The 51541-nt window shown below is 40.4% G+C and overlaps 1 protein-coding gene across 1 annotated transcript; it reads right to left on the bottom strand.

Moving 5' to 3' along the window:
• Positions 1–522: 522 nt before the first annotated feature.
• Positions 523–44718, bottom strand: NLRC4 (NLR family CARD domain containing 4). The gene is made up of 9 exons (XM_040224578.1): positions 44469–44718; positions 33477–33602; positions 31364–31624; positions 28495–30489; positions 19152–19244; positions 18833–19003; positions 16026–16118; positions 15204–15371; positions 523–1017 (listed from the first exon to the last, which is right to left on the bottom strand). Coding segments are annotated over exons 2-9 (3075 nt in total). The 5' UTR covers positions 33478–33602; positions 44469–44718; the 3' UTR covers positions 523–724.
• Positions 44719–51541: the final 6823 nt, after the last annotated feature.

Consider the following 51541-nt stretch of genomic DNA (forward strand, 5'->3'; position numbering starts at 1 on the left):
GAACCGTTCAGCTTCAGCTTCTTCAGCATTACTGGTCGGAGTATAGACTTGCATTACTGTGGTATGGAATGGTTTGCCTTGGGAATGAACAGAGATCATTCTGTCATTTTTGAGATTGCATCCAAGTACTACATTTCAGACTCTTGACTGTGATGGCTACTCCATTTCTTCTAAGGGATTCTTGCCCACAGTAGTAGATAAAATGGTCATCTGTGTTAAATTCACCCGTTTATACATGTCATCAAGTTAAACTCCCTCCCACTTCCTCCTCTTTGGCCTCATTTTCCTAGCATCCTCCTCTTTTCTGTCTCCTTTTTATTTGAGTGATGAAATTAAGAAAGTTGATTTCCATGGAAGAGGCCAGTTAAGGCGATGATGCCCCACATCACCCTTATATCCGTAAAAGAAGAAAACGTTTAGAAAGGGTGAGTTAGGCAGACACTGTTGAGAAGGATAATTTTTAGATATGTAGTGGATTGCTGTTTACTTTCAGACTCTTGAAGTATATGAGCAAAGTTAGCATATTTTTATTAGCCAGGCCTTTATTGCAATCATGCAATTTAAAGAAACAATCCAAACATCTCAGTAACTTACAACAGTAAGCATACATTTCTTATAAGTCTGCAGGGGACCTGGGGCAGTTTTTTTGAGCAAAGATTTTTAAATCACCAGGCTGAAAGTATTGGAGTCCCCAGAGCATTCAGAGGCTTAGGGTACCCTTTATTTAAGCAATTACTAGTTTAAAAGCACCTTTAAGAACACTGACATCATCATCATCAAGTTGCCACCCAACAAGCTGAACCTCTTGCAGAAAAGTTAGTTTGGATAACACATGGCTAAGTTTCCTGACTAATGATGCATCAGGTAAGAGTGCTTTCGTACTGAAGTCAAAAAACACCAATTGCTTAAGATTCTCAAATCCACTCATGAAGGCAAGCCATCCATCACTGCTTACACAATTTCCCGCCAAATCCAACTGCTGGAAGTTTTCCAGAGGATTCTTTTCAAAAAATACACCTGAATAAAAACAGAAATAAATTATTAACTGGAAAAAATGTGTTTTTTTGTTTGTTTGTTTGTTTGTTTTTTAAGAGAAATGGCTGTATTTGGACCAGTGCTTCGCTTAAGAAAGAAATTCTCCGTGTAGTTAGAAAACTGATTATAAACCTGGTTCATTATATTTACAAAAGTGTAAGGGAATCTGATAAATAGGAATTATAACAAACCAATATAAATGACTTACATACTTTTTCTCTTTTCCTGACTTTTCCAAGTAATGGAAGATTGTGTAAAAATTGAGATGTGGGAGATACAATTGAAATATTCAGTACCTGTTTTGAAAACGAGTCAGACTTTGGCAATATTAGGTCATTTCCTCTTCTGGAGAAGCATACACTACCTAACGATTGTTTCTTTGGGTGTGAAATGTTCCAAACTAAACTTGAGTAAGTAAACTCCTTCAGTATCTCAAGATAAAGAGTTTTGGGGTTGTTATTTTTAACCCTCTTTAAACTCTTCAGGAATTTCCTTATAGAATGGGGCACTCTAAAGTACCTCCTCCAGGGACTGCCCTTATGGCACCATCCTTATGGCAGAAAGCAAAGAAGAACTAAAGAGCCTCTTGATGAAAGTGAAAGAGGTGAGTGAAAAAGTTGGCTTAAAACTCAACATTCAGAAAACAGATCATGGCATCTGGTCCCATCAGTTCATGGCAAATAGATGGGGAAACAATGGAAACAGTGAGAGACTTTCTTTTTATGTGCTCCAAAATCACTGCAGATGGTGACTGCAGCCATAAAATCAAAAGAAACTTGCTCCTTGGAAGAAAAGTTATGACAAACCTAGACAGCATATTAAAAAGCAGAATTACTTTGCCAACAAAGGTCGGTCTAGTCAAAGCCATGGTTTTTCAGTAGTCATGCATGGATGTGAGAGTTAGGACTATAAAGAAAGCTGAGCACCAGAGAACTGATGCTTTTGAACTGTGGTGTTGGAGAAGTCTTGAGAGTCCCTTGGACTGCAAGGAGATCCAATCAGTCCATCTTAAAGGAAATCAGTCCTGAATATTCATTGGAAGGACTGATGCTGAAGCTGAAACTCCAATACTTTGGCCACCTGATGCGAAGAATTGACTCATTTGGTAAGACCCTGATGCTGGGAAAGATGGAAGGCGGGAGGAGAAGGAGATGACAGGATGAGATGGTTGGATGGCATCAGTGACTCAATGGACATGAGTAAACTCCAGGAGTTGGTAATGGAGAGGGAGACCTGGCATGCTGCATTCCATAGGGTTGCAAAGAGTCGGACAGAACTGAGTGACTGAACTGAACAGGGCTGCCCTGGTGGCTCAGTGGATCAGAATCCACCTGCCAATGCAGGAGACAGGGTTTCCATCCCTGATCCAGGCATATCCCACATACCTCGGAGCAGCTAGGCCCATACACCACCACTGTTAAGCCTGTGTTCAAGAGCCTGCCAGCTACAAATACTCAGTCCACACACCCTATAGTCTGCTCTGCAATAAGAGAAGCCACTGCAAGAAGAAGCATGCTTACTGCAACTAGAGAATAGACCCCACTCTCCACAATTGGAGAAAAGCCTGTGTAGCAACAAAGACCTAGCACAACCATAAATAAATAAATGTTTAAAATTTAAAAAAAAAAAGTACTCCTACAATGGAAAGGTAAATATCCTAGCCATTACCATAAAGTCAAAGGTAACACCCTAAGAAACAGAGGAGTAAAGAACATGTAGGTTTCTGGGTTTGAAAGACTGCACAGAGCAAAGCCACTCCACCTGCCTGGACTGCACAGTCCTGAGTGTTATAGGAGAGGGGAATGTAGCTCTGCTCTGTAAGCCAAGGTGTGGCTGGGTCTCCTTAGACCAGCTTAGCCCATGTCCAGCCTCAATCATACATAGGGCCTCATTCCTCCTTTCTTCCTCCTTCCCATATTGAGCCCTTCTTTCTTCCTCATAGATTTCTCCCTTCTCTTCTTATACCTCATTCTCAAGTCCTTTCTGTCTCTGCCTCGTTCCCAGGTTCTTCCCAGCAAAGTATGTGTTCAGTCAAAATACTGGTTGCCATGTCTGCATATAAAGCTCCTTCCCCCACAAAAAGCAACTTCATTTCTCCTCAATTACCAGAACAGATTGCATCACCTGAAAGGAACTTTAAGGAAGAAGAATTTCAAGCCCATCCCACCCTCAAAGGGTAAGCTATTTATACAGGCTACCTGCCAGGCTTAAAGAATGGTATCAATTAGAGAGATTTGGGGATAATTACCAGAATGTGCACAAGCACGCGAACCAAGAACAAGCAGTGTAATCCACAAGGGTACATTTTGTTCATTGGATCTGGTGTTTTTGTTGTCATGAGGAGCAGACTACTTCTGAGAGAAGAGTAATCAGTGACATTTAGCTCTGTAGGCTGCATGTGGCTTGTGGAGAATGCAAGTGGCTTGATTCTAATTCCAGGCAGAATCTCAGATTCTCTGGATAGGATTCTGATCCTTGAAGGGTTCCTACAACTTAAACAAAGCTCTAGTGTGCCAGAGACCACCCTGTAGTCCCCCTGAGCCAGAGCTCTTCCCACTTACTCATTCAACAAAAAGTTTTGAGTTCCTACCATGTACCCTGGATAGTGCTGGGTGCTGCTGCTGCTAAGTCACATCAATCGTGTCCGACTCTGCTACCCCATAGAAGGCAGCCCCCCAGGCTCCCTCTGTCCCTGGGATTCTCCAGGCAAGAACACTGGGGTGGGTTGCCATTTCCTTCTCCAATTCGTGAAAGTGAAGTTGCTCAGTGCTGGGGATAACATAAAAGGACATATGGGCTCTGTCTCCTTGGGCTTACATGTAGTGTGAAAACATACATAACAAAGTAACTAGATTGAAGATAGGTGCTGTGGTGAGTCCGGGTGCCTTGGGAACACACAAAGGCAATAGATCTTCTAGCCCCACTTCGTTTGCAGAACAGTGGCAACTAGGCCTATATACTCCAGAAGAAAGAAGGATCCTTCTCAGGGAAAATTGAATTGCCTCCAAGGAAAGGCCCTACACAGGAAAAGCTATTTTTCTTTCCTGACCACCCAGCGTGAACCTAAGCCCCTCTTCTCAGGTGCAGGGAGCTTCCTACCAACTTGTGCCTCACTCTAAAATGTGAAGAGAACAGTTCAGGAATACCAGTCAGTTGAGAACAGCCTCCAACAAGGAACTAAAGACAGACAAAAAGTCGAACAAAAAGCTCCCAAGAAATGAGGCAACATAGGGAACAGGAAAAACAAACTTCATAAATTTAGTTTTTTTCAGAGACCCCCAAAAGTTACTGTGTCTAACAATAAAAATAAGATGCTATTTTTAAAAAATTACAAGTAGAAAGCAAAACAGAGCACTTGGAAAATTCTGAGGATCCATGTGGCAGAATGATTTGGCCCAGAACTTACCACTGAGCTAGAACATAAGTATAGTCAGTGGTGGTTGCTTTTTTTGAGGAAAAAAATTGGATAATGGAGTTCAGATGTGATGCCTGTCTTTTTGAGAACATGCTACATTGTGAGTTTAGCCTCAAACATTTAAATCAAACTATGTCATCTAAAAAAGTAAGTGAGAACAGGTGCAGTAGATCCCTGAGCTCACAATGATTCCTATTCAATAGTCCCAGACTGCTTATCAGGGAGAAACGAAATCTGGGGAGTCAAAATTTAAACATGACAATTAAAGCTTTAAGATGAAGTGTACTCTCTAAGGAAGAAGAGCAGAGAACCTAGGACCAGGTTCTAAGGAAGATTGGGAGCATTTAACATCTGTATGGAGGAACTGCCATGGCAAAGGAGACTGAGAAGTAACCGAGGTAGCATGAAAGTCAAGAGAACGTTTTGAAAAGGAGAGAGTACTCAGTGTCAACTTTTACATAGGTAAGTCAAACACTTTGGGGAAATATCCATTGAGTCATATGCAAGTGTGTAGCGTCAGCTGGAATAAGAAGGAAGCAGAGGATGGTCAGATAGTGGAGATGTGTTGAGGGTACATAAATTTTTGCCTTGAAGGGAAGGAGGGAGAGGATGATAGTCATAGGGGGAAGATAGGAGTCAGGAAGAGTTCTATATAAAATGAGAGAGATTTGAGTACCTTTAAAAACTGATAGGAAAGAGTAAAGTGAAAGTGAAGTTGCTCAGTCATGTCCAACTCTTTGCAACCCCATGGACTGTAGCCTACCAGGCTCCTCCGTCCATGGTATTCTCCAGGCAAGAATACTGAAGTGGGTTGCCATTTCTTTCTCCAGGGGATCTTCCTGACCCAGGGATCGAACCCAGGTCTCCTGCGTTGCAGGCAGATGCTTTAAACTCTGAGCCACCAGGAAAGAGTAAAGAAGGGCATAATTGGTGAAATGATCTTGAACAGGGATGAGGGCAGGGATGGGATCTCAATCAAGACTAGAGGAAAGAGACTGCCCTTAAAAGGGGATAGACCCACTATAATGTAATAAGAAAAGGAGAGGGGGGATCACATTCATTGTGAAATAGAGAAAGACATGGATTAAGGAGAATAAAGTTTACATTTGTTTATATAGAGAAAACTGCATACAGCAGTACAGTAAGATTGTCAGGAAATGTTGACAGGTTGTGTTTATTGTTTATTCAGAATTGGATAGATCACTAATTTCACCTATTCACTCATGAATCTATCACTTAATCTGAGAATAGAACATGGATAAAAACTTGGATCTATTATGTGGTATCCTCCTGTTGTACACATCTGTCCCCGCTGACCCATGGAAACTACTGTTCTGATTTAGAGTTTGTCATTCTTTTGTATTTTAAAAAAATACAGTTTTGACAAGTACTGTGTAAATACAGTTGCTTAGGATATACCTTTAGGGTCTTCTATATATATATTATATACATACCATAAAATTCAACCTTTTAAACTATAACTATAGTGGGTTTTGGGCTTCCCCACAGGCTCAGCAATAAAGAATCCACCTGCAATGCAGGAGATGCGGGCAGGAGACTCGGGTTCAGTTCCTGGGTTGGGACGATCCCCTGGAAAAAGGAAATGGCAAGCCATTCCAGTATTATTGCCTGAAAAATCCCAATCCATGGGATTGGGGTCTCAAAAGAGACATGACTGGGCAACTAAACAGCAATGACATAGTAGGTTTTAGTATATCCACACAGTTGTACACCATTATCTAATTCCAGGACATCTTCATCACCCCCAAAACTGAACTCCACAGCATTAGCAGTCATTCTCACTCCACCCCCCAACACTGGCAACCATTAATCCACTTTTCGTCACTACGGATTTGCCCATTTTGGACATTTCATATAAATGGACTATCTATGGTCTTTTGTGACTGGCTTCTTTCACTTAGTATGGTATTTTCAAGGTTCATCCATGTTACAGTGTGTTCTAACACTTCATTCCTTTTAATGGCTGAATAACTCTATTTTGTAGATATATCACATTGTCTGTATCCATTTAACAGTGATGGACACTTGGGTTGTTTCCACTTTGGGATTATAAAATATGCGATGAACATTGTTATGCATGCTTTTGTATGGACACATATTTTCATTTCTCTTGGATTCCTCCGGGTGGAATTGGTAACTCTATGTTTAACCTTTTGAAGAGGTGCCAGAATGTTTTCCTAAGTAAGAAACAGTCCAACCACCAGCATATGAGGGCTCCACTTTTTCTATGTCCTTGTCAACACTTTTTATTACCTGTCCATTTTTTATTTAACCATCCTAGTGGATGGTAAGAGGCATTTCACTGTGGCTTTGGTTTTCATTTCCCTGATGGCTAATGATACTGAGCATTTTTTCTGATGTTTATTAGCCATTTATATATCTTCTTTGGAGAAATGCCTATTTAGATTCTTTGTCTTCTCTAAACTTTATCAAGTTGTCTTTTTATCAATGAGTTTTAGGAGTTCTTTATATATTCTAGATAGTAGTCCTTTATCAGATATGTGATATGAATAAAAGCCACTACAAACATTCATGTGCCTAGGTCTCCACTTTGGTTAATGAAATTATTTATGTTGCTCTGCTTTTTCTTGATCAATTTTGCTTAATTTTTAATCTCTATTCGTTTGTTACTCTTTAAAAAACTGTTTTAAGCTTTACCAATCTTTCTTTAAATTTATTTTTGTCTTCTAATTCATTGATTTATATTCTTATGTTTATTATCTTGAGTTTACTCTTCTGGCTTCTTAAATTAGAAACAATAATTTTCAGCCTTTCTTCTCTTCTAATGTAAGTATTTAAGACTACAAGCATTTTATCAAGCCCTGCTCTTGCTGCATGGTATGTTTTCTTACCATTTTCTCTAAGTATTTTCATTGAAATTTGTCACTATAAACTTGAAGTGTACCTATCTGCCAAATTGTGTGATTTTTCCCAGTGGTCTGAGTATAGGTACAGAACAAGTGGAAAACTGAGGACAATCCAGGCTTTCAGTTTTGCCAGCAAATACACCCTAACCACTATATCTAATTTCACACCTCACCTCCACTCTCATTTTCTCCCTGCATCTCATTAAGTAGTCTTTATTTAGAAACTCCATCTCTCATTACACTTTCCTCATTTCACTTTTGCATCTATCACACACACAGGCCATCACTAAATGTCTTTGCCTAAATTGACTTGTCATACTGTGGGCCATAAGGGTTTCAGCTATTTTGACAAGAACATTTGCAGGATGAAGGATGGAATTTAAACTAGGTGGGAAGAAAAGTCAAACAGGAGCTATTTAGTAGGAAAGTGGTAGTGGGCTCAATGGACTGGATGTCCCAATGAAATGAACTGGTGATGAACTACGTAACTAAGATGGAAACTTAGAAGGCTGTTTGAGAATGAATTGTCTGAATTTAATATCTTAGAACAGTTTTAAGTGGAGTTATCATAATCTGATAATTCTACCCTCACAGATAGGTGAAGGATAATAGAAGGGAAGAACCAAAGAGGAGGTTCCTGAGTGTTGGCTGAGTAGTTTCACATAAGAAGTGAAGTCTTCTCAGTTGATGACCAAAATTAGAGGGTGAGGAATTCTGTAAGACAGTTGTCAAAGGCTTCAGTGCATAAGAAAAGATGACAGTAAATTCAGAATTCATAGCAATAAGGACAAACCATAGTTCAGTTAAATGGCCTAAGCCACATGGAAGTAGGAATCCTTCATGAGGTTAGAGGAGTGGACTGGAAGGACAGTAAAAATCAAGGAGAAATTGACCTTGCCTTTTGGACTCTGAGAGGCATAAAGATCAAGAGAATAAAAGTGATTGATTAAGAGAGCTGTAGGGGAGAGCCAGGTTTCAGGTAGGACCAGGAGGTATCTAAAACCCTTGGTAAAGAGGTACTTTTCTGAAAATACACCTTATGTCTCCAGCGCATCTTATCTACCACATATTTCATTAAACACTTCCTATGACATATTTCCTCCCTGCTTCTTCCTATGGAGCCTATATTTCATTAGACTCCCCATCTCTTATTACTAGCCTGAATTTTATTATCCCATCTCAAGACATATTGTGTCTCATCCATCACATATACCATCACTAAATAGGGATGGGAATCCCAAAGCCAGCTCTAAGCCAGAAGTACTATGGACCAGAGTCAAGAAACTTATGCTAGAGGTTTGAAGAATTGGTTGGTTCAGATATCATAAAGAGTTTGTGAAATCATACAAATGTATTTCAGAATTTGGGTATGATTTTATATATAAGAAAATAGCATTTACTATAATGGGTTTTCTAAGAACCCAAGCTAGCCTATATCTCATGGCAAATAGTGGAGGTGCTATAAGTTCTTTTGTTCTTTTATATAACATATTTATTGAGTGTGGGATATACACTCAACACCAAGTCTAATGGCCTGAGCCCTGTTCTCTAAGATCTCACAGTTAAGTGGGGCAGATAGATACATGAATACATTCTCTAAGTTCAAATGGTAAGTGCTCTAACAAAAATAAATGGCTATCTGTGTGTGATAATGAAAACCACAGTTTTTTAAAACCTGAATTGAATATAAGTACATTGGAAGACTGACATGCATATTAAAGCTGAACATATGAAAAGTGAAAGTCAGTTGCATCCAACTCTTTGTGACCCCATAAACTGTAGTGCACCAGGTTCCTCTGTCCAGGGTACTCTTCAGGCAAGAATACTGGAGTAGGTAGCCATTTCCTTCTCCAGGGGATCTTCCCAACCCAGGGATCAAACCTGGGTCTCCTACATTGCAGGCAGACTCTACCATTTGAGCCACCAGCAAAGCCCAAAGCTTAACATATGCTTTACGTGTAACCCAAACCCACTCCTATGTAGACACCCAGCAGAAATGTGCCCATATGTTCACCAAAAGATGTACACAAGGATGTTCATAGCAGCACTATTTATAGTATTCGAAAGATAAAATTACTCAAATATTAACAGTAGAATGGAAAACACCAGTTGAAGTATGTTCACACAATAGATTTTACAGCAATGAGAATGAATGAATCTTGCCTACACATAATAATATGGATGAATTTCACACACATGATATTGAACCAAAGAAAACTCAAAAGAATATATAGTATATGATTCCTTTTATGTAAAATTAAAAAGCAGCCAAGACTAATCTATGATGTTAGATAGAAGTCAGGAAGCTGGGAGAAGGGAGCTACAAAACTGAGAATCTTCTGTTTCTTTCTTTTTTTTTTTAATCTTCCACATCTTGATCTGGTTACATGGGTATATGAACCTTATGAAAATTCATTGTACTATCTACTTAGGATTTGTACACTTTTCTGTGGGTATGTTACACATCAATTAAAAAACAAAACTAAAATGAATCCTGATTTTGGCTTCTTCTGTCTTTTAACATGATTCATATTATGGAGGAAATAAATCTATTCTTCTCTCTGCTGTTAATAGAGCCCAGTAGAAGAGGGGAAGAGGAGAAACCTGAATGTGAAGCCTGTTATTCATAGAGCACATTAGTCTGGCTATGTGAAGGAAGGGCTTCCCTGGTGGCTCAGTGGTAAGGAATCCTCCTGTCAATGCAGGAGACCTGGGTTCAATCCCTAGGTCAGGAAGATCCCCTGGAGAAGAAACTAGCAACCCTCTCCAGTATTCTTGCCTGGGAAATCCCATGGACAGAGGAGCCTGGCAGGCTACAGTCCATGGTGTGGTAAAAGACTGGACACGACTTAGCGACTGAACAACAATGTGAAGGAAGGTCCTGAACTGAGTTTGGTATTAGAGGGCTGAATGTAATTGAGTTACTCTTCATAACAACATAGAAGGATTTCCCCCCCGCCACCCCCGGGGATTGTAAGAGATGGTGATGAAATAGGACAGGGCAATTGACAGGCAACTGGAGCCTGAATTGGCAGAAATGGTCTTGCATCTATTTGAGAAAGGGAAAGTGCCAATATTAAACTTAAGTGCTATTCAGAGCTGTCATTAAGCCCACCTTTACAAATACTTAGAAGCATTCAGTAAATCTGCTACATCTGTGATTATACTGGGACCTTCTTGTAGATGTTAAGGATAAGTGAATTCTCCCCATCTGAGTAACCTGGAGAATAGGGAAAGGGACAACTCCTTGACACAGATCCAGAGTCACACAAAAACAGAAATGCAGAGCCAGGAGGGGCCATGGGAACAGAAGCCCTGGAACTAGCATATGCATTAGAGCAGTTGGTTTTTTTTTAATAATTTTTTAAATTGAAGTATAGTGAATTTATAATATGTTAGTTTCAGGTGTACACCAAAGTGATTTAGTTCTGTATATATATTTTTCCTGTTCAGATTCTTTTCCATTATAGGTTATTGTAAGATATTGAAAGTTCCCTGTGTTGTCCGGTAGGTCCTATTGCCCATCTATTTTATATATAGTAGTATGTATATGTGAATCCAAAACTTCCAATTTAATTTTCCACCTGCCCCCAATCCTGCTGTTTTCTTTGGTAACCATAAGATTTTTTTTTTTTATGTCTGAGAGTCTGTAAATAAGTATTTGCGTCATTTTTATAGATTCCACTTATAAGTGATGTCATATAATAAATTTGTCTTTCTTTGTCTGACTTACTTCACTTCACATGATCATCTCTAGGTCCATCCATGTTTCTACAAATGGCATTTCATGCCTTTTTATGGCTAATATTCCATTGTATAGATGTACCACATCTTTTTTTTTTTTAGTGGTTTTAAGAAGATTTTAAAGTATATGTAAATACTATAAAAATGTATGTGTATGTGTGCATTGGATAACAAGATAAAATATACTTTTAAAATGTGGGTCATAGGCAAAAAAATTTGGAAGACTCTGGACAAGAGGCTTAAAACCACCATCTAGGTTACTCTAAGGGGTGCAGAAGAGAGAGCATAAGGAGACTATTTCACCAAGAGTAGCTAGTGGGAAGCTGCTGTGTAGCACAGGAAACTCACCCTAGTGCTCTCTGACAACCTAGAGGGGTGAGATGGAGTAGAAGGGAGGCTCAAGAAGGAAGGGACATATGTATACCTATGGCTGATTTATGCTGATGTACGGCAGAAACCAACACAACATTATAAGGCAATTATCATCCAATTAAAAAATAATTTTTCTTAAAAAAGGAGACTATTTCACCAAAAAAGAGATACATCAGCTAGGTCTTAAAGGACTGTAGAGGAGGTGAAGGACTTCCTAGATGGAGTGCATGTACAAAGGCATTTTGGAGGACTAGCAAGAGGTTCATGAGGATGAAGCCTCACATAGGTGGGGAGGCATGCAGAAGATGAAGGTGGAGAGGAATGTGGATTGGGGCTCTGTTGTGAAGGATCTTATACATCAAAAGTGAGCAGCCTGAAGAAGTTCTTTTTTGAAGGAAGATGACCCTAGCATCTGGTTCCCCTTGAAGCTGCCAGAGAATAATGATCACAGTACCATTTATTGAGCATATACAACGAGTCAGTATTGAACTTCTTACTATTCATTAGCTCAATTATGGATTAGTATAATAACCTCTCATATGGTAGGCATTGTAATTATCCCCATTTGACAGATGAGCAAACTGAGGTTCAGCAGCTTTAAGTTGCTGCAGGCCATACATCTATCAAGTGGAAGGGATGGGTAGGTCTGTCTGACTCTAAAACTAATTCACTTAACCACTTCATAATGATGGAGCCTCTAGAGGGGACTGACAGACAGCAGTCTCTTCACCTGGCTAGAGACCAAAGGCAGAGAATGCTTGGCTCTCACTCTTCAGCTAATGCCTCACATCCAAGCAGACTGCTTTTTATACCTCTAGCTGCATGCGTGTGCACACTCAGTTGTGTCTGACTCTTTGCGATCTCAAGGACAGTAGCCCACCAGGCTCCTCTGTCCATGGCATTTTCCAGGCAAGAATCTGGAGTGGGTTGCTATTTCCTACTCCAGGAGATCTTCCCAATCCAGGGATCAAACCTGGGTGTCCTTCATTGGCAGGCGGATTCTTTACCACTGAGCCACCTGGGAAGCCCTTATACATTTGGGGGGTGGAGGAAATGGCTGGAGAGGAGTCATGCCAGCACCTGCACGCTCTCGCTCCTTTCATCAACTCTTCTGTCTCTAGCCCTCTCCCTGCTTTAGTCTGACAACCTTCTTATGTCTCTGCTTCTTTTTTAAAAAAAAAGTTTCTGGCCTTGCTGCATGGCATGAGGTATCTTAGTTCCCAGACCAGGGATGGAACTGGTGGCCCCTGCAGAGGAAGTGCAGAGTCCTAACCACTGGACTGCCAAGGAGATTCCATGTCTCTGTTTATAAAACAGGGATAATAGTTATGTTTTATTAGGTATATAATGGTAATGCCACAAATTCTTTTTAAAAACACTTTGAGAATAAATTAGTTCTTCATTTTGTCATTTTTTCACTTGCATCTTGGGGTACATCATTACAGGTAAATTCCCAAGAGTCAGCTGTCTTCTGTTATATTTATATTTCTCATTTACATATGGACGCTGTTAGGCACTAGGCTGTTAAAGTGAAATGGCAAATTACTCCCTTAGCTTAGTTCTTAATAAACCCACCACAGTATCTCCTCCTCTGGTCTCAGTAGTCAGCCTCAGAAGTGGGCAAGTTAAGCAACTACCTACTTACAGATTTGAAAGATGATAAAGAGTCTCTATGTAAAAATGCCTTCCCTCATCTGTACTTCTAATTCTATACATTTCCCAACAGCCTCCTTGAAAAGACATATCCTTTCCAACTTGCTTTATGTGTGAGGTTACCTGAGGATTATTTATTAGCTAATTAGCCTGTCACAGAAACCCCACCTGCTTCCAATATCACCCAGAATAGCAGAAGGTCCTGAAAGAATGACACCCAGGATGATATGATTTGATGGTGAAGGGAGCAGGTAGGGGAGATGGAAGTGGAGTTAGAAATTAAAGGAAGGAGAGGACTTCCCTGGTGGCCCAGGGGTTAAGAATCTGCCTGCTAATGCAGGGCACACAGTACAATCCCTGATCCAGGAAGATCCCACATGCTGCAGAGCAACTAAGCCTGCAAGCCGCAACTGCTGAAGCCTCCGTGCCCTAGACCCTGTGTCCCACAACCAGAGAAGCCACCACGGTCAGAAAGCCATGCACTGCAACCAAGAGTCCAAGCACAGCAGCAGAGACCCAGTGCAACCAAAAATAAATAAAAGAATTAAGGGAAGGAAAGACCCAGAACCTCAGCACTGGTAAGAATTGCAGACCCTTTGGGCAGCCTAAGGAATTAAAGACATACACATCTCTAAGAGAAATTTTTAAAAGAGGGAGTTAGTCTTTAATGAGTACAGAGTTTCATCCAGGGAAAATGAAAAAGTTCTAGAGATGGATGGTGATGGTGGTTGCTTAAGAACGTGAATTCCATAAAACTGTAGATTTAAAAATGGTTAAAATGTTAAGTTTTATGATGTGTATCCTACAAATACTTTCTGGACAATCTGTGAGGGAGATGAAGGCAGTCAAGGCTGTTTTCACCAATCCTTTGCCTTAGGTAATATAGCAGTCAGCCTTCAAGTTGGCTCCAATGATCCTCACCTCCTAGTGTCCACTCTTTTGTGTTGTCCCCTCCGACACTGGGTTGGGCTGACATGAGTAACCATAGGACACAGCAGAGATGACCCCAGAATGATCTTCCCAGGCTAGGTCATAAAGGATATTGCAACATCTAACTGATTTCGCTTTTGGATCTCTTGCTCTGGAGGGAGTGAGCTGCCATATTCTGAGGACACGCAAGCAGTGTATGGAGAGGTCCGGGGATGAGAAACTAGTGCCCCATCCAACAGCCAGCACGAACCTGCCAACCAAGTGAGGAGCCACCTTGGAAGCAGGTTTCCAGCAGCCGCAGTCAAATCTGTACTGCAATCTCATGACACAAAGCCAGAACCACCCAGCTAAGCTGCTTCCAAATTCCTGACCCACAGGAATGTGAGGTAATGTTTATAGTTGTTTGTTCTATAGTTTGTTTAAGCCACAAATTTTGGAGTCATCTTACACAGACATGATAACTAATATAGAGAGCCTGAGGACACTTCAACTGCCTGAGGCTGTTGTGTCTTCAGTCATCTATCTATCTTTTTTGTTCCTGGGTTATTGTGCAGCTTCTTAAATGTATTCCCTGATCCCATTTACATTAAAATTGCACTTGGGCTTCCCTGATGGCTCAGATGGTAAAGACTCTGCCTGCAATGCAGGAGACATAAGAGATGCAGGTTCAGTCCCTGGAGAAGGCAGTGGCTATTCACTCCAGTATTCTCGCCTGGAGAATTCCATGGACAGAGAAGGCCGGGGTTCCAGTCCATGGGGTCACAAGGAATTGGACACGACTGAACGACTAACACATTCTTTCTTTCTTTTCCTTACTTGTTTTGAATACCCAACAAGTGACTTAAACATATTTCCCAAGATTGGAGGGGCCTTGCTGAATTTCAGATAAGGCCAGGAAGAGCAATTCCTAACATAATACACCTTATCAGATAATGTGAATGTTTTTCCTTTAAACACTTTAGGTGAAATGCTTGAAGACAGGCCAGTTGTCTTCAATCATTTTACTCTTTAACATATGTGAACACTCTTTCAATATGTTTGTATAAAAAAGAGGAGTCAAATAAATAAGCAAATCAGATGCTAGCTAACTAACTAAATAGAACAAGCCAACTGAAGACCTTTGTGAGGGCTAACTTCCTTTCTCTTAGCTCTGTATGTATACCTACCTAGAATTCTAATCTCTGCATCTGTGAGTCTCCAGTTTTTCAGCCCAAGCTTGACGAGCTGTGGGACCCTCTCCAGTTGCTCCAACAGTCTGGCCAGACTGACTCGTACATCACCACACCAGGGCAGCATCAGAATGGTTAGCTGTTCTAAGATGTGCAGCCTGTCAACTTGAAGAACCAGGGAGCAGTTTCAGAAATTGGATCCATCTCAAAATTGATAAAGGATGAAGGGATGTGAGAGAAGGAATGACTGTTATCTCTGAAGCCTGCTCAGTGTGCAATAAGAATCTACTTGTTTTTTTGTTAATATTTTTATGGGAAGTGTTCCAAAATATACAAAAATATATAAAACTATATGTACTAATATGCCAACTTTCAACAAAAACCAAATCATGGATAATCTTGCTTCATTGTCATCAAATTCCTTCCCTTCTATATTATTTTGAAACAAATCTCAGACAGTAAGTACCAGGTTGTTGTATTTTAACATAATCACAGAATTGTTATCACAGCTTAAAATCTTATCACTAACTTCTTAAGCAAATTTGCCTTGAATGTTAGTCTCAGACACTAGCTCCCTGGAAGGAGGCAAGCAAGTGGGAATCTCAGGTGCAATGATATGGGAAACCTAATAACTCAAAAACCATTGGCCTGTATTCTTCAAGAGCAGTTTAAATAAGGGCTACGTTGACTCATGTAATGACCTTCGCTTTCACTGAGGCCCATCTAGTAAGGCATATGCGGATAAAAGAAACTGCAAGAGTCAGGCTCTGCTTTTCTGACCTTTTGATTATTTGGTTTTGGCTAAATTGTCTTTCTTACTTAGTTGCTGAAGAGCTTCTTTTCCATCCTTTTCCAGATGATTTTCAGATAAATCAAGAATGCTCAGTCTGGCCAAGTTATGAAGATTCTGAGCTGGAAAAAAGAAATTTCAATCCAAAACAAGACTTTCAGGGAACTGTAAGTGCATTTTAAAATATCCTTAGAAGAATTCTGAGTCCTTGTTTTCTTTGTTGATAGCATACAAAACATTATTTCACTTGATTAATATAATTATTCCAAAAAAGTCTCTGGAAAGATTTAACCCCCAGTTGCCACAGCTATGATTGATGCACATATATTTCCTGGTCCTAAGTTCTGACTAAAAACTTCAATTCACCATAAGCCTAATGCAGCCTGGAAGATAGTTTTTATGTCATTTTAGTAAAGTCACTCTGCTTTTCTAGGCTTCACCAGCTTCATATTTAGAATGAGGAAGTTGAAATGGATAAACTCTTGAGGTTGCTTACAATTCTAAATACCCTATCATGCAGGAGAAACAAAGGAATAAAAGCCAGATAAGATGAGCTGTTCTTTGTGTACTCAGTTTAGATAATTTTGTTAATGTCATAGTTGTGATGCTAATAATAAAAACTTAGAAATTATAAAAAGACAGATGAGAAAAACAGAAAACAAATAGCAAAATGGCAGCTGGAAATCTATTCATATAAATAATTATATTAACTGGATTAAACATTCCAATTAAAGACAAAGATGAATAAAACTAAATTTTCTTTTTCAAAGCAAGACCCAACTCCATGCTATCTATAAGAGATGTATTTTAATAACAAAAATACAAATATATTGAGGTTAAAATTTTGGGGAACTATATTACATGTCAACATTAATCATAAATGCCATTGTTAGGGAGTTACAATAGGAAAAAGGAGTCCAAAATGGCAGTGACTAAAAGACAAAGAAAGGGGAAAGCCCGTGAAAAAGGAACAAAGGAAAATTTTGAGGACTGGAGTGAGAACCTCAGTTGAAACAAACATGCCCCCTTCCTGGCTAGCCCTAGTTTGCATATGGCAGGCTCAGAGGGTAGGAGACAAAAACGTAAAAAAGAGGGAGTCAAGCCAGGTGGGGCCTCTCCATTGGGGTCAGCCTGCCTTCACGCCTCAAGGGTGTGTGTATTATCCTTTGTTTGCTGAATAAAACCCTGAGCTGTAACACTGATCCACCGTTTCAAATCTTTGTTGCAGCAAGACAGAACTGACGAAATTACACTCTCCTGACACTAACATTCTAGTGAAGAACTGCTTAATTCTTTTCTTCATTTTCAAATATTTATCATGGTTGTTTAATTTAGTTGAAGTTTTTCCTATCAAGACTGATTGGAAATGTCCCCTTTAGAAATTAGTCAGTTTTTTAATGAATACATACTCTTGTTATAATATTAGCTATTATTTTTAATCCATCATATGAACCCTTTTCTTAGAGTAAAGCATCTTCTGTGATTTGGTTTCAAATACATAGCGTGGGACTTCCCTGGTGGCTCAGTGGTAAAGAATCTGCCTGCCCATGCAAGAAACGTGGATTCCATCCCTGGTCCAGGTTGAGTCCACATGCCACAGAACTACTAAGCCATGCACCACAGCTCCTGAGCCTGTGCTAGGGCCTTGGAGCCACAACTGCTGAAGCCTGTGTCCCTAGAGCCTGTGCTCCTCAACAAGATAAGCACTTTCTCACTTCAGTAAGAAAGCAGCTAGAAAGTAGCCCCTACTCATGGCAAATAGAGAAAAGCCCAAGCAGCAACAAAGACCCAACAGAGCCTAAATAAATAAATAATTTTTTAAAACCTGCAGAGCTCCTCTTAAAAAGGGTACAGCTGGTATTTTCAGTTCTAAACCTGTCTCTCCCCAGGACAAGTGAAGAAGTAAAGGAGTGTGCTCATCATTCTTATGCTTCTCATTGTTTGTCTGGCCTTTTCTAATCCCTAGGTATCTCTAACTTTTGGTTTACACTGGCGTATACATAATTTTCTTAGGAAAGTTTACAGATTCTTAGCAATTGTTTATTCTGTTTTTTAAAGGGCTAGACCATCTTTCCCCCAAAATCCTAAATTAAAAAAAAAAAATCTAAATTGACCATATCTAGTTTATCCAGAAATATGCAAAAGTTTCTCCATACTTGGTATATACACCCTTTAGGAACTCAAGACTCAGCTCTTATATTGATGCATATTACCTCCATCTCAACAAGGCAATAGGTAAGAATTAGGACAGAGAACATTTAAGAAAATCCTTCTCTCTCTGCTTCTCAATCACTTATTTATCCATTCAATCAAAATTTTATTAAGCAGTTATTATATAACAGAATGTGCCAAGTTTCAATCACTCATTTCTTATTTTCTTCCTCTTTACCCTCTCTTGGGCTTCCCTGGTGGCTCAGCTGATAAAGAATTCACCCGCAGTACGGGAGACCTGGGTTCGATCTCTGGATTGGGAAGATCCCCTGGAGAAGGGAACAGCTACCCACTCCAGTATTCTGGCCTGGAGAATTCCATGGACTATATAGTTCACGGGGTCTCAAAGAGTAGGCAACAACTGAGTGACTTTCACTTACCCTCTCTTAAAATGACATCTTCAATTATCCCCAAATTCTCTACTATTATTCATCCATAATAAATTTTCATTCCAATCACAGAGAAGATCATAAAAATAGATTAGATATTACCTAGAAGTCTTTATTATCTTTTCCAATTTCTCTAAAGACTAAATTTCCATTTGAGAGATTTAGCATGCCTTAGTATAAACATATCGCATGTTTTCTTTTACTGTTTTCATTCGGTTAATGTAGGCAGCAGTTACCTAGGGTTTTCACAGCATTTCCTGACAGGCAGCAGGAGACTAATTGAATTTCTTTAAGGTCACAGGGTTCGGCTGATAGAGACTTGATTACGTAATCCATTCCTTCCCCTATATCAGACAAGTGGGTCAAACGAAGTAAGCACATCTTTTTCAGATTTGTCAGACCTTCAGCTGCAAACCAATGGAAAAGAAATGCATTAGGACACCAAGTACATAAAGGCCTTCTTGCACTGTATAAACACAGTCAGTGTCAGAGTCTTAACTGTTCTTATTATTAAACTTATATTAATAAAAATATTAGAGAAAACAAAAATCTGACCTAGTTTTAAAGCATCTTCCTCATTCATCTTAATGTTATTCAGTATCAGCTTCGTAAGATTCTTCAAATTACCTAAACTGCCAGTCAGACCACCTGCCAAAAGAAAAGGGATTGGTGTTCAGCTGTCATTTACTAGATTTCTGTGACCAATCAAAAGAATTTTGTTCTACCATGGGCAAGAAATGTTCATGAAATTGAAATACAAATATATAATTTTTGGTCAGAGATGGAAGCATGCCTTCCCAATATAATGGAATTACACTGGAAAGGTAATTGGGAAATCTCCAAACAGGTGGAAATTAAACAACACACTTCTATACAAGCATCAAATATGTATCAAAGAAAATTGGATAATATTTTGAAAAAATATTTAAAAAAACTAAAATATATCAAAACCACAGGTTAACAATGCTTAAAGGGAGGTTTAGAGCATTGAATACGTATATTAGAAATAAGGAAAATTTTCCAATCAGAAACCTAAGCTTACTTAAGAAACTAGACAGAGAAGAGCAACATAAACCCAATGGAAGAAGAAGCAATGCAGTAATAAAGGGCAGAAATCAATAAAAAATTGCAAACAGAAAAACAATAGGGGAAAATCAATGGAAATTAAAAGCTGTATCCATGAAAAGATCAATAAATTTGATAAATTTCTAGCAAGACTGATAAATAAAAAATGAAGAAAAACAAATTACGAATATCAGAAATGAAAAGGAAGATAACAATACAGAAATCACAGATGTTGAAAGAATAGAGAAAAATATGCATAAATTTTACAACACAGATGTGTGTGTTTTAGTCACTCAGTCGTGTCTGACTCTTGTGACCTCAGGGACTGTAGCCCATCAGGCTCTTCCGTCCATAGGATTTTTACAGATAAAACTACACAATTTCTTTTTTTTTAATTCCTTAATTTATTTTAATTGGAGGATAATTTCTTTACAATATTGAGGTGACTTTTGCCATACATCAATATGAATCACCCATGGGTGCACATGTGTCTCCCCGTCCTGAACCTGCCTCCTACCTCCCTCCCCACCTCATCCCAGAGCACCAACTTTGAGTACCCTGCTTCATACATCAAACTTGCACTGAAAACTACACAATTTCTTGAAAGCCCCAAGCTACTAAATTTTATCCAACATTACATAAATAACCTGAATAGTCCTATGTAACTAAAGACATTGAATTTTTAGTTTAAAATTTTCTCAAAAAAGAAAGCTTCAAGCACAGATAATTTAACTTGCAAATTCTACCAAACATTCAAAGAAGAAATAACATCAGTTCTACACAATAACTATCAGGAAACAGAAACACAAGCAACACTTCCCAACTCATTTTATGAAGCTACCATTAACCAATGTGAAACTCAGACCAAGAAAATAAAACAAAAGAAAACTTTGAAGCAGTATCACTCATGAACATAGAAGCCAAAATTCTCAACAAAATATTACCAAGGAGTCCAGTCATGCATAAAAAGAATATTATACTACCATCAAGTGAGCTTCATACAGGAATGCAGAATTGTTTTGATGTTTGAAAATCAATCCATGTAATTCACTATATTAACAGTCTAGAGAAGAAAAATGAAATGATCATATAAATTGACACAGCAAAAATATTTGTCATAATCTAATAACTATTCATGGGAAAAAGTCTCAGCCACCTAGTAATAGAAGGAAATGTCCTCAACCTGACAAAAGGCATCTAAAAAAAACAAAAAATGACAATTAATGAATGTCATACTTAATAGTGAAAGTCTGAATACTTTCTCCCTAAGATCAGAAACAAGGGTGGATGTTCACTCCCATCTCTTCTGTTCAACACTATGTACTGCAAGTCATAATCAATGCAATAAGGCAAGACAATGAAATAAAAAGTATATAAATTGGAATGGAAGAAATAAAAATATTCTTTTTGGAGGGGACATGAAATAAGTTTATCATAGATACAGACTACAATATCAACACAGAAAAAAATCAACTGTATTTCTGCTGCAGGGTAGGGGGCTACTGACTGGGGTAGTGCGAGCATGGCAACTTTGAAGGAGGTCCCCATTATCTTCATTACCTCCAGCATAGTTTGGTCTCAGGTCAAACAACAGGGAGGGAACACAGCCCTGCCCATCAACAGAAAATTGGATTAAAGATTTACTGAGCATGGTTTCTCCCACAGTCAGTTTCTCCCATCAGGAAGCTTCCATAAGCCTCTTATCCTTATCTGTCAGAAGGCAGATAGAATGAAAACCAACATCACAGAAAACTAATCAAACTGCTCCCATGGACCACTACTACTGCTACTGCTAAGTCACTTCAGTCGTGTCCGACTCTGTGTGACCCCACAGACGGCAGCCCACCAGGCTCCCCCGTCCCTGGGATTCTCCAGGCAAAAACACTGGAGTGGGTTGCCATTTCCTTCTCCAATGCATGAAAGTGAAAAGTGAAAATGAAGTCACTCAGTCGTGTCTGACCCTCAGTGACCATGGACTGCAGCCTTCCAGGCTCCTCCGTCCATGGGATTTTCCAGGCAAGAGTACTGGAGTGGGGTGCCATTGCCTTCTCCAATTCTCTAACTCAATGAAACTATGAGCCATGCTGTATAGGGCCACCCAGTATGGACGGGTCATGGTGGAGAGTTCTGACAAAACATGGTCCACTGGAGAGGGGAATGGCAAGCCACTTCAGTACTCTTACCTTGAGAACCCCAAGAATAGTATGAAAAGGCAAAAAGATAGGACACTGAAAGATGAATTCCACAGGTCAGTAGGTACCCAATATGCTACTAGAGGAGTAGAGAAATAACTCCAGAAAGAATGAACAGACGAAGCCAAAGCAAAAACAACGCCCAATAGTGGATGTGACTGGTGATGGAAGTAAAGTCCGATACTGTAAAGAGCAACACTGCATAGGAACCTAGAATGTTAAGTCCATGAATCAGGGTAAATTGGAAGTGTCAAACAGGAGATGGCAAGAGTGAACATCGACATTTTAGGAATCAGTGAACTAAAATGGACTGGAATGGGCAAATTTAATTCAGATGACCATTATATCTACTACTGTGGGCAAGAATCCCTTAGAAGAAATGGAGTAGCCCTCATAGTCAACAAGAGTCTAAAATGCAGTTCTTGGGTGCAATCTCAAAAACGACAGAATGATTTCTGTTCGTTTCCAAGGCAAACCATTCAATATCATGGTAATCCAAGTCTATGTTTCAGCCAGAAATGCTGAAAAAGCTGAAGTTGTGGTTCTATGAAGACCTGCAAGACCTTCTAGAACTAACACCCAAAAAAGATGTCCTTTTAATTTTAGGGGACTGGAATGCAAAAGTAGGAAGTCAAGAGATACCTGGAAAAACAGGCAAATTTGGCCTTGGAGTACAAAATGAAGCCAGGCAAAGGCTAACAGAGTTTTGCAAAGAGGATGCACTGGTCATAGCAATCACCCTCTTCTAACAACGCAAGAGAAGACTCTACACATGGACATCACCAGATGGTCAATACCAAAATCAGATTGATTATATTCTTTGCAGCCAAAGATGGAGAAGCTCTATACAGTCAGCAGAAATGAGACTGGGAGCTGACTGTGGCTCAGATCATGAACTCCTTATTGCCAAATTCAGACTTAAATTGGAGAAAGTAGGGAAAACCTCTAGAGCATTCAGGTATCAGTGGAAGTAACAAATAGATTCAAGGGATTATATCTGATAGAGTGCCTGAAGAACTATGGATAGAGGTTTGTGGCATTGTACAGGAGGCAGTGATCAAGATCATCCCCAAGAAAAAGAAATTAAAAAAGGCAAAATGGTTATCTGAGGAGGTCTTACAAATAGTTGAGAAAAGAAGAGAAGCTATAGAGAAAGGAGAAAAGGAAAGAGATACCCATTTGAATGGAGAGTTCCAAGAAATAGTAAGGAGAGATAAGACAGCTGTCCTCAGTGATCAATGCAAAGAAATAAAGGAAAACAACAGAATGGGAAAGACTAGAGATCTCTTCAAGAAAATTAGAGATACCAAGGGGACCATTTCATGCAAAGATGGGTACTATAAAGGACAGAAATGGTATGGACCTAACAGAAGCAGAAGATATTAAGAAGCAGTGGCAACATTACATAGAAGAATTATACAAAAAAAGATCTTCATGACCCAGATAACCACAATGGTGTGATCACTCACCTAGAGCCAGACATCCTGGAATGCAAAGTCAAGTGGGCCTTAGGAAGTATCTCTAGGAACAAAGCTAGTGGAGGTGATGGAATTCCAGTGGAGCTATTTCAAATCCTAAAAGATGATGCTGTGAAAGTGCTGCACTCAATCTGCTAGCAAATTTGGAAAACTCAGCAGTGGCCACAGGACTGGAAAAGTCAGTTTAAAGGCAATGCCAAAGAATGCTCAAACTAGCACAGTTACAATCATCTCACATGCTTGCAAAGTAATGCTCAAAATTCTCCAACCAGGCTTCAGCAGAATGTGAACCGTGAACTTCCAGATGTTCAAGTGGATTTAGAAAAGGCAGAGGAACCAGAGATCAAACTGCCAACGTCCATTGGATCATCGAAAAAGCAAGAGAGTTCCTGAAAAATATCTACTTCTGTTTTATTGACTATGTCAAAGCCTTTAGCTGTGTGAATCACAACAAATTGAAAAATTCTGAAAGAGATGGGAATACCAGACCACCTTACCTGTCTCTTGAGAAATCTGTATGCAGATCAAGAAGCAATAGTTGGAACTGGACATGGAACAACAGACTGGTGCCAAACTGGGAAAGGAGTATGTCAAGGCTGTAGACTGTCACCCTGTTTATTTAACTTATATGCAGAGTACATCATGCGAAATGCTGGACTGGTTGAAGCACAAGCTGGAATCAAGATTGCTGGGAGAAATATCTATAACCTCAGATATGCAGATGACACCACCCTTATGGCAGAAAGCAAAGAACTAAAGAGCCTCTTAATGAAAGTGAAAGAGGAGAGTGAAGGTGTTGGCTTAAAGCTCAACATTCAGAAAACTAAGATCATGGCATCCAATCCCATCACTTCATGGCAAATGGATGGGGAAACAGTGGAAACAGTGACAGACTTTATTTTTGGGCGGTCCAAAATCACTGCCGATGGTGACTGTAGCCATGAAATTAAAAGATGCTTGCTCCTTGGAAGAAAGCTATGACCAACCTAGACAGCATATTAAAAAGCAGAGACATTACTTTGCCAACAAGGGTTCATCTAGTCAAAGCTATGGTTTTTCCAGTAGTCATGTATGGATATGAGAGTTGGACTATAAAGAAAGCTGAGCACTGAAGAATTGATGCTTTTGAACTGAGGTGTTGGATAAGACTCTTGAAAGTCCCTTGTACTGCAAGGAGATCAAACCAGTCATTCCTAAAGGAAATTAGTCCTGAATATTCATTGGAAGGACTGATGCTGAAATAGAAGCTTCCATACCTTGGCCACCTGATGTGAAGAACTGACTCATTTGAAAAGACCCTAATGCTGGAAAAGATTGAAAGTAGGAGGAGAAGGGGGTGATAGAGGATGAGATGGTTGGATGGCATCACTGACTCAATGGACATGAGTTTGAGCAGGCTCTGGGAGTTGGTGTTGGACAGGGAAGCCTGGTGTCACAAATAGTTGAACATGACTGAGTGACTGAACTGAACTGAATTTCTGTAGTAGCAATAAATAATTGGTAACCAGATTTTTAAAAAATGTTTATTTATTTATATTTGGCTTCACCTGGTCTTAGTTGCAGCACAAGGGATCTTGATCTTCATTGCAGCCTGCAGACTCCTAGTTGTGGCACTTGGGATCTAGTTCCATGACCTGGAACTAGACCTGGAACTAGGCCCCCTGTATTGGGAGCAAGGAGTCTTAGCTACTGGACCACCAGGAAAATCCCATTAACCAGATTTTTAAAAATACCATTTACAATAGCTCCAAAAGAATGTAAAAGTATAAATCTAATAAAACATATACAGGATCAACATGATGAATTCAAAATAATGAAAAAAAATTAAGAAAAATCTAAATAAATGGAAAGAGAAACCATGGTCATAGGTTGAAATATTCAACATAAAAATTATGTTAGTTCTCTCTATGTGTGTGTGTGTCTATGTGTGTGTGTGCCAAGTTACTTCAGTCATACCTGACTCTTCCTGAAGCTATGGACTGTAGCCCTCCAAGCTCCTCTGTCCATGGAATTCTCCAGGTAAGAAAACTAAAGTGGGTTCCATGCCCTCCTCCAGGGGGTCTTCTGGACCCAAGGATCAAACCAGTGTCTGATGTCTCCTGCATTGATAGGCATGTCCTTTACCACTTGCCCCACTAATTTGGGAGAGCCTCAAATTAGTCTATGATGCTGCTGCTAAGTGCTTCAGTCGTGTCAGACTCTGTGCGACCCCAGAGATGGAAGCCCACCAGGCTCCGCCATCCCCGGGATTCTCCAGGCTGAAGTGGGTTGCCGTTTCCTTCTCCAACGCATGAAAGTGAAAAGTGAAAGTGAAGTCGCTCAGTCATGTCGGACTCTTAGCGACCTCATGGACTGTAGCCTACCAGGCTCCTCCGTCCATGGGGTTTTCCAAGCAAGAGTACTGGAGTGGGTTGCCATTGCCTTCTCTGAAATTAGTCTACAAATCAATGTAATTCCAACCAAGATCTCAGGAAGAATTTTTGACGATATAAATGTGATTCTTCGGAATTCACTGCCAGTCTAGTGGTTAGAACTCTATGTTTTCACTACCGAGGGCTCAGATTCAGTCCCTGGTTGAGAAACTAAGATCCCACAGGCTACGAGCCGTAGCCAAAAAAAAAAGTGATTCTAAAAATTATATGGAAGAACAAAGGAACTGGAATATTTTGTAATTTTTTAGAAAAAGGAAAAGTAATTTGGAGAAATAATACTACCCAATTTTATGACTTACTATAAAGCAAAAGTTATTAAGACAATGGAGTATTGACAAGAAATAGGCATAGGTATTGGCAAATGAAAGATCAATGGAAAATAGTATTCAGAATTACACCCATACAACTACAGCCAAATAATTTGGGCAAGGATAAAAAGGTTATTCAAACATGAAAGAATTGCCATTTCAATAAACAGAATAACTGGATATCCATAGGGAAGAAAAATGAACTTTGATCTAAACTTAACACTTTACACAGATGTTAAAGTGCATCACAGATCTGAATGTAAAACGTAAAACTTCAAAAGAAAATATGGAAAAAATCATGTTGACCTAGGGTTATGCAAAGAGTTCTTAGACATGACATCGAAAGCGTGATTCACAAAGAGAAAAAGTGGACGGCAATAAAACTTTTGTCCTGTGAAAGACACTGTTAAAGAATGAAAAGACTACAGATTGGGAGAAAATATTTTCAGATAACTTATCTGACAAAGGACTTGTATCCAGAATGTATTAAAAAAAAACACTTAAAACTCAACACTAAGAAAACACATTAACCCAATTAAGAATGGGGAAAAACTTGAACAGACATTTCACTAAGTTGGCAAATAAGGGCATGAAAAATTTTCAATTTTTATCTGCCAACTCTGATGAGATAACATTATGCATAGAGTTCTAGTTTCTCCATATCCTCAGCAGCACTTGGTATTATTGTTTCCTTTATTATTATTATTATAAAATGAAAAAAAAAGAGACAAATGGGAAGAATACTAAGTGCTAGTGAGAATGCAGAACAACTAAAATTCTCATGTATTGCTATGAAAATGTAAAAGGTACACAGTGGAAAATAGCTGGGAAGTTTCTTCAAAAGTTAAACAAGCACTTGTCATATGGTTCAGCAGTTCCAGCACTAAATATTTACCCAAGTGAATTGAAAACTTATTTTTACATAATAATGTTTATAGTAGCTTTACTTATAATTGCCCAAGCTGAAAATAACCTACATGCCCTTCAGTAGTGACTAGATCCTAGCTGTAAGAAAAAATAAGTGCTGATTATAAACTCAAATGTCAGAGAGGGTGAGAGAGATGATGTTATTACAAGAAGTAGAATAGATGACCTCTGTGTCTTACTGAAGATTATGTGTCTTGTCCAAAGAGCATAGCATCAGACCATGAGGCTCTAGCCAGCTGTTACCAAGTGCAGTTGTCAAGTCTGTAATTTTCAAGAGAAATGAGAATACTGTATTTTCATATGACATCTCCCAACTTCAAAATGGTGACAGCTCCTTCAAGGAAAAGAATCACTGTGAGGCGAGAGGGAAAGGAAAGAGACTTTTCATTAGAGATTGTTTTATAATTCGGACCATGTGAATACCTTACTCAAAAAATAAATTTAAAATATTAAGAGCAAAATATTGGCCAACATTAAAAAAGAAATTTTTAAAAATATGTAGATCAAATTCAGCCTGTAAGTGACCAGTTTGCCAAATTGGCACAAAAGAATTGCCATCAAGAGGAGACGGTAAGCCTTCTAGCACAGAAGGTATTTTAATAGTCTGAGTAACTCTCCAGAACCTCATAGAAGGGATTCTTGCATTGAGTAGAAGGTTGCATAGCTTATCCCCTACATGGTGACAAGTGAGGCAGAGCCAAAAGGGAAATCATTTGCGGATGAAAACCAATCTCAGATTACAGTCACATAAAGCAAGGCTCCTGTCGACCATAACTACACAGAACTCAGCAGCCCCTGCTCTGGTTAACAGGAGGGATCTACACAGATGTGGCTGGTCTACACAGGTAACCCTCACCCTTAGTGTTATTTTGAATTTGGTGAAAACTCCCCTTTACCCAGAAAGATTTACCCCATATGTATTGTGTCTGTTGTCTCGAATTTCTTCATGTTAGACAAAATCTGTTCCACGAATTTTCTTTCAAAATGAATGATACTTGCGGTAGAGGTGGGACTGGTTGTGTGCTGCAATGTCCTGGTTAAGAGTCTAGTGACATGACTGGCCAGCAGCTTCTGTAGGTGATCAATTAATGGGTGGTTTTCCTCCCAGACTTCAAAGAAGGACAGGTGCTACTTGGTAGGAAAGCAGTGAGTGTTGGGTTGAGACAGAGATGCTGACAGGATGGAGGGGTCACAGAAAACAAGCTTAACCTACTGTATACATATACATGCACACACACACCTACACACACACATACACTCACACACCACCGTACACACTACCACATAGCTATGCAGTCAGAATCCACCCTAGGGCCTCCCAACCTGACAGCCTTCCCCCAGCAAGGAACTCTCTCCCAAGCCCTCCCACTTCCCTTCTAGGTCCTGACTTCTGGTAGAAACTATTGGAAAATTTCAGGCAAAACAAATGATAGCTAATATTTCTGCAGTAAATAACCAGGTTGTATTATAGCTTAAACTGCTGGTGTTCACAATACCTGGCAGCCGTTGAATCTGTAGGTCATGAACAGCCAAGGTCTGCAGGTTTGTCACAGATGTGATATGCTGCTCGTCTTCTAGGTTGAGGGGACTGGCTTCCACTATGAGGGAATGAATGTTCTTACAGGTGCTGAGGACTGAACTGAGGCTTCCAGCCATTCCGACACATCTCTTAATGTGCAATCTGAGGCTTTTAGCTGAGTTGAATATTTTCTCCAGGTATTTGATATCTTTCTTACTCAACTTGCAGAAATCCCGGAGTGTGACTTCCAAGGTCTTAAACTTCTGCTTCCAGTTGAAGAACAAAGACACAGCCCTGCTGGGAATGTAGGTTCCTGAGAACTCTTGATCTTGGGTCCTGCCTATGTCTTCTGTGGTCTTGTCCCACGAAGCCACAGCCCCCCCATAGAAGTCCAGTTTAACGAAGTCCAGAGCACTTGCACAGTTAGGCAAGTCTTCAAAGAAGTCAAATAAGTAGTCAGGGATATTCTCTGAGTTGATATATAAGCTTTTACCGCGAAAGAAAGCTTCAAATTCTTTGCTCAGGCTAGATGTGGATATACTCTCATGGAATAAGTTGATTCCACACTCTGTAAAGGAATTGACATTTATGGCTTTCAGAATTTCTTGCACAGTGGTGCTTTTCATATTTTGCATAGATTCCTGCCTCCAGAGAGGCCTCTTGGTGACAGAAAGTCCAAAGAGACTGCCATGTTGATACACTGATGACAAGTGTTTCAGAATAGTCCGGGTGGCTTCAGCAGATGAGCCGCACGTGTACAGGAGCAAGTTGCTGTACTTGGATGTAATGTCTGAAATGGAAACCATTTTCTGCAGGTGACCATTCCCCTTGGTCACCTCCGCTGGTTCTCCAGATGTCAGTAAACTGCTGAGTCTGCGTCCTGCTGTGTACTCCTGGAATGATTGATGAAAGAATTTATACTTTGGCTTGAACCGTTGTGCTGTGTATTTACAGAGGAGTCCTGTTGTCAGCAGGACATCCTCGTTCACATTGGACAAGTCATCTGGTTCGAAATCAAACCTGCGGGAAAACACACCCTCCAGAGCTAGGTCTCCACAGTGGTCCAAGCTCTGAGTGACTTCACTAGGAGCCAGCCCTTTACGTTTGTGCCTGTTTTTATTTATTAGCAGATCATAGAAGGCACAGAACAGTGTGGTTTGTGTGTGAGAGTGGAACTCACTTTTCCCCATCTGAATTGCACAAGTGATGACCACAAAGAGAGGGGTCTTCATTAGATTCCTCAGGCACCTGGATTTCTGAATTTGGAGCAACAAGCCTTCGGCGAACTCCTTTCTCAGCACTTCCTGGATGAGAGCCTGGGCACTGCTCTCAGTCATATCCCCCACCTCGGCAATCAGAGCCCCAAACTGCCGGATGTGCCTCAGACTCTCCGTGGTGGTGGTGACGATAACCATATTCTTGAAGCGGTGGTTTTCCTTTATCAGGGCTTCAATTTCTGGGCAGTTCTGGGCCTTGAATTCATTGTAGCCATCAAGGAGGAAAAGAACCCTCTGCCGTAACTTCAGCAGCGTGGCCATGAAAGTCTGCTTACTGATCACATCAGGTATATCCAGGAGTTGGTCAGACAGGGTTTTGAAGAGTCCACCCTGGGCCCTGCTCAGACGAAGAAAGAAGACTAATTTGAACTTGGTGAGAGCCTGGCACTCTCCGGAGGCCCAGAGCATGGCGATTCGCTGCAGCAGAGTGGACTTCCCTTTGCCTGATTCCCCTTCAATGATGCAGGGGCTCTGAAGAGTTTCCAGCAGGCCACTCAGGGTCAGCTGCTCCAGGCGGTGATGGTGTTGGTCCTTCTTCCATAGCACCGGTTCTGTGAAGGTGCTTTTCAAATTAAACATGATGTCAATATCTTCACCCAGGGGATAGAAGTTGAGAAAAGATGGGCTCTGATAGAAGTACTTTAATTCCTGAGCCAAATCATCTAAGTCGTCTTCTGACATCTGATGAAAAAGACCTGTTAGAGAAGAGGTGAGTTAAAAAGGACCCAGTTCTGTGTGTCCCCAGAACTTAGCGTTCAGGAGGAGGAAGGAAGGGGTGGTGCTGAGAATCTGACTTTAATTTCATTCCCCAGTTCTGGACTGGCAGAAATGGTTCCAGATATTTACTTCTGCTTTTCCCTGTTAGCCTTTACCCTCATTCCCCTTCTGTTTCTTCATTTCCACCACCAAACTTTGTAGCAGCTGATTGGAAAGGAGAGGAGCCAGTGTTTGGGATAAGGAAAGTACATGAGACTAGTGGGGAAATGGCTTAGAATGATGGTCTGGGGTGTCGCTCAGCAAATCAAGAGTTAACCTTGATTAATATTTCATGAAAAGCAGAATCATGCTTCTTTAGTCAGGCTCTCTTTAGCATGGAGCTTGGATCAGAGTAGGTAGTCACGGGGCCACTTGTCCAAAGACGGTCCTCATCAGATTGAGGAATGTTGAAACTGCACTGACTTCTCTTTTTTAGGGGTGTGGGCACTTGGCATGACGGATCTTAGTTCCCTGACCAGGGACTGAACCTGTGTCCCCTGCAGTGGAGTGTGGAGTCTTAACCACTGAACTGCCAGGTGAGTCCTTGCTTTGACTACTTAAGTAGCTTCATTATCCAGTTTGATTCTGAAGTCAGACTACGCTAAATCATTTATTCCCTGACCTTGGAGTTTCTTATTTGGCTTCACCATCAAGTAATCTAGTGGGAGTGTTTTTCTTTTTCCTGAATGTGACCAAAGCTCACAGCCCAGGAATATGAAAAGGGAGGAGAGCAGAGGCTCTGTCATGGGGATTATGGATCTTCTTCGTGGTTTATTCTATTTGTAGAACATATAAAAGCAAACTGATACTTACTTAGTCCATGCAATTCCTGAAACAGAGGATAGTTCCACTTTTCAAGGGATTTAAGAAAGAGGTTACAGGCTTCTGAACCCTTCTTCAAAATCATGTGAATGATCCCTCTCGCAGCGTCCTGCTCAGACTTCTCGCTGCAAATGACACTTACTTCTTCGTAATTCATAACATTCCATACAAATAGCTCATCCAAAATTTGCTTTATCACAGTCATTCCCATCCTTTGAATGAGAGCTTGACTGTTCTCCTTTATGAAGTTCACTGAGAAAGTGAGGGGAAATATACATATTTATTCATTTGTACAAAATATATATACTAGCATCATGTTGCCAGAGCATTAGGTTCATTCGTCCCCCCCCCACCACCTCCTTTGGACCTATCTTGAATTATGGGAACACCGAATGCTTGAATCCCAGGCCTTCAAGCAGAGCTCTGGAAAGCCCTTCATTCCTAACATCAGAGTCCTTGGTGAACAAGATGTTTTATTCTCTGATAAAAAAGTAAAGTGAGTAATCTTGTCCTTGCTGTACAGGAGTAAGGTCAGAGGGGCAAGATGTTGGGCTTTCAAACAAGGAGACTGGCATACAATCTGCCCGTTGCTACCATCTGTGTAACCTTGAAAAAGTGAAAGTGTTAGTTGCTCAGTCAAGTCTGACTCTTTGTGACCTCATGGACAGTAGCCCTCCAGGTTCCTCTGTCCATGGAATTCTCCAGGCAAGAATACTGGAGTGGGCTGCCATTTCCTTTTCCAGGGAATCTTCCCAACCCAGGGATCAAACCCAGGTTTCCTGCATTGGCAGACAGATTCTTTACCATCTGAGCCAACAGGGAAGCCTTGGCAAGTTGCTAAGCCTCTCTGAGCCTGTTTCAGTGCTGCGCTGCCGACCATGGAAAACACTGCCTCTCTGAGGGAAAAGGCCCAAATTCATAGCACATACCAATGTGCACATTATATTTCCACTGTGGCCAATTTCAAGCTAACAATGTATGTCAGCTGGCTAGCATAAAGCATAAACATTCACCAATCAGGTCTCATAAAACAGTAAGAACCAGCTCCAGTATACCATTGGTTCCTTATCTATACAATGGAGTTGAGATGTTACTTATGAAATGGTAGTGAGAATTCATGTGTAGTATTTCATAGAAAGTAATAGCTCAATAAATGTTAGCTACTATTGTTAGCCATTATTCTGTTGCCACAACTCAAAGGAGTAGCACATTTTATCTGAGGTGAAATTTGGTGTTTTCTGAAGAGTATCACTGCAAAACTCTCATCTCTCATGGTGAGTTTCCCTGGAAAAGCTGTCTCATGTCTGACTTGCCAAGATCTAACTCTCCCAGGCAGTCTCTGCCAGCTCTGAGAAATGTCTCTCTGGTGTCGTACTCTCAGACATTGTCTGCATTACTTTTCTCCCGGGCTAGGCTGCTCCTGCTTTTCAAATCTTTCTTGACAAATCCAAGTGGATATCTGCTCCCAAAGACCCCACAGCCTCTCTGATCTGAACTGCATCATCAGGTGCTCAGACCTCCAGAGTCCCATCCAAGGTCCCCCTTGTCTCTGTCGCTGATCCCTACTGCTAACCTCAGCTGGAATGTCATCACATTTTCTGAGATGGTACATGTTCTATATTTGTACTGTCTGGTAGTAGAGCCATTAGTCATATGAGGCTATTGAGCAGTTGAAGTGTGGCTTGTGTGACTGTGTGACTGAATTTTAAATTTTATTTAATTTTTGTTTATTTGAATTCACATCTTAAATAGACACATATGGCTACTTGCTACTAACTACATTGGACAGCATACTCTAGACATGGTCATCAAGGTGGAAAGAGTTACGTTTTGGTTGCCACTTAGATCTACACAATATTCAAGCAGGTGATGGCAGGGGACCAATATTTTAAAACCATCACTCTTTGTGGCTTATCTGTGGTTCTGCCATTTATCACAGGCCACCATATTGATAACTGAATTCTCCAAATCACAGAAGAATATATGATGGCAATTCCATATATAACTGATCGAAGGAAGGCATAAATTGATTTTTCTATTCAATACCACCCATATTTGAAAGCATACTATGTAATCAGGCAGGTTTGATTTCTAGTATACTTACTTTTTCTGAATAAAAACTTCCCAGCTTTATATATCTAAAAGACAATATTATTTCCAAATGGAGAAATCAAATATGACTCCAATATTATCCTCTTCTTTCTGTAAAATGGCTCCTCATTCTGTAAAACTAACAAGACAGAAACTATCAGGAAGCAACCACTGTCACTTTCCCTTTTTTTTTTCCACACCAAGAAGAACACGGATTACGTAATGTTTGACATCTGTTTTTTTCATTTACTGAAGTTTTTGAGACCTTTCTGTGCCAGTTAAATATTAAACTGCTTCATTTTTTTAAAGATTTTTGATGTGGACCATTTTTATAGTCTTTACTGAGTTTGTTACAACATTGTTCCTGTTTTATGTTTTGGTTCTTTGGCCAGGAGGCGTATGGGGTCTTAGCTCCCTGACCAGGGATTGAACCCACACTCCCTGCACTGGAAGGCAAAATCTTAACCACTGGATCACCAGGGGAGTCCCAAAATTGCCTCATTTTAAAAATCAATCTCATTGATGTATACTTCACACGCAATAAAATACAAGGAACTTTCACAAATGTACACACCGAAGTTAATTTTACCCCAGTCAAGATTTAGAAAATTCCCATCAGTGCAGAAAGTTCCCTTGTGCCTCTTTATAGTCCCCATCAAAGCAACCACTGATCTGATTTCTTTAACTATAAATTACTTTTGCCTGTTCTAGCACGTGTGTGTGTGTGTGTAGTGGGAATTCCTAATAATGTACTTTCACAGCCTTGAGAAATTTCACAGAAATAGCACCTGGAAAAACAGCATATGTTAAGAAACTGTGTTAATGATTATCTTTCATGTTTTTCTTAGAATAATCGCCTGTTACAAACCCCAAGACCAGACCCAGAAGGGAGTATGACTGGGATCGTGAAAGCATGGACCTTGGACACCGGGCCAGCATCAGGCATGAACGCCGCCTACACACTTGCTAATTGTTCCCAAGACTAGCTGAGAAGGGGGTGAAACAAGGAGATCTGGACTATGTCAGTGTAGTGTCTTGAGAAAGATAAGATCAAAGAAAGTCTTGTAGTCTGCAATTAGGAATAAAACCTGGACTCAGAGTGGACTCTGCACCTCAGTCCAATAGAGGCTGCAGATCCCTTGACCCATTGCACCAGATTTCATGTCTGTCTTCATTCTCATCGCTTGCTGCCAGACCATTAGGGCAACATGTGTGCTCAGTTGTGTCCAACTCTTTGCGACCCCATGGACTGTAGCCCACCAATATCCTCTGTCTGTAGGATTTTCCAGGCAAGAATACTAGAATGGGTAGCCATTTCCTCCTCCAGGGGATCTTCCCGATCCAAGGTTGGAACCCATGTCTCCTGAGTCTCCTGCATGGGCAGGCAGATTCTTTTACCACTGAGCCACCTGGAACCCCCTGCCTGTTCTAGAAGTTCATGTAAATGGACAAATGTAGTGTTACTCTTGTGTCTGGCTCCTTTCACTTACTCTTGTGCTGTTAAATTTTGCCTTATTTTTTGCAGGTGTTGATAGTTCAGTCCTTTTTAAATTGCTGAGCTGTATTTCACTGTTGGAAAAGATGCATTTACCTATTAGTTCTGTTGATAAACATTTGGTTTGTTTCCAGTTTTTGGCTGTCATGAATGAAGCTTCTATGAACATTCATGGACAAGTATTTTTATAAACATATGTTTCTACTTCCATAAAATATGGAAAATAAAAAATATGATTAGTGCAACGGTTTGCCTTTTATTCTTTTGCATCTTTTGAAGAGCAAAACATTTTTATTTTTATGAAGCCCAACTTACTAATTTTCTTTTTTGATTCATGCTTTTTGTGTCCTATCAACAAAATCACTCTCATCCTGAGCTACAAAGATTTTCATCTACTTTCTTCTAGAGGTTTTGTAAGTTTAGATTTTATTTAGGTCCCATTCATTTATTTGTCGCTTATTTTTGGCTGCATTGGGTCTTCACTGTTGCTCCTAGGCTTTGCCTCGTTTTAGCAAGTGGAGCCTGCTCTCTCGCTGTGATCCATGGGCCTCTTGGAGCAGTGGCTTTTCTTATTGTGGCACATGGGCTCCAGAGCTTGTGGGCTCAGCAGCTGTGGTGCCTGGGCTTCGTCACTCCGCAGCATGTATGATTTTATTTCCTGGACCAGGGATTGAACCTGTGTCCCCTACACTGGCAGACAGACTCTTAACTGCTAGACCACCAGGGAAATCCCCATTGATCCATTGTGAGATAATTTTCTTGGTTATGATGTGAGATAAGGAGTTGAGTTTCACTTTTTTTCCATAGGGATATACAAAGTTTCCATCATGATTGGTTGAGAAGAATATCTTTTACCCATTGAATTTGTGAATCTACTTTTGGACTCTATTCTGTTCCACTTATTTATGTCTGTCTTTGTGCCAATATCACACTTTCTTGATTACTGTATCCTTATAGTAAGTCCTGAAATCAGGTAGTGTAAATTCTTCAATTTTTTTCTTTTTGAGAATTGTTTGCATTCCCATATTTATTTTATTTTGTTTTATTTTTACCGTGACAAGTTAGGGCAGTTTATTACATAGCAAAAGCAGTTGGAACAGAGAAACAGGAAATGATGGCGAACATTGATAGTGATGCACCTTCTAAATCACCTAAGTCCTGGAATCAAACCTCCTGTTTTCCAAGTTGTGGATGCTACAGGGTGTCACAGTTCAACCCTTCTGCCTACACTTAGAGTTCCCTCTCTTCAGAGCCTGGTTTATTTCAGTTCTCTGCTGTTTCCTGTGTAACTTCTAGATCAAGAAAGTGCAAATAAGCTTTATATAAACACTTGAAATTTATTTCCTGGAAGTTCACCAGATCAGACTTGTGAATCCTCCCTGTTCTGCATAGTAGAAAACAAGTTATATAATTTCTATTTCTCAGGGCAGAAAGGGCTATGCAAGACACAGAACACTGGGACTGATGCCTGGAACCTTGGAATCATATTTTATTTATTTTTAAATATTATAATTTTATTGGAGTATAGTTCATTTTCAATGTTAGTTTTAGGTCTACAGCTAAGTGATTCAGTTATACATATATACATATTCTTTTTTAGATTCTTTTCTCATACAGGTTATCATAGAATATTGAGTAGAATCTCCTGTGCTATACGGTAGGTCCTTGTTGGTTATCTATTTACATATAGTAGTGTGTGAATGTTTGGGACTTCCCTGGTGGTTCAGACAGTAAAGAATCAGCCTGAGACCTGGGTTTGATCCCTGGGTTGGGAAGATCACTGGTGTGTATGTTCATCTCAAGCTCCTGATTTGTCCCTCCCTGCTAAGGCAATGGCACCCCACTCCAGTACTCTTGCCTGGAAAATCCCATGGATGGAGGAGCCTGGTGGGCTACAGTCCATGGGGTCGCTGAGTCAGACACAACTGAGCGAATTCACTTTCACTTTTCACTTTCATGCATTGGAGAAGGAAATGGCAACCCACTCCAGTGTTCTTGCCTGGAGAATCCCAGGGACGGGGGAGCCTGGTGGGCTGCTGTCTATGGGGTCACACAGAGTCGGATACCACTGGATGATTTAGCAGCAGCAGCAGCTATCCCGACATTTCCCTTTTGGTAACCATAAGTTTGTTGTCATTATCTGTAAGTCTGTTTCTGTTTTGTAAATAAGTTCATTTGTATCTCTTTTTAAAAAATTAGATTCCACATATGGGTGGTATCTTATGATATTTGTCTTTCTCTGTCTAACTTATTTCACTTACTCTGATAATCTCTAGATCCATTCATATTGCTTCAAATGACATCATTTCATTCTTCTTTATGGCTGAATAATATTCCTAGGTTTAAGCAAACTAAATGTCCATCAACAGAGGAATAGATGGAGAAGTTGTATATATATACAATGGAATATTACTCAGACATAAAAAAGAATGAACTTATGCTATTTGCAGCAACATGGACAGATTTAGAGATTATCTTGTCCCAAGGAAAGGAAGGAAGCTACTGTCATAAGCTACAGTATTGCTGAATTTTGAGGACATGGTGTTAACTGAAATAAATTAGTCATAAAAAATGAATACTATGTGCTTTAACTTACATGAAATGTCTAGAGTAGCCAAAACATTCATAGAAACAGGAAGTAGAATGGTGGTTGCCAGGAGATGTTGGGAGGGTGGAAATGGGGCATTTTTGCTTAATGGAGACAATTTCAATTTTTCAATATGCAAAAGTTCTGGAGATTCTACCACAGTGTGAATATACATAACTGCTACTGAATTGTACACTTAAACGTGGTTAAAATAGGGCAGTTCCCTGGTGGTTCAGTGGTCAAGACTCTGCTTCCACTGCAGAGGCATTGGTTCCAGGAACTAAGACCCTACAATCCATATGGCGTGGCCAAAAAATAAATAAAATAAAACCCAATATCTATTTTTAAAAAATGGTTAAGATGGTAGATATCATGTTACATGTATTTTGCTACATTAAATTTAAAAAAAAATTGTCACTGTGTTTCCTTTTTGCCATTACTATCATTAATCCTGTCATATGACTATTATTAAAAATTAAATTATATAAAGGAGGGAGGTGTCTGAAATGATTTGTTTAAATGTCAAATATGTGACGAATACCCAGCTAAGATACAAATAGTCATACTCGTAGGGCCAAACTTTTCATCACTGGACAAATAAACGAGATTAAAATGGAACTTTTTAGATGACTAATGTATGGGGCACCAAAGACCTGGACCCCAGTGCATCTGTGTGAGCTGCCAGGCATCTGAGGCTTTCAGAGACAAGAGAAGCAAGAAAAGCTGTCAAAGGATGAGAGAGTCTCCTTGAAGACAACTTTTCAAACTGCTGAAATCATTAGCACGTCATGATATCAACTGAGGGCAGGCAGGCAGATTGAAAACCACAGTCACAGAAAAATAACCAATCTAATCACATGGACCACAGCCTTGTCTAACTCAATAAAACTATGAGCCATGCCATGTAGGACCACCCAAGATGGATGGGTCATGGTGGAGAGTTCTGACAAAACGTGGTCCACTGGAGAAGGGAATGGCAACCACTTCAGTATTCTTGCCTTAAGAACCCCATGAACAGTATGAAAAGGCAAAAAGATAGGACACAGAAAGATGAATTCACCAGGTCGATAGGTGCCCAATATGCTACTGGAGATCAGTGGAGAAATAACTTCAGAAAGAATGAAGAGATGGAGCCAAAGCAAAAACAACACCCAGTTGTCTATGTGACTGGTGATGGAAGCAAGGTCCGAGCTGTAAAGAGCAATATTGCACAGGAACCTGGAATGTTAGGTCCATGAATCAAGGCAAATTGGAAGTGGTGAAACAGGAGATGGCAAGGGTGAACGTTGACATTCTAGGAATCAATGAACTTAAACGGATGGGAATAGGTGAATTTAACTCAGATGACCATTATATTTACTACTGTGGGCAGGAATCCCTTAGAAGAAATGGAGTAGCCATCATGGTCAACAAAAGAGTCTGAAATGCAGTACTGGGATGCAGTCTCAAAAATGAGAGAATGACCTCTGTTCGTTCCCAAGGCAAACCATTCAATATCATGGTAATCCAAGTTGATGCCCTGATCAGTAATGCTGAAGAAGCTGAAGTTGAACGGTTCTATGAAGACCTACAAGACCTTCTAGAACTAACACCCAAAAAAGGTGTCCTTTTCATGATAGGGGACTGGAATGCAAAATTAGGAAGTCAAGAAACACCTGGAGTAACAGGCAAATTTGGCCTTGGAGTACAGAATGAAGCAGGGCAAAGGCAAATAGAATACTGCCAAGAGAATGCACTGATCAGAGCAAACACCCTCTTCCAACAGCACAAGAGAAGACTCTACACATAGACATCACCAGATGGTCAACACCGAAATCAGATTGATTATATTCTTTGCAGCCAGAGATGGAGAAGCTCTATACAGTCAGCAGAAATGAAACTGGGAGCTGACTGTGGCTCAGATCATGAAATCCTTATTGCCAAATTCAGACTTAAATTGAATAAAGTAGGGAAAACCACTAGACCATTTAGATATGACCTCAACCAAATCCCTTATGATTATACGGTGGAAGTGAGAAATAGATTTAAGGGACTACACCTGATAGAGTGCCTGATGAACTATGGATAGAAGTTAGTGACATTGTTCAGGAGACAGGGATCAACCCATAACTAAGAAAAAGAAATGCAAAAAGGCAAAATGGCGGTCTGACGAGACCTTACAAATAGCTGTGAAAAGAGAGAAGCAAAAAGCAAAAGAGAAAAGGAAAGATATACCTATTTGAACGGAAAATTCCAAAGAATAGCAAAGAGATAAGAAAGCCTTCCTCAGTGATCATTTCAAAGAAATAGAGGAAAACAACTGAATGGGAAAGAGTAGAGATCTCTTCAAGAAAATTAGAGATACCAAGGGAACATTTCATGAAAAGATGGGCTCAATAAAGGACAGAAATGGTATGAACCTAACAGAAGCAGAAGATATTAAGAAGCGGTGGCAAGAATACACAGAAAAACTATACAAAAAATGTCTTCATGACCCAGATAATCACGATGGTGGGATCACTCACCTAGAGCCAGACATCCTGGAATGTGAAGTCAAGTGGGCCTTAGGAAGCATCACTACAAACAAAGCTAGTGGAGGTGATGGAATTGCAGTTGAACTATTTCAAATCCTTAAAGATGATGCTGTGAAAGTGCTGCACTCAGTATGCCAGCAAATTTGGAAATCTCAGCAGTGGCCACAGGACTGGAAAAGGTCAGTTTTCATTCCAATCCCAAAGAAAGGCAATGCCAAAGAATGCTCAAACTACCCCACAATTGCACTCATCTCACAGGCTAGCAAAGAAATGCTCAAAATTCTCCAAGCAGACTTCAGCAATATGTGAACTGTGAACTTCCAGATGTTCAAGGTGGTTTTAGAAAAGGCAGAGGAACCAGAGATCAAACTGCCACATCCATTGGATCATGGAAAAAGCAAGAGAGTTCCAGAAAAACATCTATTTCTGCTTTATTTACTATGTCTAAGCCTTTGACTGTATGGATCACAATAAACTGTGGAAAATTCTTAAAGAGATGGGAATACCAGACCACCTGACCTGCCTGTTAAGAAACCTGTATGCAGGTCAGGAAGCAACAATTAGAACTGGACATGGAACAACAGACTGGTTCCAAATAGGAAAAGGAGTACATCAAGCCTGTATATTGTCACCCTGCTTATTTAACTTATATGCAGAGTACATCATGAGAAACGTGGGGCTGGAGGAAGCACAAGCTGGAATCAAGATTGCCAGGAGAAATATCAATAACTTCAGATGTGCAGATGAACCCACCCTTATGGCAGAAAGCAAAGAAGAACTAAAAAAGGCCTCTTGATGAAAGTGAAAGAGGAAAGTGAAAAAGTTGGCTTAAAACTCAACTAAGAAAGTTAGAAAACTAAGATCATGGCATCCGGTCCCATCACTTCGTGGCAAATAGATGGGGAAACAGTGGATACAGTAGGAGACTTTATATTCTTGGGCTCCAAAATCACTACAGATGGTGACTGCAGCCATGAAATTAAAAGATGCTTGCTCCTTGAAAAGTTATGCAACCTAGGTATCATATTAAAAAGCAGAGCCATTACTTTGCCAACAAAGGTCCGTCTAGTCAAGGCTATGGTTTTTCCAGTAGTCATGTATGGATGTGAGAGTTGGACTGTGAAGAAGGCTGAGTGCCAAAGAACTGCTGCTTTTGAACTGTGGTGTTGGAGAAGACTTGAGAGTCCCTTGGACTGCAAGGAGATCCAACCAGTCCATCCTAACGGAAATTAGTCCTGAATATTCATTGGAAGGACTGATGTTGAAGCTGAAACTCCAACACTTTGGCCACCTAATGTGAAGAGCTGACTCATTTGAAAAGACACTGATGCTGGAAAGATTGAAGGTGGGAGGATAAGGGGAAGACAGAGGATGAGATGGTTGGATGGCATCACCGACTCAATGGACATGGATTTGGTCGGACTCCAGGAGTTGGTGATGGACAGGGAGGCCTGGCGTGCTGGGGTTCATGGGGTCGCAAAGAGTCGGACACTACTGAGTGACTGTACTGAACTGATATCAACTGAAGTGTATTACAATTAATATAATTTAAAAAGTGAAATAAAATTTAAACTATCAGAATGCTGTAACTATTCTATATTTTTTCATCAAAGTTTTGTTTCAGTTATTTATATATCCTGGCACTGGGTAGTGATGTCTTACTTATTGTGAATTGAAGTCAATAAGAGTTTGAAGGTCAGTAGGGCTTCCATCAGAGAAGGCAATGGCAACCCACTCCAGTACTCTCGCCTGGAAAATCCCATGGATGGAGGAGCTTGGTGGGCTGCAGTCCATGGGGTCGCAAAGAGTCGGACAAGACTGAGTGAATTCACTTTCACTTTTCACTTTCATGCACTGGAGCAGGAAATGGCAACCCACTCCAGTGTTCTTGCCTGGAGAATCCCAGGGACGGCAGAGCCTGGTGGGCTGCCATCTATGGGGTTGCACAGAATCAGACATGACTGAAGCAACTTAGCAGCAGCAGCAGCAGCAGCAGCAGCAGCAGGGCTTTCATGGAGGAATATTTAATTCTGCCTGGAGGGGGCAAGTGTTGAATATTCTTAAATGAAACCAAAGTTACCAGGCTATAAAGGGGAAAGGCTATTTCTAGGCAGAGGAAACTGCACAGGGTAAGAACTATGGGGAAAAGAGCCTGAAAACAAGGATTGGGACAACTCGTGAGTGTGAGCAAGGGCCTACTTTGCATTTTGATGCCTGGATTGAGGTAAATTCCAGCTCTAGCACCGACAGGCTGGGAATCCTCAATCAAGGGATAGTGACTGGTACACAGAAAGGGTAACAGCTGCTATAGTCTCTTCCTTCCCTTCCTACACGGCCCTTGATAGGTCAGACTTCCGTTTAATGGGTCAGAGTTTAAGTGAGAACAGAAAAAAGAGGAAGGAGATAGAGGAAGGAGGCAAAAAGTTCTTTATATTCACACATAAACAGAATAAACTAGACCCAAAGTTAGCCATCCAGTCACCTTGTCCTCAAAAGTGATTAAAACTTTACGTGGATCATCAGGCAGGAATCTCAGCTGATTTTAAAGATGTTAAAAATTCATATTCAGTTTGGATACTAGAGAGTCTTCCTACCCACAGAGAAGTCTGTGACTAGATTAGAAAACCTAGTCAGACTATTGACCTGTTACTTATTTCTCTCAAGAATAAATGCTGCCTATAGTCCAAAGCTCAGGTCATCCACTCTGTTACCTACTGGCATAAAGAATAAGACTGTGACCAGCTGGCTCCCTTGGGCCCTGACTATGGCTCTGAACACCCCCAGCCCTCAACCTGAAGCAAAATGTCCAGAGAATAATTGAATTACATAGAAGAAGTCCTTTTCCTATATTTGTGCTTTGGAAAATAATATTTAGACTAATTCTAAAAATAGGTATTTTCTTCAGAATGGTTACATGAGTTCCCTAGAACTGAATTTCCTCAGGACCCATAAAACTCATGTCTATGGAGCATTCTGCAGTCTATGGATAAAATTAGAAAAAAGCTGTTAGGACTTCCCTGGTGGTACAGTGAATTGAAATCTGCCTGCTAATACAGGAGACACGGGTTCGATCCCTGATCCAGGAAGATTCCACATGCCGTAGAGCAGCTAAGCCACAACTATTGAGCCTGTGCTCCAGAGCCCGGGAGCCGCAACTCCGGAGCCCATGTGCTTCAGCTGCTGCAGCCTGAGAGCTGTAGAGCCTGTGCTCTGTAGCAAGAGCACCCATAGCAATGAGAAGCCAGCGTACCACAGCTGGAGAGTAGCCCCCACGCACCGCAGAGAAAAGCCCAGGCAGCCACGAAGACCCAGCACAGTCATAAACAAATAAATAAGATTAAACAGAAAAGCAGCTGGGACAGAGATGATCAGTGGGTATTATCTTTCTCCCTTTCGAGTAAAAAGGCTGTAGTCTAGAATGTACTTAGATCTCCATTAGACTCCAGCAATCTCATAGATTATTGTTACTGTTAATGTTACAGGCTTAATTGTGTTCACCCCACCTCCCTGAAATCTATATGTTGAAGCTCTAATCTTCCTGGTGTCCTTATAAGAAGAGTAGATTTGGACACACAGAGACCTGAGAGATGCATGCCCCAAGGAGAGATCATGGGAGGACACAGGGAGAAGGAAGCCATCTGCAAGTTAAGAGAGCAGCCTTAGAAGCCAGACCTGCCGACATTCTGTCTACCTTGGACTTCCGGCCTCCAGGATTGTGAGAAAATAACTTTCTGTTGTTTAAGTCACCCAGTCTGTGGTATTTGGTTACAGCAGCCAGAGCAGGCTAACACAATTAGTATTATAGAAGGTCACTGAACTGTTAAGGGAACAGTGGCAGAAAATGGGGTCCTATCCCATCTTTAGACAATCATTGCATAATCTGCAGCAAGTCACTTGACGTCTCTCTGCATTTTCCACCTCTCTCCTCCAGGGTCGTAAGGATTAACAGAGAAAGTCTGTAAAGACCCTATCAATAACAGGGGTCCTCTAAGCATCCTTCACTTCTCTGTCTAGATAGCAGCTTTCTCCTAATTCAGGGGAGTGGATGGACTGAGCAGTGCCCCCACGGCTTTTCAGCTCTGAACTTTTGCAACTCTAACAGAAGTCTCATGACCCAAAGTATTTTCAAAGTCCTTCCCCTCACTTTGTCTCACAGTAAACACAAATGCACCCCTCTGACTTAACGTTAGTTTAAACCTCAGTTTTTAAAAACTGGATGAAACCCCAGCAGACCAGACTCATGACTCCTAAAGTCTCCCAGCTTGCAAATCCAACCAGTCATGCAACACTGCCCTCTTTAGAGTTAAGGCTTCATACCCACCAAAAACAAATTTTAAATGAATGTAAATCCAAATGTCAATATTTGGTTCCAAAACCCACTTAATACCCCATTCTCTGTCCCCACCGTACCTGGCTGAGCATCCGGTTGCCCTCTTCTTGATGGATCAAAAGACACTTATAAAATAAAAGTTTCTCATCGTGTGGCTAAAAATGAAAATAAAATTTCTTTTCGTTTGCTTTCTGTTTCATCACAATTTCCAGTATTCTTGTAGGTCTGAAGTCTTTCCATTTCCGGCAGGGGATTGTAAGAGAAGGGCAAATACCGACAAGTTCCTCTTTTTCTTCAAAGCATAATAAGGATGGTTTGGACACAGTGTGAACTTCCACTTCAAAAAGAGAAGATGAGTGTAAGTACAAGTGAAATGAGCGTAAAAGATGCAAAGCTGGAAATTCACATCAGGAAAGGAATTACTCATTTTTTCCCTGTTTATTCACAAAATGTGAGTCCTGTTGCTGTTAGTTTATTATTCTATAGCTTAAAATGAAAACAATGTGTTTTGAACATTTAATGTACATTAGTTTTTATTGTTAACCAAGACAGAAAGCAAGAGAAATGAAGAGAGCTGATTTGGTTAGTTAACGTTTATTGCTACCACAGCCAAAGTCATCCTTATCATCTATACCTTGGGTCCCAGAGTGCATGTGTGCAAAGTCGCTTCAGTTGTCTCCAACTCTGTGTGACCCCATGGACTGCAGCCTGCCAGGCTCCTCTGTCCATAGGATTCTGCAGGCAAGAATACTGGAGTGGGTTTCTATGCCCACCTCCAGGGGATCTTCCTGACCCAGGGATCAAGCCCGTGTCTCTTATGTCTCCTGCATTGGCAGGTGGCTTCTTTACCACCAGCGCCACCTGAGAAGCCCTCGGATTCCAGGGGACTTTAGCAAATGCATACTTTTTGTCACCAGAGTCCTGAGCAAGATTAACACAGAGCAAATGAACCACCACTGTTGATTCATCCCATGATGGTATTCAGGGCATCCTCCTGACTGAAGAGCCACTGGCTCCCACTTGTACATACACATTTAGAGCTTGTAACCACAAGCTCCAGGAAGCAGGTTTACACCAGGCTTCAGGAATGGGGAAATTTCCCCCAGCAGTTGTCTTTAGAATGCCGTTCTTGCATACTGTTTCCCCTACCTTGGCACAATCAGGAAATTTTTATGTTACAAAACTTATTTCAAAAAGAGCTTTCTGACATTAACTTATCTGATATAGAGGGATATTGAAGTTTTACCCTAAATAAATTCAACATTCTTGGTTTTCTATGGGATTAACAACAGTGTTTCCCAACTTGTGAGAAGGGTTTCTCTGAAGTGAGACCAGGGGCTGTGCTATCAGCCTGGATTTTTGAACTTTTAATGAAATCCATATGTAAATGTATGTTCACAGAGAAAAACTATAAAGATAAGCACCAACAATATTAACAGTACTTATTTCTCGGGGATAATTTTAAATTTCCTTCTTTTGTTTATCCATATATTCTGATTTTCTTTAACAAATGCCTATTACTTTTATAATAACAAATGATGTAAAACAGAATAGAAAGAGGGAATGTGGAAATGTGATTGTAGTGGGCCATCCAAATATGAATGTATCAAGTCTTAATCCCTGGAATCTGTAAATGTTGTATCTTTGTAGGTATGGTTAAGGCTCCTGAGATGGGGGGATAACCCTGGATTATCTGGGTAAGCATTAAATGCAATTAAAAAAGTGTCCACATAAAAGAGAGGCAGAAGGAGATTCAAAACAGACAGAAAAGGAAAAGACAGTGTGAATATGGAGACAGCGATTGGACCAGCTGTGAGCCAAGGAGTGCTGGCAGCCGCCTGAAGCTGCTGCTGCTGCTGCTGCTAAGTCGCTTCAGTCGTGTCCGACTCTGTGCGACCCCAGAGACGGCAGCCCACCAGGCTCCCCTGTCCCTGGGATTCTCAAGGGAAGAACACTGGAGTGGGTTGCCATTTCCTGCTCCAATGCATGAAAGTGAAAAATGAAAGGGAAGTTGCTCAGTTGTGTCCGACTCTTAGGGACCCCATGGACTGCAGCCTTCCAGGTTCCTCTGTCCATGGGATTTTCCAGGCAAGAGTACTGGAGTGGGGGTCCATCACCTACTCCGACTTGAAGCTAGAGGAGGCAAAAAAATGAATTTTCCTCTAGAGCCTCTGGAGGGAGTGTGGTCCTGTTGACAACTTGGTATCAGCCCAGTGATGCCGATTTGGGACATCTGGCCTCCAGAGTGTGAGAGAGTAAATTTCTGTTGTTTTGAGCCACCTAGTATGTGGTATTTTGTTACAGCAGCTATAGGAGACTAATGCTGTAGTGTATTATGATAAAATGAGCAAAATGAGCAAAACCACCTTCATTCAAGCATGTCCTCCATATGGCCTCATCACTTTCCTTTGCAAACAGATTTGCAGTCAGGTGTTTTCAATATATTTAGAATGGATGCTCTGCTGTGCTCACTCAGTAGTGTTCGACTCTTTGTGACTCCAGGGACTATAGCCTGCCAGCCTCCTCTGTCCATGGCATTTTCCAGGCAAGAATACTGGAGTGGGTTGCCATTTCCTATTCCAGGGGATCTTCCCAGCCCAGAGATCAAACCCTCATCTCTTGCATCTCCTACACTGGCAGATAAATTATTTGCCGTTGTGCCACCTGGGAAGCTCAGTTTTAGAATGGATAATATACTAGAAATTTTGACATCCTGAATAAGTTCCAAGAGCTATGTCCCTTGCCCTTTTACTTTTCTTCCCAGTCTCTTCCCAACCTTTACTCTTCCGGGGAGTGTGGCAAAATGGAAATGCCCAGGGATCTGGAGCTAAGACCTAATTTCAAGTGTGGGTTTCATCTTGCTTCTTAGCAGTAAAATGGTGGCTAGCCAGCTTGCTTCAGGATTTTTTGAACATCATCTGAGCTACTGTATCTGAAAATACCACCTGCGTGCTATTCTGTGACTTTAAACATTTATAGATACTCATGCCTTTTACTCTCAATGTAGTGGAAAAGGAAAAGAAAAGTCACAATACTTTTCTCCCTGGGGGCCTGCAACTCATAATTCTAATTGTTCTAGAATTTTGCTAGTCTTCTTCCCCAGAAAGTCAGTGTCAGGGGAAGTTACTGGGCCAATTCATGTGTGGTAACTTCCTTGTATGCCTTAAAAAGGAGAATCAAAACTTCTTGACTAACTGCTTTAGGAAGCAGGGGTATATTGTGTCTATTATTCTCTGTTTTATATATATACATAAAATATTTTTTAAAAATCTATAATTCGCCATCCTTATTCCTTACAATTGGTGTAATAATTCAGATACGCTAATATAAGGGAGGCTTTAGTGAGAGAAACTAAATGAGGGAGGACAGATTGTTGATTTTCAAGGCAACTGAAATCCTCTCCTAAAATTAACATTTGAAATAGCTGGAGATATTTGGCAAGAAGCAAAAAATACCTTAAGGAGGTATGATAGCTGTGTTCAGATGCCCGCAGGCAGGCATGGCATCAGGATGTGGCCTAAGGAAGAGGGAGCAGGTCTCAGATGTTTATGACAAATAAGTGCTGTTAACAAGGAATCAGAATCTCATTCAAAATGCCAAGAAGCCCAAAGATACTTCTTTAGGGTAATGTACTTCTTTAGGGTAATTGGTGATTACCTTTTACTTTCCTTGAATTTTAAAATACCCTTCCAATAATTGCAGTTTCCCAAATTATGAAATCCATATTCCTAAATCCTTCCCTGGTGGCTCAGCTGGTAAAGAATCTGCCTGCAATGCTGGAGACCTGGGTTCGATCCCTGGGTTGGGAAGATCGCATGGAGGAGTTACCTCCATGAATGAAAGGTTACCTACTCCAGTGTTCTGACCTGGAGAATTCCATGGACTGTATATGGGGCCACAAAGAGTCAGATGTGACTGAGTGACATTCACTTTCACAAAGCAGAAGCCAGAAACCCTTTTTTCTTAAAAAAAAAAAAATATATATATATATATATTTATTTATGAAATAGTTTTTTCTTTTTTTTTGAATATTCTCCCTATTCTATGTATGTATTTATTTACGGCTGTGCTGGGTCTTCGCTGCTGCATGCAGGTCTTCTCTAGTTGCAATGAGCGGGGCTTCTCACTGCAGCGGCTTCTCTTGATGAACACGGGCTCTGGAATGCGAGCCCAGTAGCTGCGGCACACAGGCTTAGCTGCTCTGTGGCATGTGGGATTTTCCCTGACCAGGGATTGAACTCATGTCTCCTGCATTGGCAGGTAGACTCCCAAACACTGGACCACCAGGGAAGTCCTTAAAAATGTATTCATTTATCTTAATTAGAGGATAATTACTTTACAATATTGTGATGGTTTTTGCCATAGATCAATAAGAATTGACATTAGGTGTACATATGTCCCCTCCCTCTTGGACCCCCTTCCCACCTCCCTCACCTTCCCACCCCTCTAGTTTGTTATGGAACAGCGGCTTTGGGTTCCTTGAGTCATACATCAAACTCCCACTGGCTAACTCTTTTACATATGGTAATGTATATGTTTCAATGCTATCCTTTCGAATCATTCCACCCTCACCTTCCCACACTGTCTCCAAATGTCTGCAGAAATCCTTGTTCACAGTGTTCCTTGAAGTTAGCGAGTACATACCTACCCTCAGGGTTCTGCTGATGGGAAGCCAGCATAACACTATAGTTGGAGCACCAAGGGGTTACAGTGTCAAAGCCATCCTGGTGAAACAGCATAGAGACATCCCTCTTGTGAAAGCAGTGGCGCAGTTGCTCCAGCTCTGTCCTGCAGAGCCTGAGTCCAGAGGTAGAGACAGTAGGGTTTCCAAGCTACCCAGCACTGAAATTACCTGTTCTTGCCTACACAGCCTCCCAGGCCTGGTTCTCTGCACCCTCCTAAAGATTCTGTTAGTTATCTGATATCTTCAAGAAATTCCTTTTCTGCTTAAACTTGCTGAAGTGGGTTCTGTTGTACTTGTCCTGTAAAGTACCGTCTTGGCAACTAATTGGCATCAGTTCTCTAGGAGGTTAGCATTTGCTTTATGTGGGAAGTTGAATTAGTTCTGATCTCTATCTAATTTATGATTCTGTGAGTTAGAGTGGTAAGGGTACGGGAAGCAGGACATCTGGGTAAATACACTTGATCAGTGTCTCATAAACAATTTGCAATTACTTTTCCATTACAGGCGACTTAAAAATTGAAGCAAGAGTGTACAGAAGACAGTTGGGCCAAGGCTTAATTGATAGCCCACCCTTAGTCATATAATAATTCCTTTAGTTAAAGCACAGCCCTAACCACTCAGTCCATTTTTACAATGGAAATATTTTGAAACGAGTCTATGATAACTCTACCTTCCTTTGTTTGGTTTAGTGATGAATCTCACAGTTAACAAATTCAGGTGTGAACATATGCAAACTTTGTTTCTGTATAAATCAAGCTGCTGTTCTGATACAGCCTCCATTTCAGTCTATGGTAGACTTCTAATCTATTCATTTTGAGATAAGCTTCTCCAGTTCAATGAACCCCCAATCTATCCAGATCTATAATTTAGTCATATTTCAACTTAAAACTCCTGTTAGTATTTTTTCCTCTCTCTCTCCTTCCTGGGCGGTATTCTAAGTTCTGCCTCCAACAGCAGTAAAGAGGATCAGAGTCCTCTCCTCCACTCTGTTCCTCTGATGGAGCATGCTGCTGGAACGCTCACCTTGAGTATGGTGCTTGGCTTTTGGGTGTTTAAGTTCCATTTCCTGATGCGCATTCTGTCTGCTTGCCTGATGCCAGGAGACTGCTAAAGTGTGGTTCCTTCCTTCTATTGCTCCAAGTCAGCAGTTTACATCTCAGCCTTTGAATGTGTGTTTTCCACCCCTGCCTGATACACTGGCTCTCTCGCTGCTTCTTTCATTTCCTCATGGAAGGCTGGGAACTTCAGACTTCCTGAATGCTATAGGAAAGCCTCCAGAAGCTGGATGGGAGGGGCTTTCCCCCTCCCAACCACAGATGCTCTAGATTTCTGGGTCAATGGACTCAGGACTGCTGAGAAAGTTCTTGAGAGGAAAAAATGAGCAGGGATAACTGGTTAGTATCTAAAATAATTCATCCATCAGACTTTATTGAGGGTGGTCCTACATTAGGCTATTTATGTTTGAAAAGTGAACATACTGTTTTCTGTTTTTAAAAAATTGATTCTGCAAAAGCATTTTTGTATGTAATTAATGAGATTATTACCTTTGGTTCAATGAAGAAAATACAGCAAGCACTGAATGAGATATATTTTTTACTGTTTGAAAGTAAACTGCTTTTATCCTTATAAAATATTTTTAAATTAAAAAAATAATACATATTAATTTCAGAAAATTTGGAAAACATAGAAAAGCTTTAATATAGAAAAACGCAGACCTCACTCACAATAATAATCACTTGACACTTTGAGATGTTATCCTTTCAGTTATATTTTCTTATATCTTTGTATCTATATAATATTAGGACCATATGCAAATTGGGATCGTGGTAGATTGTTTTACAAACAGACTTTTTTCACTTCATAAAGAATTTTGAGATTTTCCTCCATATCATGAAATAACTCAAGAAGATGATTCAGTGTATCATTTTATTAAATGAATGTCCCACAATTTCCTTACCCATTCTCCGGGACATTTAAATTGTGTCCAGTTTTTAATCTTTAATAAATGTCCTCAATGTGGACATTTTTAAAAATAAATTCTTTTTTCTTTTTTGGATGCACTGCATGGCTTGTGGGATCTTAGTTCCCCAACCAGGGATTGAACCCAGACCCTAGCAATGAAAATGCCAAGTCCTAATCACTGATCCTCCAGGGAATTCCTAGAACAAATTCTAAAAACACAGAAACTTGGTGTCAAAGAAAATACACTTTTTAAAGATTTTAAAATAAGATTTGTCAAGAGAAAAATGAGACAGCTCAAATTAATGAGTTTTAGCACTTCACTATGTATGGGGAGATTCAAGAGTCTGGGTGCAATAAAATCATACTTATGATATGAATGTATGATATATATGATATATCATATGAATGAATAAGAATGCTACATTATACATTCATACATATGAATGTATGATATACAATTTGTCAAATTGTTTTTTTTTAGAAAAGATATATCTATGTAACTATTGA

This window comes from Oryx dammah, unplaced genomic scaffold (genome assembly GCF_014754425.2).
Source record: "Oryx dammah isolate SB20612 unplaced genomic scaffold, SCBI_Odam_1.1 HiC_scaffold_25, whole genome shotgun sequence".
Taxonomy (NCBI): domain Eukaryota; kingdom Metazoa; phylum Chordata; class Mammalia; order Artiodactyla; family Bovidae; genus Oryx; species Oryx dammah.

What these genes read in the sequence shown, in the direction of transcription:
- NLRC4 (XM_040224578.1), bottom strand. An exon ending in AAATGCTGTGAAAACCCTAG is followed by an intron (nt 16,119 to 18,832) that starts GTAACTGCTGCC and finishes TCTTTTTTCCAG; the next exon opens with CTCAGAATCTTCATAACTTG. An exon ending in AGAAGCTCTTCAGCAACTAA is followed by an intron (nt 15,372 to 16,025) that starts GTAAGAAAGACA and finishes TGGTTCTTCAAG; the next exon opens with TTGACAGGCTGCACATCTTA.